The following is a 60,948-nucleotide window of genomic DNA, read 5'->3' on the forward strand; positions in this document are numbered from 1 at the left end:
CAGCGATTCGGACACCTGGCGTGGTCGTGCAAAGAAACACCACGGTGTGGGCAGTGCGCGGGTCAACACAAGAGACAGCGATGTCCCCCAGGAGTGAGACCCCGATACCTCGACTGCAGGGGCGAACACCCAACCGATAACCAACAGTGCCCTACCCCCGCAACTTCCAACCACCCCCAATATTAGAGACGAGCCTACGCATGCTACAGCTGAACATAATGAAATCAGGACCAAGGATAGAGGCCCTTATCAATAATCGCCAAAGTCAAAACCTAGATATACTCCTTATCCAGGAACCGTCCATCACTACCTACCGCACCCACGTCAACCACAGCTCTTAACGCCTCTACTATCCGACAACCAACACTGATGCAGTCCGATTCCACAACCTGATCTATATAAATCAGAGGATCTCTACTTCGTCACACCAACAAATCCTATACGACCATCCAGATATCACTACTATCAAGATCTGGACATCTAATTCCCAAATCCTTTTCTTCTCCGTTTATATCCCCTCTGTCCCTCTATGTACAGCCGACGAAGCTTTAGCAAAATCGACCCTCACAGCGATTCAAAACACAATCACAACCACCCTACGAAACAATCAGCGACCCACGAACATCGTTCTCAGCAGAGACTTCAACCGCCATCACCCAATATAAGGCGGCAACCACATTCAACCACAGTTCATCGAAGACGCTAGTGACCTAATCACTTTCTTCCAAGCGAACGGTCTTCACAGCTGCCTACCTCAAGGAACAGCAACCTACTAGTCGCTAGGCGACCCAGGAAGGAATTCCACCATTAACCAAACGGTGACGGACCGGCCAGAGCTACTAATCAAGTGTCATCTCTACCACGAAAACTACGGATCCGACCACCGCGCCACGTATTCCGAATGGAATCTCCACGCCCACAACAAGCAAGCCACACAGATAAGAAAATCCTACGAACGTGCGAACTGGAACAAAATTGGCGAGGAGGTGGTACAGCGAGTCGGCCTAAGGAAAGAAATTAAAACTCGACCAGCACTAGACGAGGCTATCCAAACCCTAACGAAAGTAACAACAGCAACAGTAAATAAGTTAACACCGGACAAACGCCCAACGCCATACTCCAAACAGTGGTTCACGCCAGACTTCAAAGTTCAACAAACCAATATTAACCAACTACGTCAAAGATAGCAAGAGAACTGCAGAATGCTCGGGCGAGACCATCCCAATTCCACCGCTACCTTCCAAAAAATACAACAAAGCCGACGAACGTAGACTCGGACTATTAAAAAAGCCAAAGCATCACATTGAAGACAATTTCTAAACAAAGCCGAAGACAGAAAACTCTGGAAAACAGCCACCTACATAAAACCACAAGAGACCTAGAGGTGCGTCCCAGCACTGCAGGTTAACGACCAGAAGCTTACCGAGAACAAAGACAAGGCGCAAACTTTCTTACATTCTTTCTTCCCTAAAATAGATACACCCAAGGCCAATCCAACAACATCGACACCATTAGAGCTCCCGTGACAGCCTCTCACCAAAGTAGAGATTAAACGATCACTCAAAACTACAAAAGGGACCACCACACCAAGAGCAAACAATCTACCAATACTCGTATAAAAGCAATTATAGGAACACCTAAAAGACCATATTACCAGGATATTTAACACATCACTAAGTCTAGGGTACCACCCAAAACAATAGCGGAACGCCAAAATCGTGGTACTAAGAAAACCCAGGAAGCCAGATTACTCGGTCCCTGAGACCTACCGTCCGATCTCACTCCTTAACACGCTAGGAAAGCTTCTCGAAGCCGTAATAGCCCGAAGACCCTCATACCTCGCAAAAAAACATAGGTTACTACCAGATACTCAATATAATAGACGTCCAGAAAGAACCACCAAACAGACCCTACTAATACTGTCAAACGCAGTCGACCAGGCATGGTACAAGCACAAAGTAGTAATTCTCGTCTCATTTAACCTAAAAAGAACCTTCAACGAAGTCCAACAAGCCAGCCTCAATACCTACTTGCAAGCCAAAAGAATCCCAGCCATAGCCAAAAAATAGATAACAAGCTTCATAAGCGATCGATACACTAGCATAGGATTTAATAACTACCACACCAAGATAGCACCCTTGAAAAACACGAGACTAGCACAAAAGTCTCCTCTATCCCCTATTATCTTTACATTCTTCAACACCAACTTAATAAACCAACCCATCACTCTACACAGTAACACCTCGACATTTATCAACGACTATTTCCACTAGAGAGTAAGCCACTCAACAGAAGAGAATTTAGCCAAAATACAATCTAAAGACATCCCCCACATCGAGACATAGACACGCAAAACTAGTCCTGCTTCACAGCTCAAAAGACCAAGCTTATACACCTAACCAAGAAGAAATCCAAACACTTACAACGTCAAATAGTCATGAACGAAACGACAGTCTCGCCCTCTCCCACAGCCAAGTTATTAGGCGTGAGTTTCAACCAAAAGATACAATAGAAGGAGCACGTACAACAAGCAATCAAACACGCAACCAAAGTCACAATTACTCTAGAAAGGTTACAACATTTACACCCAGAACAGATACAACAGCTCTACCAATCATACGTCACACCAATAGTTAATTATACATCAACGGTATAGCACGACCCATTAAAAGACAAAACTCACCTTCAGCACCTGAACACAATGCAAAGAACCTCGTTGGTCCGTATTTTGTCAGCATTCAGAACAATAGCCACAACAACCCTAGAAATAAAAACACACATCCTTCCCACCCACATCCACCTTCGTCACCAAGCCCAACATACCATTACAAATCTCTATACGCTACCACGAGAACATCCCATTTAGGAGACTCTCTTGCGAGCCCAAAAACGTAGAAACAATATCGGGTCATACACTCGCTTCCCACTGGCAGAAGCACTGAAGACCATAGACCTAGAAAGACTCAACAAGCTCAAGACAATCAACCCACAGCCACTACCACCATAACAAGTCGACCCATTCGTGGAGATCGAAGTCAGCTCAGACCAAGAAGTAGCAAGAGAGCAGGCCAAGACCATCCAGTCAACATCAGACATTATCATCTACTCAGACACCTCAAGACACAACAACCATTTGGGGGCCACAGTGATAGCATAGTTCCAGGTTAGGCCAATAGACCGCTAGTCAGTCCACATAGCAGAGCTAATAGACATCTTCCACACAGTCAGCACAATGTTCAAAATAGCCCACCAACAATCAAGAACAGAAGATCAACAAACAACTACAACTATACTCTACAACAACAAGTCAGCCTTACAAACAATCAAGAACGTGAGAAACAAGTCAGGACAACAGATCGTCCACACAATCCACCAAGCTGCCACCAAGATCCAGACTGCAGGGATCGCGCTACGCCTTCAGTGGATCCCAGGACATTATAACAATCCCAACAACGACACTACAGACCAAATAACAAAGCACGCCGCCACCCCAGACAAATCTCACCCCTTCCACCCACTACTCACAAAGAAAAAGACGTTCATCCATAGCAAAATCGCCACTCAATAGAAACAGGAATAGAGAACATCCAATAAAGGCGGTCATCTACAAAAGATTAACGACAATTTACCGACGGCACATACCAAAAAGCTATACAGAAGCCTGCCCAGAGGCCGGGCGTACCTACTAACGCAGCTACACACGGGCCACAATTAGCTGTCCACCTACCGCAAGAAGATTAGCTATAACGACGACGACCGCTGTGATTACAGCACGCAAGAAACAGTTACCCACATACTTGTGGACTATCCAAGGCTGGTGAAATTGCGAAGGAAGCTAAAAAGAGAAATGGAGAACGCGTTTAATAGCGTATCGAGTCTACTAGAAGGCTCAAAACAAGGTAAAAAAGGTAAACCAGACACCGTCTCGCGAGCCAAGACGGTCCAGGCCGTGCTAGACTTTGCTGAGACGTCACAGCGCTTTCGCAGTCGCGCGCCACGAGGGCAGCCTAACAACGGGAACGGCAACTAGGCCACGAGAGGCCTTGACGAGGCTCTAAGTTCGTTTTTAGGAAGTGGATCAATCTACATGTACCTAAAAGGGATATAACTATATAGTTGAGGTAGCCTACATATCGCTTTTCATTGCGAGGGGTCAGGGTAAATGAAAACACACACACACACACACACACACCTGTAGAAGGCTCTTTAAATTACTTGTAATGCTCCTGCCAAGATTACCCGTATCTCGCAGCCCCTTGGCTCGTGCGTCAAACAACTTTGTCGGATTGAGAGATACTGTTATGTGCTAGTATTGTGGTGTCCCATTGAGATGCATTGATTGTTGTATCTATATGGATCTTGCTGTTGAAGCGTTATCAGGTTTCAGGAGTCATTCCTAGCGTGTTACGACGCTGGTATGCCGAGCGTACCCCGTTTACCATACAGAGACAAAGAGAGAATCTGTCGATTCCAAGAGGTACGGTACGCGCTAGTTCTACAATAGACCAATGGTCGGTCTGATATCATAGAATGAGTGTAAATTTCTAGGACAAGCTGATGCTGCGCTATTTAACCAGTGCTCAAAAAGCGGTGTATGGCTTGGCGAAGTAGCCATCTATACTGTAGCAAATGAGTAAGCAAAATGGGTGCTGCTAAAACTCGAGTAAGCTAGTACTGTAAAGACCACTTTTCTTGACATGTTCTATAAATATCGCTGCTTCGAGAACCTTCGCTGCAAACAAGGCAAACTTTAGGAGATCTGTGCTTGGACAATCTGGTAAACCCTCTTGTTCCACCCTCCTCAAAATCCCTTTCCAATAGGCGTGGAAGCCGGGACTGCTCCTGATTACTGTAAACCGCCTATTTATTTATTTTGATATCCGGAGAAAAAGCTGAGCACTTGACTGATACGATATTGGGCTTGCTTAGCGCAGACCATTGGTTGCAGATGCCATCTCAAAGAGGGGTAGCCTGCATGCCCGGAGTACCACAATTTTGGCCGACAATTATCAATGCAAAGTGGTTTAAACTCCTTCGAAATTCTACCGGACGCTAATAACCGCCACCATGGCGCAGGGTTTCAAGGGAAAGAATTGCTCTCCGCCTGAAATGATCTCTTCGTTTGACCACTTAAACCACATTGTCCTCGACACCTCATTCAGTCTATTCTGATTTTCACTGGCCCACTTGAAATTTACACCGTACCTCTCAAAACGCAAAGCTGAGTCTATAAGCCGTTCGTATGTGCACGGTACTTGCCCGCACTAAGCCCTGCCCTGCTATCAACCGAGTAGACCCTCTTTTATCCCGAAACTATTAGACTCAAGTCAAAACCTACTGTTTCTCTCCAATCCTCCCTTTTCCGAGTTGGGTCTGAGTTTCGAGTCAGGCAAAATAGTGAGGTCTCAAACTTGAAAGGGCAAGATATCCTGATTCCTTGGCACAACGGCTGCTTTACCAGATAACCTTGGAACGGACCAGCAAACATTGCTGATTCAGAGTCCAGACCAGCAGTCATCACGTATATATCCAATTCTATGTATGAATACCAAGTGACAGAGTTTCGGCCGAGTCAAGTGGAATTTCCCGTTGCGTGCACGATGAGATCCACATAAAACTGACTGAAAATAAGGCCGGATGATCTGCGCGAACCACCTATGTATCACATTCTTCCTTCTGGCCGGGTCCCAACCAAGATCTGATTAATTGCTCACTCGAATTCAAGACCCATATTAATGCCCAACTTTTTCTTCGGCAATTATCAAGCAGGTCTTTGGAATGCACGGCTCTGGCTTATCATTCCTCCTGACAGCTCCTGCAGTATTTTGCTGTCAGCTTTCGGCGCATGACCTAAGCCAGTAAGCTGGTATTGGACAAAGCCTATATAATATACTCAATTTAGCTACGCTTTGCCGCTCCTTTTGCCCTCTAGAAGCCGTAGAGTCCGTACTCTGTAAAATAGTTTGTTATATATTTGCTCAATCCCCGAATCAATAATTGTTGCACCATTTTTGCTCCAAAGTCAAGCCATTGCGAATAGACTCTCCGCATTCAAATTAGCCTTCTGATAGAGATCTTTTTGCGATATGGTGAGCAAATCATCATAACCCAAATCGCTAATGCCGTCGCGTTCCATCTTGTGCTTTTAATTACACCGCCTTCTAGGCGGGCAGACAATATTTGACTTCTAGACGTGATCACCTGATAGTGAGGGGATGGGAATCTGAAGCTCGTCTTTCTCCCGAAGCACCGTAACCCTTATGCGTATGCTGAGTATGGACTCTATTAAGCTTGGCGAGGAACTCTCGTTTCCAGGTGAGGATCATGACGTGATACATCTGCAGAGATTTCCCTCGCGCACATACTTATTGGCTTTCACTTCCCGTGGGCTGTTCTAATACAGTAGAGCTCGGCCCTCGTTCACTGAATATATCTAAACCACAATAGAGTGGTCTGTCTTAAATTGGCTCCACTGTATGGCTTTTGAAATCTTATTAACTCCTCAGTGAATCTCAGCTGAATAGTCTGACCCACTAATCGTGACGTGGCTATCACCAAGATGCCGATCTTCCCTCATGAGCTCCATTTTATACGCGGATGTAATTTCAATCGTCAAACCGACGGGGTAATATCTGCATTACTTTTATGCTATACAACGCCTCTGACGTTATAGAACATAGCGTATACATGTATAGTGGCTACAGATTATTTTCGAGGTGTGTTAGCGTTAACCGATGGTTACCCACCTACTAATATATAAATCTCCACGCGTCCTGCCAATCTCCAAGGCTTTTGACAACAGAAACACCCAACATCTCAAATTAAATCTAACCAAAACCGAATGATCAAAGCCCCCCTCAATATGAGTTCCCAAAAAAACAGATTAGAACTGGTCAGTTCACCTTCCTTAATATGAATCTACCTTCTAACGACTTTTTAAGCTAACTATCCAGCAAGAAATTCGTTGCGTCCTATGAGAACCAACTGTACTTCGAGCACTGCTCGCAGTACTATAGAATGAGGCCCGCGTACTTTTAACTTCCCTTTGCATATAACCGGGTAAATACTAATGTGTTTCGATAGCCTGAATCGCCTCTACAGCAGATTTGGAGTGCCCGAGCTCAGAAGGCAAATGCCCAAAAAAGAAATGGAATGGAAGTTTCTGGGGTCAGGGCTTCCCTTCAGGGACATGATAGTGTGTGTATTCCCTGAGCCTCCACAATTATATCACTGTCCATAAGTCTCGGACAGGAATCGGTAACCCCAGCTAATACTCGCTTTTACTAGGTTATACCTGCCAGAGGATTCAGTCTTCGATATTGAGGCTATGAACAAAGTAAAGCCGATAGAGATGGACCGCAACTACCTATTCGAGATTGAAGTTTCTGCCGCAATTACCCCGGACCCGTACGCCTAGGTATTTTAAATACACGGTGTGAGATATATCACTAGGTTTGACTTCTGGGCTAGATGAATGTAAATGCATCTTTATCCGTCTGGAGTGAGTGATCGGCTTGACCCGGAAAAACCATTCAATGCACAACTATGTACAGTATGGATGGATGGATGATATCGTTTACCTCGACCTCTCGCTTTTGGCGATATACAGGATACAACAGCTATATATATCCTTGTATGTACATGTGTAATGTCCCATTTCCTGAAAACGAACTTGGAGCCTCGTCAAGGCCTGTCGTGGCCCAGGTGCCGTTTGTGACGTTAGGCTGCCTTCATGGCGCGGCTGTGATAGATATGCGAATGAGACGGACAGCAACTGTCCGATTTTGGCTGCGTCTCTGTTAGGAACCGCGAGAAAGCAGGCAAAGTTGAAGCTAAGAATTTGGAAAGTGACTGTGTGGCAGATGCACTTTTGTTCCGAGTTCGTTTTATTGAGCGTTGGCTTGTCTTATTCTCGACCTAGAACGGTGACGGTTTATTGTGAAAACGGCGGTGAAGACCTTCGATGGTGAGTATGGGATTGGCGGGGAGAGTAGGTTCTTGTACTTGGGGATTCGGTTGCGGTATAGACGTGGCAGGATGTTGGAGGACGAAAGCATAGGTTTTCTGTTGGATTTAGAGTGAGGGAGTGACGGAGGGTATCGTTAGATGAAGCTGGGGAGCGTGGGAGGTTAGAGGTAGTTGAGGTTCTGGATCGATGTTGGTGGTGGATGGAGGTTGAGTGTATGGGTTGTTCATTACAGTAGTGGGCACTGTTGGTGTTGATTGGGTCGGTGTCTGTGTGCTAGCGTTTGTGGTAATTTTCTTGAGAGTTGCACTATTCGGAGAAGAATGGTGGAGGGGAGTTAATCTAGGTGGTGGGCGTGCGTTCGTTGAGGGGGTAAGTGTATCAACAGTTTCGGAATGTTGTTTCAAGTCATTGTAGATGGCCTGCCATAAGCAGTCTCTCGAGTGTGGGAGCTGTGTCTTTTGGAAAGGTATATATTGAAAGCTGTCTAGGCGCTTGAACTTTCGAGAAACAAAGCAGCAGGCCAGACTACCGGAGCTTGTATGTGGTTGGTAGTGAAAGCCGTTTTGAGCCAGTTGAAGCGGGGTGACGCCATTGAGCACTTGTCCTTGGAATGACAGGGCTCTGGCCATGGTGGTGTAGTAGGTGGTCCGGATAAAGAATTTCTCCTGGACTGTACGTTGTGGGGCAGGTAGCTCGGGTGGAGTGGGGGGAGTCGCGGATTTAGAGATAGAGGACGGTCGGCGGAGAGGTGGGAAAGGCTTCCTGCCTGCCCTGGGATCTGGAGGCTGAGGATTCATCCTTTTCTTCTTTTCCCTTTTTTTCTCTGCGCCCGCCGGATACCAACTATGTACATGTACAATGTCAGCGTGACGATCGTTGAGATAGAGATAGTGTAAGAATCATTTGGAATTTCCATTAAGGCTTCTAGACCGTTGTACCATGGAGGATCAATACCAAGGCAGTCATACGAGATTATTTGTGTAGCCTCAGCTAGCAATAAGCCTGAGAATAGTCTGCTGGGCCACCCCATTTGATGTGTTAGGTGAGGGGCCAACGCGCTCTAGATCATCGGTCGAGTCTTTTGAAGCTTTGCGAGTTTTCTTCATGGCTGAACGTAAGAGGAAGGATCCAAAGGCTTATATACCAGGCTCACATATGATAAAAACAAATTCAGAATGCTGGAAAAGCTTCGGTCATATACCAAGATCATCTTCTCTGTACGACTTCCAAGAATGCATGGCTGCCCCGCTTCGTTCAAGCTTAATGTAGACGTGGCGTGCTTGGAAGTACAGACGATGATGATGATGATGATGATGATGATGATGATGATGATGATGATGATGATAATGATGATGATTTCATTTACCCCGACCCCTCGCGAGTTGAACCCTGGATTAAGCTACAAGTGTGATAATTGATCTAGTTATATTGCGAGATCAAGCTATTTGTAGTTGCAGCAGCTCATCTCCCTGCTGCCTAGCGGATTGTCTGCCTAACAGGCAGCCACTCCTATAAATCTATATACATCACGTGACCTGGGATCCGATATGCACTGGTGACGCGCGCTGCGCTCGCTGTGGCCCTGAAACGATGAAATGGAAGGGCAGGGACGAGAAAATACGGAAAATGGGGCGTTTTACGGTGACTGATAACTAATATTCGACAATGCAATGAGCGTTGACCAATGAGAAGACATGTAATATGACCAATAGCCGCATCACTCTAGAAAACAGAATGACCAGGAATATGCTAATCAGCCATTGTATTGTATTTCGATTGTGCAAGTATATCAGTTTATAATGTTGACGTCGTCTTCGAGAACGCCTCTTAGGAGGTGGTGTGTGAGCCTCTGGCGAGGGCTCGCTTTCGTCGGCGGTCTCTAGTCATGTAATTTTGTGTGGTTCTTCGTTCTCATTATCAAGGGCGTCCACTTCTGGGGGATGCAGCCCCGGATAGGTGATTCGGAGTGGCTTAGTCCGCGAACTAGTCGCCGATCTAGTCGGGATCTAAGGGCTAGCTCTTTGGGGCTAAACGTCAACACGCTTCCGTATATTTCGGTGGCGGTAGCGGTTATCAAGAGACCGCGATATTTCTAGCGACAGCTCTAGCGATAGGTTTAGCACCTTTTGTACCGCGGAGATTGCTATAGGCGATAGCTTTGAGAGCAGAGAGCATACGATAGCGGACAGAAAGGGTATACGGAATGAAATACATGGATGATCCTTGCAAAACATACAAAGCAGGATGATTAGGAAGCAAAGAGACAAAAAGAGACAACCGAACACGAGAAGGAACGTGACCTGGGATCCAACCGGCACCAATGAGACTAGTGACGCGTGCTGCGCACGCTGTGGCCCTGAAACATTGAAATGGAAGGGAAGGGCAGGAACGAGAAAATCAGGAAAGGGGAAGACTGTTTTGCGACAATGGAACTTGACGAAGCACGTAACCGTTGGCTAACCCACACGCCCGACCGTGACCTCGCTTTCTACAGTCTACACGGACAGACTCACATCTCCACACAACCAACAAAACATTGAAGCGAGGCTAGGAAAAAAGTTCCATGATTTCTAGGGTTGAAATTGTGGGCGCTTTTTGGTGAATCAACGTTTTGACTTGCTCACAGATGAGGTACCAGAACAAGAAATATGACCCTGTCATTGCATCTCCCACAAATCCTCAGTTTGGAGGTCGTGAAGGATTCAACAGTAAGCCAACGTTTCCTGACCGACTCGCCATCCATTCTCGACACCAAGATTGCTCGTCTCTCCCGCTGAGCATCTGAATGAGTCTCAAAAGGCCTCAATTACGAGGTGTCCCCAGCGCTTTCTACCAAGCATCGCACTTACGCAACAAGACGAGCCGCAAAGTATATAAATATGTCCTCTACCCGGCAATTTTGCTCTACAATTTATTCACCTGACTCTCCAAAGTCGAGCAGGCTTGTGTCTGAGTCACCTGATAAGTTCTTTCCTTTCGCCCAGAACCGAATTTCCACTGTACTGACATTTATAGGATACATCGAGGATTACAAGCCAGACAGTGCCTGTGAGAGATACAGGTATGATTCCCACCAGATGCACTGCCATTCACACCAGCCGAATAAAGATATGAGTTTTGATTAGAGGGTCAAGGTGTCCATGTGCAGATATCTCCGCCATAGCAGCCGACTAGCTGATCTACTGTACAGCCACTGTGTGCACTCCTAAGAGATAGGCTAATATCGGCGTCGCAGGTATGTGAATCTTAGCCTGACCTGTGTGAATTCTACTAATCTTGGGGAAGTTACGGTTGCGAGGCTCGCTGCATGGAAGCTTGCGAGACGTTCCTTGTTTCTGATAATGTGAGAGGACATCGCGCCTTCTAATTTATCAGTTATTCGTGCAAATCTTTGTGCTCCAAAAACGAATCCCATCACTGGTTTTGATACAAATTGCGGAAAAAAATAAAGAAGATGATAATAACAGTTGCCTACTCAACTGTCAGTGACCACAGTTTTCGAAATTATCTAATTTAAAACCTGGACGATGCCACGTGAAGAGTTGGACACGGACAGGGATACTGTGATGGGGCAGACCGTAGGAGGCGTTAGGCTGATCGCTATCCTCACCTACCAGAGTTACTTCCCGGCTGCCAATTCAATTTCCCTAGGCTGAACTATACCATTTAATGAAGTCAATCTTGTTATTGTATTTTTCGAGAGAAACTCGTATGGTGATGATGTAGGACTGACTAGACATGATTAATTATATGATGCGGAAGACCTTGATAAAATTAGGAAAATAAGCTGTGAGCATATGATAAAGCAAGCTTTATATAGTATTGATTGGATGTATAGAATATATTAGAAAGGGGGCAATCCTGACCTGAGAGATCCTTCATCCACCTATATAAGTACTTTTGCGATGTATACTAGGCTTGGGGGAAATGATGGCTAAACTTCCGGCTTCATCTAGGCTCTATTTCCTAAATTAACCGGTATTGGAATAGCCTGCCGGCGCATGTGCCAGAAACAGACGTGAAGGCAGTAAATTTGAAGAAAATATAGTATGTTGGGGATCACACCACGATAATCTTACAAATCCTAATTAACAAGGTATCACTTAGCTCTAAGTCAAAAATTCAAAAATTCTCGTTAATTCAATTATCCAATTTAAATGTTCACGCCCTATAGGCTAAGCTAAAGGCTCATCATTACTAATAGAAAAGCATATAAAGGAGCATAAGAAACGTTCACAGCTTTTCATGGGACAAAACAAACAGAATGAACAAATTGGAACATGAATACATACACCACAACTGTTTTGAAAATTTCCATAGACAACATTTTGACGAGCTCACTAATCTCTGGATATGTATCAGGCAGGAAGACACGAGCCTGATATAGTAGTAAATGTACTTTGGCATCCAGCAAACGTCACTGTTTCAGAAAAGTCACAATTAACGCTTCCAGCAACGACGCTTTTTCTCCAGTTCCCGTTTGGGCACTTTGCAGCAGGCTCGAGTTGACTAGCCGATGGCTCGTTAAGTTGCACTGAAGGGATTCTCACACAGCCATCTCTAGCATCTATTCTGACAACGTTGGAGGACGTAGTGACAGACTGCGTCTTAACATCGACTGTATTACCGCCTCTGTTAGTGCAGGTGAGTGTTGCAGTACAGCTGCTTTGTAGTTCGACAGAGGCATCGGTGTTACCAACGCCGCAAATATCGAAAGAACCGCATGAGACCTGGCTGCCCGAGCATTCGCATTTCTCAGTGCCTGATTGTAAATGTGCGCCGGAAGGCCCGAATTGGGCGGCGACTGAGCCCAAGTAGACAGCAATGAACAGAATTCTTTTAGATAGCATGGTGAAGTTGAAAAGATTCGAGTAAATGTGATTTGGGTTGTCGCTCTTCTCTCAATGATTAAGAAACAGGATATCTTCTTACTTTATAGTCACTGTCATTAAAAATTAGTTGCACAACCTAACTCACAGAAAACGGGTCTAGAACTATAAGCGCATAATCGTAGATGTTCAGAAATCAAAAATGGAAGCATTATTGGACAAAATGAGACGTATTTTATGGAAGCGAATCAGCCCAATTTATTACCAGTCGTATAAATGTCGAGACACTGAAATCGCCAAATATGGTGCGGACTTGTTTCATCATCAGTCTCATCGGCTTATTTGCTTTTTGCTGAACTTCCTTCTCATCAATTTCTCCGGCTTTTTTAATTCGTTGAAAATTTTTCCTATGTGGCGACCGTCCAGTCCTAATGATTCTTTTCCAATCGCTCTACGTCTAGCCAATCCAAGGAGCACTTCCCGGTAAATCCAATTCTTATCAATGAAATATAATCTCATTGCCATGAATGCTTGCTGAAATGGACTGGTCCAAGAATCCAACGCAAGTGATAACAACAGTTGCTCCTCAAGTTGCAGTGGGGTCAGCCCGTTCCCACTAGGTGATTTTCTCATGCAACCATTCTGGATCAAACCCGAGATCAAGGTTTTTTTGAGATCCCCTGCTCTTGTCGTTGTGGCAAGAATTTCGTGTCGATTCATCACGCTTGTCTGTTTATTTTTGTGTTTTGGGTGATCAAGCAGAGTAAGACAGGTTTGGCAAAAGTCTCCTGGGTGCCCAGAATCAATATCCGCCGGGGTTGACCACAGGACTCCCCAATCTACAATCTCGGAATATTCTACCATCATCCACTTCGAGCTGGATAATGTTGCTGAAAGATCACAAACCAAAGAGTTTATTCGGAAGGGCCTTTTCTAGTAAATGAAAGCGACATGTTGTACAACGTTGTCGCAAAAGGGATTGAGTCATAGAGGGGAGATGAACATAGAGACGCGCTCGAATTCAGTTTCACCAATTTGTTCTAAAGTTACTTCAAAACCCTAACCCTATTGAGCCACGGTAACCCCACCCCCATGGGATAGAATGTCCCTATCATTCTTACCGTTTTCTACTACGAGAGTTTTTGCAATATAGACTAGATAATTTTCGGTGCGCAGCTTGGCTGTGAATTACATTATTCACTAATCAGTTGCGGGGCCGCAACTAACTGATGGGTCACCGAGAACCAATCATTCCATCTGTCCTCCAAAAAACGTAACATCCGATAGTCCCAACCTGCTCTGCAGAATTGCGCCTTTATACGGGCACATCCTTCTGGTCCACAACCGACAAAGTCGAGAAACGTATCCAGGTCTCGTTCTTGACACTGTAGGGCATTGCACCGATGGAAGTGGAATGGGTGTTTATTGCCTTGGCGATCAAACCCTTCTGCTTTCCATCAGGCCCGTAAACCATCAAACTAGCGCTTTCCCCATTTCGGATCGGCCCCTCTCGATGCTGATCCCTGAACTCGAAGAGTGTCGCTTGGGACTTAGGACCGGCGCCAAGTAAGGTAACTTCCTCGTCTTTAATACGAATTGTGAAAGATTGAAGCCAAAGCTTTTGCTTCCGGTTGTAGATTTGGTACCGTTTCCCAAATTCGAGCTTGTCGGCTCCGTTAGATAGTGCTTTTTAGGATGTGGGGAAAACCTACTGCGGGGGTTTGCTCCAACAACGTCTCAACTTCAACATCAAAGACAGCGTCCTCGCTGCTTTCTTCGAAAGAAATTCCCTTCCATCCGTTGTTGTAGAGCGACATGATGCGATCTGGAGCTCGATCTGTCCATTTACCGTCCTTGTTCTTCCCCATTGCCTCTTCCACCTCTCGTTCTTTTGAGAAAAAGGTTACTTTTCTACCCTGACATTGGTGGGGTATAAAAAGTACTTACTGATGTTGTTGGCATGGCGCAGTGACATATACTCAGGAACCTTCTTGTCTTTTCTTTGATAGTCGGTCAATTTGATGCAGAAGCTAACCGTCTCCTTCTTCCTTGTAACCTCCGCAATGGTCTTGAACTTCGCTGGAACATCTTCATAGCCGGGGATCTGGCCAATGAACTCGCCGAGCGGAGTGACATCCTCTTGCTGTAATCTGGTATCAGAGCAGGTACATGTATAGTCACGAGATGTGAACTGGTGTTACCTTGATTACTCTCCAATTCTGAGGCGGAGCAACAGTGGGGCACCACGCAGGAGGGCTACACGAGAACGTCAATTTAGGTGGATTGGGGGAAGGCGCAAAACAGCAACTTACTTGTTGCAAAGCAAGGTGTCTCCGCCCTGGGCCTGCCATGAAATAGCGCTCTGCATGGATCGGTTTGATTTGGAATTTTTGGAATTTGTCTGATCCTCCTGGCCATAGCTGGCGCTTCCAGACACAAAACTAGACGAAAAGGATGCAGCGGCAGCAATCTTCATCGCCGAAGCGGCCTCATCTTCCTTTGCCGTGCCAAGGGCGGAAAACTTTTCAGATGAAAAGAGCCTGCCTCCCAGTTCAATGCGGGTGGCAAAGAAATGGCCTGTTACTAATCAGCCTTGCTTCGGAGAGGTTTTCATTAAGTTCTACCGTATTTGTGATGGAAAGCGATCAAGGACGACGCATCCTTCACATGCACTAGGTCGTCCGCGCATTCTTGTGACAGGGCGACACCAAACTGATCCAAATACAGAACGACTCGAGGGAACTAATTAAAAGGCTTCATGAGCTGTTTGACGGTAAAAGAACAAAGACGAAAAACTTACGTTGTAAGTGATGTTCATGGTACTAGTGTCAACGGTGTTTGTACTGCTCAGAGCACCGCTCTCACTTTGCGAGAAGCCAGCGCTTATGGCAGCACTGAAGCCGAATGCTCCACCTTCACTGTCTTGAAATTAGAGGACGGCTAAACAATCCGGGAGCGACGTACATGGAGGCTTCAGCTTCGATTGACGAGAATGAACTGCGTGCCATGGCTGATGCCACCGAGGATTTGGTTTCGAAGGCGTCTACATAGGAATCATCTCCGACAGTGAATCGGGGGATGTGGAACTCTTTCTGTGGACATTTTAGCGCTGCACAACTAGTCCATGGGTGCGGAGACAAACTTGGATCTTGACATCCGCACCAGGAATCTCATGCGAAGCGAACTTTCTCGGCTTCAAAACAAAAGCTGGCAAATAATTCAGTAAAACAACTACCACCAGATACCAGGAAAGGTTCAGGTCACTTGCCACTATAGGGAGCACGCTCGATTCTGCGAAACTTTACTGCCTTCATTCCATTGGTCAATTTCCCCAGGTTGGAAAAGACCATCCGATGGGCGCTCAAAAGGTTGTTATTGCGGAGGACAGCGTTCCAATCCTTCTCAGACATGTCAGCCGGATTTCTGGCGTGACCCGTCAGTGGTGGTTCTCTGGTGTTTGAATCCCACTTACATGGCTGTCTTATTCTCCGTGGCCATCCAGTCTGCGCGGTTGAAGGAGGTCGCTAGTTGATCGAGCGATGTTTGAAGGAGTTCAGGCTTGTCCTGCATAGATCGTCAACTCAGTTCGCTGGCATAACGTGGGCAATTTGAGATAGGCGTACACTTAGCTTTAGGTTCAGCTCTTTTTTGATGAGTTCCTTCGCCTCTGCCGTCCGGTCGCCGCCTTTTTTCTCTTTCCCCTTGATGTAAACATTATGGACCGTAGCTTTAGCAGATCTGACGGATTTGGCGGATTTTTCCTTTGCATCCTCCCCCTCATTCTTCATCTCCTCTTCCTTCTCCTCTTCTTCCACATCGTCGGATAGAATCTCCATGTAATCTACAAATGACGTGGAATCATTCACCAGAGCACCATTCGGTGTACAGAAGGCAATTCCTGCTCTGGACGGGCATTAGCTTCTGTTTATCACTTCCCCCATCCAAATACATACTTGCTGGCATCAAGACCTCCATTGTCTATCAAAACCGCTCGTATATCACTGAGATTCTTTTTGGAGATCTCAAAGTCTTTCAAGGGGACGCAATTGGTCTTCTTGGCTTTTCCCCCGTTGTAATCGAAGAGATTGACATCTAGTCGGATACCCATGGTTGGCTTTTTGTCAACTGCACTTCTGGGTACAAAGTTAAATAAGAGAAATGTAAAGATTTTCTTCGGTTTCATTTCCGGCAAACCAGCAGCCTTTTAATAGACACATCTGGGCGACACCTGATTCAACAACGCCCCACATTTCAGTTCAGCTCGGCTCCACTTGTTCCCAGCAAACTGGGGTACGATCGACCATCTCTTGGAGGATCCCGCGGCCGGCCCCCGGCCGTCAATGTAAAATAAAAATCATTAAGCCCGCGAGGTTCATGTCTGGACTGTTTGTCATAGCCTGTTTGCGAGAACAGTAAAAAGTGCCGAAACCTCGCTGGCTTTTCTTCGTTCAGAGGCGTCAGCTGCAAGATGAGACGCCACAAGATCCACCAACACCTTTGGGTGGAGAATTTCTCTGACGAAAGTTTTGGCGCGACATGAGCAATGATAATCATCTCCAGTTCTAGAAATGGGTGCAGCGCTCTTTCACCGCTAGATGATATATCCACTCTATGACAATTCATAGGCGTCAGGTGCCAAAACTCGATCTTGCCAGAAATTGATCTATGCATCAGCTTACCCCACCAGCTTGTGACCTTACCACAACTACCCGCTCTCGACGTCTACTGCACTTCGTAACTCAACTTGATATTGTCAATTGCATTTATTATCTCTCGTCCTTATTTCTGGCCATTTACTTCATCAAAATTTTTTCACCGCGCTCATCCAACAACCTTGTGCACCGGCCCTCCCTCCAATTCCCTTTTCATTCTTTTTCGGCTTCAAAGTGAAACATTTTACGCATTCTTCAACTGTTCCCAATTCTCGTCTTCAAAGATATTCCTTCTTCACACCTATGGTTGCCAAACTACTTATCTGAGCAATCTGCCCATGCCGCGTTTTCGCGGTGCCTTTAATACAATACCCGTCACTTGTTCACTGTAAAAGGAAACGTCGTTTTCAGCCGTCTACCCAACACACTGAGAAGGGGGAGAAAATATCTCTTTGACCAGATGACTGAAATCAAAAAAACCATTAAAAGGACTACCTGAGAGGACCAACAAGAAACCTAACCTAACACACCAGTCAAACATAGTTCCCATGTTCAACAGCTAAATGCTTATTGTACACTTCACAACTCTGTGTAAGCATTATTTCTTAGCACAAATTTATAGTATCCCCCTATATTGAAGCAACAATCCCCTGCGCTAAAAAATGCAGGCCAAAATAGCACATGGTCTGAACATCACCCTAAAATTGTGACTAAGCACTCACCGACAGTCGGTCCCCTCCTGTCAGTGAGCCAATGCCTAAACACAAAAAATTCAACCATTCAATTTCAAACCCGATTCTCTCCACCAAAACAATGCCGTTTTCTGTCGAAAAAGATGCTCTCAGATGCGCTTGAAGCCTATAATTCTGATCAATTTAAGAGTATCAAGTCCGCAGCCTCCCATTTAAGGTGTCAAAGTGGAAGCTACGAAATCGAAGTGAGGGCCGACCGAGTAAAAAAGGGCGCGCAGCTACCAATCAAGCATTAAATGAGTCACAAGAGAAGTCTTTGATTCATTGGATCGAGCTCCTCAATTCGGTCTATACACCACCTAATGCTTTTGATATTGAGGATGCTGCAAATCGCATTCTACAATACTGCGGTTCTGATCGACGGGTTAGTAAAATTTACGGATATCAATTTATCCAACGTTTACCACCCCATATTACCCTCCGAACCCAAAAACCTTTGGGAAAAGCGAGAATCGAGGCTGAATCCCACGGTGAACTGATTCATTGGTATGAGATTTTTGGAAATTTTCTCAAAAAGAATAAGATCCAAGCCAATGAATTGTATAATTAGGATGAAACTGGCTTTCAACTAGGCATCGGAACAAAGGAAAATGCCGTGTCTACCCGTCAAAATGAGACTATTGGAACAGGTGTAATTGGTCAGAATATTACTGGCATTGAATGTATTTCAGCTGATGGTTGGGTTATGCATCCTTGGTTCTTGATTCGCGGTTCTGAGCATATGGAAGACTGGTTCGAAGACGACGACAATATAGCCAATTACAGGGTTATTAAACCAACTTCCAAAGGCTGGACAGACGATACAACTGCAATTCAATGGTTATTAGACTTCCATTTCGTCACGAAAAAGCGAGTTACCAAAGGTAGACCAAGAGTTCTACTTATGGACAATCATGGTTCTCATGGAACCCCAGAATTCGAGCACATCTGTCAAAGTTTTAACATCATTTCTTATTGGTCTATTCCAAAAATGACACAACGATGTCAACCTCTTGACGGTAAACCATTCTCAGTTCTTAAACGGCGTTTTCGGCGGAAGAGCAATGAGATTGAACGCTGGGGTGGCGATGTTGACAGACACGATTTCTGTACTATATATGCTGAAGCCAATGACGTATGTGTAGCTTATAAGGATAATTGTAGCATGGTTGGTTTTCGTGGATTTCACATGTGATTGCTATGTTGTGTCTGAAAATTTCAAGTCAATGAGATATTCGGTCTATTGAGGGCAGAAGTGATAGTCAACTTCGTCCAATCAACGACATACTTGGACCTCTCAATTTCATCGCAGTATCAAGGCAAGTTCTGGTTTCTGCTACAACTATTGTTTGGTGGTAGAAATACGGATCCTTGTGCCTTAATAGTGTCTCTTGATGAATCTTCCAACTAGCAAGAAATGCGTCGATAGTTGCACCAGTATCGAGGGAAAAATGGTCAATGATACTTGCCAATCGAAACTTATGTGTATTCAAAAGTAACGCCTTGTTCAAAATCTATATATATGCGGACGTAAATCTTAAAGTTGTGAGAACGCCGCAGGTTCTCAGGTCAACCTACAGAGCGTCGTGGAAGCTGACGACAGTCACACAATAATATTTTTGATAGAAAATGCCGAATCCTAGAGCATTAGGGTGGTATCTCGGGCCGATTGAAATTTTACTATGAGATAGCGTTGTCTGTATTAACGTGTATCTTTGTGCGGCCCAGTTGAGCGCGTACTCTACGATTAAACGGCAGGTACTTTGTGCGTTGTGCTTGCGCCCAGCCCTTAACAATTGGGTTTATGACCTGTTGTTCGCATTGCTGTTGGGTATGAGGGAGTGCACCTTCATTTAGTTTTAAGTCTGCGCCTAGGCCTACACCTATTGCTATATAATATTATCTTCTTGACCCCTACTGCCGATAGTTCTTTCAACCATTCTATATCCCATTAATAGATCGAGCATGGCAAAGAATGACAAGCCCTCTATGGAGCATGTAGGCCGGTTTGACGAAGTATAGCTGCGTGCTGTACCCTCGTGTTATTCTGTTCGGTCTACTGCCTCTAGACCCAAAGATGAGCGGAACCCTATCAAACCGGTGACTAGCTCGTATAAGTATACGGTATTAATCTCTACTTTTTTTCAATATGCTCTGACTCCTTCGTGACGAATACTATACTGCGATGTAACTTGATGTACTCTACTGATTATGCTAGGCCTCCTGTATCACGAAAAGCCTGGATCGAAGCATGATAAAGCGATACATAGAAAATGTCTCTAGATGATGAGCAATATAGAGGAAGAGATTCAAAAAGCAAAAGAGGAGAGGGACGAGTAGAGGCACAAATACTTTCAGTTGCATGAACAACTTGAAACCGAGAAAACCGAAGAAAATTTGAAATTGTAGCTGCCTCTTATAACACGGGATGCAGTATTAGCCGAGAGTCAGCGGGTCCGGCGAGAGATCGGCAAGTTGCAGTAGCAGCTGGAGTCCACAAATGCCGCTTTGTAGGACTAGGTCCCGTGGAATGATATTTAGCTGGTGTTGGATCAGGCACACGGAGACCTGGTGTCGACGACCACTCGATTTTGGAATACGGTTGATGCCCTCTAGAACAAACGATTGGCATCTTATTTGCCGGGCTCTGGGGCCGTTTATGAAGACTGGCCCGAGTAGGGAGACGTGGCTACTCAGGGCGACGATTTCCCCTTTAGATTCTCCGAACCGAATGTCCCGCTTCCCGATCTGCAGGAACCCTCTGTAACCAATGAAAATGGATCTTTAGAGGGATGAATATGTTTCTTTGGGCCTAATTATTCATGTAGTAGAGCTGGCTATTTAGCATGTAGCCAGTATACAAGTAGGTTATGACAAATATCTGGCAGCATTCGCAAAGTCTGGAAAGGAGAGCTGGGAGCGCTTTAGTTCTAAACCTAACGTTGATGGGAGAAGGTTCTCGTCTTTAAAATATTCTCGACCGATTTCAAGTCATTTGCAAAAACGTGTGATATAATACTACTCTGAACTGTCGTTGCTCCGGGCAACGATGATCCTAACCTGAGTATGGAACTGATGGGCCAAGAGTACACCTGGTCAACAAAGACTTGAACTGGAAAAAAAAAACTTGAAAGGCTGGCTTGAATTATCTCATGGCTACAGCCGGTTGGCCTCGAGAAATCCTTTCGGTACGCTAAGTTACATTTCCGTTCATATCCCTAAGGTGTTGCGTAGCTTGGTGGAGGATTGGCGAAACAAGAGATCCCAATGCACAATGACAAGATGGTACAAGAGTGGATACGTCATTAGTTTGGAATCGAGCCTATCGAGGCATATTCCGCAGCCAATCAATCCAGGTGCATCTATAAGCTTGCTCGCATTCTATTCCATTTGATCTTGTTGAACCATCTACAGATATATACCTTAGGACTAACACAAGCTGATATCTTGCTTCGGTCTAAATGGCCGGAAATCAAACATTAATCACTGTTGCCCCGACGCAGAGATCGCCGGATGCTCTGGCCTTCGGTGGCTTTGTTGTTGTCCCGTTTTGCTACTTTCTTCATCTCAATCTCCACGATCGCTAATCGAGCAAAGATATCAGATAAGTTGTTGCGAACGGCTTCATTTCAGGTGCGTTGGACATACGATGAGCTCTCAATGGACCTGTATAGAAGAATAGCGCTTTATACTTTCACTCGAAGGTTGAATCATAGCTGACTTCATTCGGGTATTGAGTCTAGATGTTGTCAGTAGGCAAACCCGACTTATATTCTGTGAAGAGGTCGATACTTACTCCGCGATATATTCGAGAGCTACCGTATTGCCTTCTCCTTGGAGCTGAGTCTGTTTGGGTATTTCCAAGTCTTTATCACGTTTTCGCTTCATTCTTCGCTCTCGTGGATCCTTTTCACTCTTATCGGCTGAGTTGCTGTTTTTCTGATCGTCGGAGTAGTCGTTTCTGTCCTTCAAAACCTCGTCCTCTGTTGTGTCGCCTGCCTTACATGGCGATGGAATGCTGGTTTTATCAGACTTGGAGGACGGCAAGGATAATGTACGTTGCAATCTGCTCCGAAAGTCTTGTCGTTGGTGAGTGTGCGACACTTTTCGAATTCCACCTATACTTGCGTTTCAGTTACGAGACGGCGAGTGTTCCTGATTCTGGTTGAGTGTACAGTGAAAGGAGCAGGCGTATTGGCTTTAATAGATACTTGTATCGTGAAATTGGATTTGACCACTTGTTTGCTTGTAATGGGAGGCGTAAGTTCAACTATCTCCTAATCATACTTTCTACAACTGGGGTTTTATTTAGATTGAATCTTAGGCTATGACTTACTAAATGATCGTAGACTTCCATCGTTGAGACTCTTATATTTGCCTATGAATTCCTTAATATCTGTCAAACTAATGTGTAGAGATGACTTATGTGGACGATGGATAGGAAAGACAACGAACTTTGCGCTAATGAAAGAAAAGTCCGTTTAGAAAATTATGATCCAACGAAGTGATGAAATCATGTTGAGTGGTCAAGAAAGAGACAGTCCTAGAATTTTTCGCTTCAACGTCGCTGCTTAGCAGTCAACTTGTTTCCGAGGGTGTAATAATAATATGAGGGCATTTTTGGACTGGTGAACGATGAGAGCCTGAGGCCAGCTCATTAGACTGAGCCATGGCTTATAATCAAACAATGGTCTTTTTTAATGTAACGGTAGGGTCTTCTCTAGTTGACTGAGTAATGAAAATATTTTTAAACTCAACAAACCTATACCTCCGAGTTCACTTTGTGTTGTTTTCTTCACCCGTTCTTCCCTCTTCTACCACTTGTCTGAGCATCACCATGTCACCACGTAGCGCAACGAGCTGGCCGGAATGGGAGGAGAAGAATCTTCTCTCTTGGCTGGATGCTCATCGGGAGCTTTCATGGAAAGCCTGCTCCGATGTATATTACGAATAATACCGGGTCGTACGAAGCGCTGAGTCTCTACGGGGGAAAAAATACCACATTCTGCAGAAGTGCTGTGGCACTGGCGCTAGAGCGTCTGATTGCTTAGGCGATTAAAAACAATCAAAAGCTGTTCGTGAATCGGTCGGCCGTAGGGCTTCATTGGCGGCTCTCCCATGCAACATTTCTGCCAAAAGTAACATTGACAAATGGTTTGAAACAATTTTAACGGCTGAGGCGAGCCAAACCAATAGCAATGGATCAATTCAAACAGAAAGCTCCAGACTAGGTACGAAATACATTTTCTATTTTCACCGATTACATATCATTTACTCATAACAAGCTGATTGTCTCTCACAGGTCGTTCGACGCGAGTATCAATCCCATGTTGGCCTAAAGAAACTCGATCGTTATCTTGGATGTGGGACTATGTGCATCGTGCTTGTGCAGCCAGGAGGCTTGAATAGCAGCGAATAGAACGCTCACGCTAGTAGCAGTTTGTTGTCATGTGTTTTACGTCGTGATATCGAAGCAACAGAGACCAACTATCTCGATAAATAGCCCTGGTGCATGTTGCTATATTAATAAAAACCTGTGATAGCTCCGCAAGAGAGCCGCATCATGAGAAATTCCGTCGTGGCTGTACATATCCCCTCATGTAATTCGAAAAACAAGAGAAATCACTCTTCCTTGGAATCACAACAGCATCGAGTGTCCCAGATGTCAAATCTAGTGAGATGGAGCACTTTTCCGTGGGCCTTCGAAACAGACCCGTCTACAGTGCTGTTCTAAATCAGCTATATTTGCACATTCTTCATTCTTGTCTCTCTAGTCCAGGAGTATGTCGTCCCATGCGGCCTGGAAAATACTGCGAGAAGTATATGAAGACTCACAGAACTATAAGTGTCCTCGGAACAAGATCAGAGCATGGTAGCAAGGGGGCTCACTGTAAAATTTCGAAACCCACAAAAATCTTGTCAGCTGGAGGTAGAATCTTTGGTTGCATCTTCAAATGGATTCGGTTGGATGGGTGGTCGAAGGCAGAGTGATCGTAGAGTAGAAGCTGAGGCATACGACTTATTTTCGAACCATGCACTAGTCATGTTTGACGAGAAGCAAAGGGTTTCCGAGTCAGTCCAAAACTAGCAGACTCAAGTCACGAGGATATAAATTTCGCGCAGACCGTGGAATCATGAGCGGGCCCGTCGATCAGTAGCCAAATCTAAAGTCGATTCGGCAACTAACTTTTGATGAACCATGGAAACGCTCGCTCGGTGAGGGAATGCGGCTTTCATAAGGACTCAAGGTTAAACTAGATCGAAAGCTTATCGATAGGCTTCTGCTCCACTTGTTTGTTAGATTTGCGTGCTTAAATCTCTCAGAGTCTGAAAATTCGGAGGGAAAATCGAGGTACTCTCTCCAAGGCCTCACGCTGGCGAGTATATTGTAGCAGGAAACAACTTTATTCGTAAATTATCTCGGTCTTGAAATAAACTTTGTGGGTGGGCCGGGACCAATCGGTTTCTCGGACCCTAATGCACAAAGCGGAGACTTTGTTTAGATCTACGATCTTGTCCTTACACAATTGACATTGATTTCAAAAGCTAACTGCTAGAGTTGGCCGACTATCGAACGAATCTGGCAGATGGAGAGGATGGGTCGGGCTCAAGAGAGTGTGCTTTCTACGAGGAAGGTTTATGCAAGACTGGAGACATAGATTCTAGAACGTTCTATAAATAAGATAGAGAAAGCGGCAGCTTCCCCCTCGACGGAGGACCAATCACTCTCTTGCGAGGGCAAGAAAACCGCGGATCGGATCTCGCTGCAAAAATTCTGTGATATTCCAAATACCTCATCTGCCCCAACCGACTTCCCAAGCAACACAGGCCTGTTCCATCCGTACGCTGACAGCCCGTCAAGACTAGGTTGTGGATCGTGTCTGGACCCTTGCAAATCCTCTTAATTTTTTCTCCGGGCCACAAATAGAACCTCCATGATCTATTGTCCCGTGGGTCGTCCCTGGGATCTGTGTCGCGGAACCGTACCTGGGTCTGTCTAAATTCACGCGCGGTGTTTGATTGGTCCGTTGGGTGCTATTTGTGTCCAGGGCCTCCTCAATGTGACATGGACCACGCCACGCCAGCGTCCACTTATTTAGCGCCTAAAGAAAAAAGGCATCATGGTTCTGGGAATGTGTACCTGTCTACGCCAGTGACTAACGAAAAATGCAAGCCGCATAGCATGAATCTACTGTCAGAAGTCACGAGAGAGTAGCATTTTAGCGTCATATAAGCTGCACAGATACGGTATCAGAGATTTTCGTGGAAACACTGACAATCATCATTACAATTTAAGTCGCGCACGGTAGAGTCTTTAGGCAATGAGCGGCCAAAATAAAAGGCCATCTTGCAAAACATGCTGTTAAAAGATGCTCACTCTTGCAATCCTGAATCTATTTCATTCTATCAGAGATCCTTAGCTTGCCATTTTGTTTAGCTGACATCGTCTTGGAAAGAAACTCGTTTTTTCTTGCGTCGCTCAGACAGGGATGGCTGCTGAGTGATAACCATTTGTTTAAGATCCTCCACCTCGCTTTTCAGGACTTCGATATCCCTAGTCAATCCTCTTTTGATTAGTCGTTTGGTAACCTTGCTTTCCGACTTTCTATATCTTTCTATCTGCTCTTCTCTTTTGGATAAACTTTGGAAAGGACCTGGCCTTACTTGCCCTGTAGGTCTAGACATGGTTGATTAGAAGTGGATAAAAGAGATATATAGTGTTCAAGTTATTTACTGACCGGTTGTTTGCAAGATTTGTAGGCTGGTATAGTCTGTATGGTGACGAATCGACTAGTTCCGTTTCTCGATCGGGTTTGCGTAGAGGCTTGCTACCATGACGGCTTCTAAATTGATCATCCTTACCAGGCACTGCGCCTTTACACTCCATTTAAGTTGACCCTAAGGATTTAGATTGATTTTCAATCCTATCTTTATGGTGAGCGCTTTTTTCTGCTCTAGCTTTATTTTCAAGAGCTTTGGCGAGCATGGTAGAGTATTTACCTAGCCAAAAGGTAGGAGCCTTGGTCACGCGGTTTGGCAATCCAAATGTGATATCAATTGAAAGAGATATGAGAGAGTAATTATTGTATACTTTCAGAGAGTAAGTTAAGCTAGCAGTAATTTGTAAAAGGGAAGGACTACAATTTGGGTCGGGGGTCAAGGACAATATGCAACTTACTGGCGGAAAGGTTGAAGATCCATAGAACCATAATTTTCGTGTTTTGTATTCTTTCGCAAAAGGTTGGTCAAAAAAATACTCACCGCAGAAAACAAAGATTTTTACGAAGGAGTGGGTGCTTCTTGGCGAAGAGGGCAAACCACGGGTATATACAATCCAGGTGTGATTTAGTTGACTAATTTTTTTCAACACTAATTCAGCTTTGTTCAAATATCTCAACGCCCATCAACGAGCCGGTGATCGTTATCAATATGTACGTAAGTGGTCTTTATGAAGAGACGTAGCTCAAATGGCATAAAAGGCGCCAGATATCCAGCCTAAAAAAATCAGGACTTGTCCTCACACTGTGATGCATCTTAGTATCCCTTTCTTTCTGCAGATTTCATTCTGCAGCCTTGGGATTCTCCGTGGCCACGGCTGTCGCTGCGATGAGCCCAGCGATGTAAGATTTGCGCTCCCCGCAGGACAAGCTCTGCGTCATCAACTGTACTTCGCAGGATAGGCTCTGCGTTATCAACTGTGTCTCGCAGGATGGGCTCTGCGTTATCAACTGTGCCTCGCAGGACAAGCTCTGCGTCATCAACTGTGCTTCGCAGGATAGGCTCTGCGTTATCAACTGTGCTTCGCAGGATGGGCTCTGCGTTATCAACTGTGCCTCGCAGGACAAGCTCTGCGTCATCAACTGTGCTTCGCAGGATAGGCTCTGCGTTATCAACTGTGCTTCGCAGGATGGGCTCTGCGTTATCAACTGTATCTCGCAGGGGGAGTGCTGCGAAACCAAGGACTTCAGAGCTTCCGTCACCACGGCTGTCGCTGCCACGAGCCCAGCGATATAAGACTCGCGCTCCCTCACAGCCAATGAGCCCTGTGTATGTAAAAATGTGCTCAGTCATGCAAGACTTGGCTCGCCAAGGACATGTTATGGCCCCCCTGCGATGTGCAGGCACCTCTCCGTGGTGCTGGGGACCAGTATTCGAGTATTCCAAGAGTATTCGAAGAAGCAAAGACCTGCGCAAAATCTTCATCTTTTGAGTATTCCAAAGCATCATTGGAGATTTAGACTGAGCCCTAGATAGAATCGTAAATTCAAGACCCAATATTCGTCATCGAGCGCTGTATTCCTAACCCTCCTGTCTTCATGATTTGCGGTCGGCTAATCTTCCCGCCGCAATAGAATGCATCTCTGCCATCAGGGCGTAGAGCGAACCGAGGCGTGAGTGTTTTGGTGCGTCGCGGATGTGTTGATGAGCGTTGATGAGCGTTGATGAGCGTTGGTGAGCGTTGATGAGCGTTGATGGGTGTTGATGGGTGTTGATAAACATTGATGGCTGTCGATGAACGTTGACGATTGTATGGACGAGGGTGTTGATGTGTTTTCTGTGGTATATGGCCAGGCGGTGAAGTTGAGTGGTGGTTACTAGACTTTAGCAAAGCCAACCAAGTCCATATCTACGCACAACTACGGCCTCGGCATTATAAACCTGCTGATTAATGTCTGTTGTTTATGCATGATCTGGTCTGTAAGCTCAGATCTCGGCCCGACGTTTTCCCCGGCCCAATCCAGGGGTTCAATTACTCCAAGAAGCAAGGTATCAAGATTCAGCGGTAGCGACTTTGTAATAAAAGTCATGGAAAACAATGGCTACACTATAGATCTGATTGCATAGGAATTACCAAGAAAAAGTCTAATTTGACCAGGATATTGTACTATTCTGGCACTTAAGTGATTAGTGAGCGTCAGCACATAGATATATTTATTTTATACAGACGGAAGTGGGTGTATATTCCTGTCCAAGTATGGCACTTTCATCAATGGAACTCCTCATCTGTAGGCTTATAGGATTCAAATTCATGCCGAAAGCTAGCTAGTTTCTCACAATGGCTGTCTGTTTCCACAGATAATTGATACTGGGAAAATCTGCATTTTTTATGCTCTTGGCATGTTTGTATTGTGTTCGGCCCATTGCCCATCTGCAGGTTAAAGTCGGGTTTGGCATTGGGCTTTTAGGCCGGTGCGGAAGTCTACATACATGTATGACAGAGATATCAGTTTCACTGTTTAATTCGACGCCATTTGGCATCACTTGCTACGATGGTCCCCTGGTGTTTACTCAGTAAAGTTTGCACACAGCCTCCAATTCGGTTGAGCTGGTCCAATGCAACACCAACATCCCTCGGTGAAGCTATAATTAGGCAAACACCCACGATCAGACCTACCAGGTGCAGATGAAGCATTGAATGAGGAGCGCTCGAAACACATTTTGTTGCCCAGATAATTATGGTGATGCCATGGACTGTTCCTCGCGTAGTCGAATTTGCCGCTTCAGGCGGCTTGCAAGTCACTCACTCCTACTCTGCTGTAGAATGCCTACGTCCACAACGGTCGCGAGTTAAAATGGATTCCCATAAAGACAACGAAGAAATTGAGGGGCTTGGCTCGAAAACTTCCGATTGGTTGCTTCTACATGGGAGCCGTCGCACCTTTGTCAGTAATCCCCGCCAGCAATTACGATTTATATTGCGAGCCCATCTCCCATGTAGCAACCACACCGCACTCAAATTGGCTATCACTGCTTTTTGGGCGTAGTACCCGAGTTCATGCGATCAAGCATACTCTACTGTGCAGAGAACATCTATCAGCCCGATCGGGTCTAGCAAGCGCCATCCTGACTAGATCTGGTAAAGACGATTCCGCCAGCACTTACGACGAACTTTGGTGATGCGATCTACTTGGATTGGAGCCGCAGCAGACATGCGAGTAACCAGTCCCACCGAAAGCAATCATATAATGCTGATAAGCGGTAGAAATTTTAGCATAGGCTGGCATAGATAGTCAGAGGTCGCACAGAGGATGGCTTTGAGTAAAGTTGTGCAGACATCCAACTCACCTTTACAAAGGATCTGCTTGAACAGTGATATACCAGTCCAAAGCGCAGTGTGTCTGATAAATAATTGATGCTCAAGGACAGTCAAGGTAGGGGACGTAGAGAACTCGGCCATTCCCTGAGAAAACGGCCTGCACGCGATATGTCAAAAGACGATTTCAGTGAGAGATACACGCGCTCGGGTTGACCACCCTGTAGATGCAATGACATCCAGGGGAAATGGTCTTTGCACAAGTTACTCGGCTTGGACAGAAGAAAGCGTGCTTAGACATCAGATCCAGCCAGCTTATATCCGAAGACACCACAGAAGGTCTGATAGTGCCTTCGATGCAGTGTCGTGTATATCCGTTAGGTCTCTCCCGCTCGCTCGTTTCCATTTGTTGGTTCCACCCGCTGGAATACGTCGTCCGGTCAGCAACGCGGAGTAGGACCAGGTGAAACTATTGGACTGCATCTCTTTGATCGTGCTCTCTAGTTGACTCGGCTATGACTCGACACCATACCGCCTCCTTTTATCGATTCGTGCCTGATATGGCCAATGTTCATCTGTAGGCTCGAAATAATGGGGTCCCGCCTCACCTTCACCTTGCACCCAGATTTAGACTCGCAGCCTGCTCGTCGGCGCAAGTAGGACTCGTCCGCCATGAGCCAGACTGAAACATGAGCTCATCCCGGTGCCTGTCGAGCTGCCAGGCATCAAAAGACGTGAGATGCGAATCGAGGATAATGATGATCATCCATTGGACGTCAGGTATTGATCCACAAGGAGGCTATTCTTTCGCGGTGTTCGAATGCGGAGACACGGTGCTATAACCCATTGTGGCTTGAGCTTTGTATCGGGTAGACACATCACCACATGACTGATGTACAGAGTCGAATGAGAGAAGGGCCGAGACTATCTGAACATTAGATTGACTCATCATCGATGCCACCAGTATTTATGTGGAAATGATAGACAGCATGCGATCGCATCGGTATAGGGGAGCTCGAGCAGAGAAAACGAGGGCGTCCTGTTGTACGATACGAGTCAGCAAGGCTTACCACTTGGACGAGTTGTTATGACTTACCTTTCATAGAGTTCGCAGAGGGCACGCTTTGTACGCTTGAGACGAGATGATCAGTGAGCTTCGTGGTCATATGAACTTGCCAAACAGATCACTTACAATCCTCTTCGGCAAGACAATGCAGCACCATTCAAGCCATGTTGTATTCTGGTCCGTCGCACTCTCCGGCCATGCTCCAAAAAAGCCGGGCTGTGGCGCAACGCGCATTCTCTCGGGCGGCATAGGCCGTGAAAACCTCACCAGGCACAAGCAATCATATAGTCGTAATGGATGAATGTTTCGCAACGCGGACGGCCGGAGACTCTGCCATTCAAGGAGTGAAGGCGGTGAGGGCGAAGACGCGATGGAGTACGCGTCGTACTGCCGCCCCCTGGTCTTATCTCCGATTCGTCGATAAGGACTACCCACAAGGATGTTTCACGGGTGGCGATGGGCTGCTCCTATATACAATAGCATGGAAATCAGTAATGGTGCTCATATTTTGAAGCACAAGAGACCGCACAAACATAAACTGATCTAGCGTAGCTGAAGGCGCGATAGTCATTCACATAACCAGAAACAACTGACGTCTCAAGCTTCCATGCATGTTGTGATATGAGGCTGGTGCAGATCAGGAACCAAGCCGCACCGTTGGAATTACCTCCGAACTGTCTATACAGACGACCAAGTTGATTTCCAATCAACTTGGCTAATTGTTGTATATATAGGCTCATGTATTCCTCAGAAATAACAAGACAATTCATACCTCTGAACAACAACAATGCAGCGAGCCTCGCAATCTGATATGCGCACCTGCTATTGGCCAGTTCCTTCTTCCGCTAGTGCATTCTGCGTAGTTTAGAGCGATGAGGCCAGGAATTTTGTGTAAGCCATGGCTTTGTGCAGAGCACTAACGGAGGTGCCGTCTCGTCGTGGCCACTCTGGTGCGATGTCGATGGTTTACTGTCTGTCATTCATTAGCTTGCAATTCGGCGAGATAATCCACGACTCACATTTTCTAGTGAACACTATGAACGAAAGCACGGCAAAGAGATGTGGTCCTTACCCTCGTGAATAGGGTCGAATGTCCTTGGTTCGATTGAATTGCATCGTCTTCAGGATCCGTGGAATACAGACAGGTCAGGCTAAGATTCACATACCTGCGACGTGGATATTCGCGCCTTTGCTTTGGGAGCGCACACAGTGGCTGTACAGTCGATTAGCTTGTTCGCTGCTGTGGCGGAGGCATTTGCGCATAGACACCTCTCAGCTAATCAAAACTCATATCTTTAATCGGCTGGTGTGGATGATAGTGTATCTGGTGGGAATCATACCTGTATCTCTCATAGGCACTGTCTGGCTTGTAATCCTCAATGTATTCTATAATGTCAGTACAGTGGAAATTCGGTTGTGGATCAAAGGGGAGAACTTATCAGGTGACTCAGACACAAGCCTGCTCGACTTTGTAGAGTCAGGTGAATGAAACGTAAAGCGAGTTGCCGGGGGCAGACGACGTATTTATAGACTTCTCGGCTCGTCCTTTCGCGTAAGAGTGCTGTTTGGTAGAAGGGTTGGGGGATCCCTCTTAATTTAGGACTGTTGAAACCCTTTTAGATGCTCAGCGAGAGAGAGAAGCAAGAGCCATGTTGCAGAACAGGATACTGAGTCAGCAAGGAACGTTGGCTCGCTGTTGAAACATTCACGACCGTCTTAAATTGAGGCTTTGCGGAGATATTTCATCCATGAATGATTTAACGTTGAATCACCAAAAGGCGCCTACAATCCCATTCCTAAAAACTGCGGACGATTTTTCTAGCCTTGCTTTAGTGCTGTGTTGGTTTTGTTGAGCTGTGGGAGAAAACGAGGTCGCGGTTGGTCAACCCGTTGAAGCTTGGCCATAGTTGTCAACACTAAACTTTGCAACTTGTGATCATGAACCTAGATACATTAAATAATAGTGTTTTTTTTTTTTTTTTTTTTGTTTTTGACAGTAGGTCCTAAAATTATTTACAATTCTCCCATTGTCGATTTCTGAGACTTCCAACAAAAGGTGCCAAGGTGTCAGATTAAAATATAACTTACATCTCAAAGAGCGTTTCTATCTGGCCTTCAACCTTTTGAGACTTTCACCCGATCGACTTCTTGATCACCATTCTTTGATCAAGTTGAATGTCAACAGCCCACCGAAAACCAACCAATTTCTAGTCAAAGCTTGGCTGCATCAATTAACAATGTAGAATTCCATACAGGGTTATCTGTGCTTGCATAGTCTATAAGGGACACATAGGCCTGATGAAAACGGTACTGCTCAGATCTTGACTTTTCCTTGCGGACAAAATTGATGCCCCGAATAGCTCGTCAAAGCAGGAAAAAGAAGGAGATTAACAGCCCAGTGGATTGTTAATCTTTAGCGAGAAAGACACATTGCAGGAAAACATTCCTAGTTTACTTGTTGCTTCTGTTTGCTAACAAAAGTTCCTCGGGCAGAATGAATGTCTTCAGGACGCACCGAGAACTTTGATAAAAGAGACTTACACTTGAGAGAGCTCGGATTTCACCAGATCTTGTTGTAATTGGTATAGCTGAGGGAATTCAAGAGACCGTAAATACATATGGAGTCCCAGCAAATTTTCGGTCAGCTTGGTTCTCCGTGTAGACAGTGCAGGACCTATTATGCCATGTTGCGGGTCTATATCTGGATCGGCACAGGTCTCATGTCCCAACAAATATCAGTCTCCGCGTAGGCTGAAAACAGCCCTTATGCCACCTTGGACTCTATAGACTCCTCGGGTGGGATCACACCAAAATTCTGATTTCCCCCCGCCTCAAAAAAGTGGCCATTTGCGATTTTCTGCGTGCCATTGCCGAGCAGGCTATAAAGGCGATTATTATCACCGTACTGGTTGGCAGTGCCGGGCTGGTCGGTCAGATTAGAGCCGCCCAGTGATGGAGACACCTCCGCCAGTTCCTCCCGAGCCTTTGCCAATGGCTTGACCTGCCTCTCCATCTCCGCCAAAAATATATTATGCTGAGAGATGGAATGGTCATGATATGGCGTGTATCAGCTCCACTATACGATGGCAACCCTGGGGTCTATGTCCTTCCCCAAGTACCGGGGTTCCTTGGGCCTTGATAACGAATGAGAATCGCAACGGATAGCAGAAGCCAACTGTATAGAGAAATAAGTTGCGTACCAGGATGAGTTCTCTATGGCGTAACTACAGCCTTCGTTTGGATGTAAAAGAGTGTGCGCGAAGGCTGCGCGTGACAAATAACTAGCCCAAGCAAGACATGAGAGAATCAAAGATCTTGCCAGATTGTTAGGATCCTCTTTTGTTTGATCTGTTTGCACGTTGAATTCCATTACTTTCTACAAGAAATTACGGTACTATAACAATGGCTCATCAAGGTTACCAGAGAATTCAATACAACCCTAAATGGATTAACAGGGGTAGTGCTAAATTTAGAGTAACGTGTCTCCAATTAGGGTCCGGGAATCAGATTAGAAGAGTTTAGAGGTAAAACTGATTTCGAAATCCACTTCATGAAAGACGGATAGACATCTGATTCAATGTACTGTGAATGGAAAGCTAATCAAGGAAAATCTTCAAGCTTAGGCTTCATTCCTCAATTGTGATCTTCTTGGTTTCATCGTGCTTCTCAGTCTTCGGAACAGTAATTGTCAGGATTCCATCTTTCAAATGAGCATGTGTCGCATCTCTGTCGACAGGCGATGGAAACCTGAACAACCGTCGGAAGTCACCCATGTAGCGCTCAGAAACCCACCAGGATCCGTCCTTCTCTTCGGAAGTATGTTCAGTGTGGCCCTTGATCTGCATAGTATTTGAGTCAGGATAGTCAATCTCGATATCCTTTTGTTTCACACCAGGCAGCTCGCCTTCGAGCTCGTACCCGTCCTTGGTTTCTCGCACATCAAAGGTTGGCGTGAATGTAGAGCGAAGGCTGCTGAAGCTCTTCTGCGACATGAAGTTGTCGTACTCTCCGAGTATACGGGCAAGACTCGACGGGCCCCGGTGGAGGAAGGGTGCCAAAGACATGGCTCAGTAATTCGATGCTCTTCGAAATCGGCTGGGAAATAATATTTATCTTTGGCTTCTGAGCGCGGAAGGTGTATTTGCCTTTAGTGAAGGCACAAACAGATTATGACAAGGTAGCATTGCTTAATATATGTTAGAGCTTACGCACTCGGTGAAACGTTCAGAATATCTTGGATGAGCAAACTATTTAATCAAACGGGCTAAGCAAACAATATATGTCATTGTTACATCATGTGTTGTGCGTATATTGGAGTAGTTTTATTGCTCATGTCTTCCCATAGACAGCTTCTAGAGCACGGTAGCTTGCGACCGTAGCCATTGATGTTAATGAATTTGTATATCAGAAGATATTTGACCGTCCTGTCAAAGACAGAAGACCTGCTACGTACCGTAGGGCACTACGGAATAATCTACTAATAGCAATCTGAAATTTAGGTATTGTGTCAAGCTTCCATCATGAGGTACATCAGCGGAAGACTTTTTGAGCAACCTGGTGATTCTGTGATACCTGACGGCGCTCTGTCGAACAGGACACCTGTATTCCTTGACTAAAGGATAGAGACGCTGAATCATGACGTAGGTATATGTTTAAGTCTCGATAGTTGTTTTAACACATTTCAGATTCGGGTTAGTGCGACATAGAACCCAAAAACAAGTCCTAATCCATGGACTTGTTGAAGATCCACAGGAATATAATCGGCTTATATCGCCACCTTTGTTCCTTGAAACCCTCGGAATTTTCCTGTCCTTGTACCTTGACTCTCCTTGTCAGATTACACAACGCGTTGTGTAATCCGAATCTTCTTTTTCGGTTATAATAAATGAATGAAGCTGGAGGTGGTGAAACTGGTGACGGTGACCATGCTGCGACTGTCTAGAAGTCGGTTCTTATCCTGGCCACATGAGTATGCAGCGATATCCAGACAAACTTTATCCCACCTCAAGCCTACTAGTTTGTATTAGGATCCCCTTCCGCTACCTAGCGCTCTGTGTTACGAACCTAGCACAGACTTGAAAGAAGGACAGAGGTGTATTATCAGTATATCAGCATGGGAAGAGAAAAATGAATCGTGCGTTATAGCCAACATGCTACTCAAAAGAGAACACCTTAGACGACATAAAACAATAGTACGTTCATAAATATCGATAATACCAGAAAAAGTCAGACTCACGCAGATCCAGTAGAAGTATTTCGATTTCGTACGAAAGCTTCCGGCGGTTTACCCGGTTCAAAATGACGCTGTTCGATATCAAAATGAGAGGAATCAGATTTTAAGTAGCTGAGGTTAGAGTATCCGTGGGCGGAGGGGTTGAAGTCTGGGTGAAGTGTTATTATATGCGGACAAACATTAGATGGCCTAAATAGATGGCCTAGCCCACCCGCTGTTATCGAGAGCCGTGTCCACCTTATCTTGTACCTGACGAGCTACGTTAAGATATTCATCGCGTCTATGATGATAGCAGAGTTGATCGCATTTTGTTCCGTAGCTGTACGCAACCTGATGGACGGACTAGACAGACTGCTTGAGTAGCTCATCATTCCAGTCTTTCAGCCCAGGACCGGTCCGGTCCCCATAGGCCCACAGTACTGTACATAATTTTATCACCACACTGTAATATCAGGCTCTCACACTTACTAAATACATGACATTGATAATTTTTTTACGGTCGGACATTCTGACAAAGGGTAAATATGCACTTTTATGCGAGGTACATTGTACATATGCGTAGAAACAATATATAGTTCTTGTAGGCCGCTTCGAAATTTGGTTTCACCATAAGACCAAAATACGACTTCATACATGGTCCAGTGGGTAGTGCTTTATGACCTACTTCGGCGAGAAAAAATTCAATGCCGACACAGTAGACATGCATCTATGATCAAACGGTGCCAAGATCTCCTCGCAGTAGAATTACTCTCAAAATTGTGCGCAATATAGATGGGGCTTTGTGGAGAGAATTTTTCCGCATGCCTTTGCTCCTTGTTTCGGCTGATGTTGACGCCAAAAGTCGGTACAGAACGAGCTTTCATACGACAATTGATCTTTGTCGGAGTACCAAGAGGTGAAATTGTTGGACACAGATATATCCAGCTGCTCCTGATCGACCCAGGTACGGTTGAGTTTAGAACTGCGGGAAATCAGTGCATTGGAAAGGTTGCGTGCCAGAACCGAGTTGGTGAATTGCATGACACCGTACAGTAAAATTCCCAGTGCCCCATTTATATTGCGCTAAACTGTATTTGGCCTCAGAAGGTTTCCCTAACTTATGGTAAATGTACCTTTTGCCGATGTAAAAAATACCGCAAGTCCGAATTCCTGGTACCAGACACCCTCACGTTCCCAGTTTTCTCTCAATGGGGTGGCTTTTTGATTACTCTGGGAATATAATATTACACTTTTAAGGCTTATTTTCCAGTTATGTGATTCACGATTCACTACCCTGCGACGCTAATTCTGTAATGTATCCCAAGCAGATAGCTACCTCACAGATCTACTGTGATTGAGCCATTCGTGAGCCTTGGTCAAGCTTACTTACGTTCAGCTTGGATATCTTTTCATTTTATCATCCCAACCAACATTTGGTCTTGATGATGACCTATCTGTAAAGTATAGAGGTCTAGTGTTTACAATTAGAGCCTGTCAACTAGGTAAGATGAATATGTCTTCCGAATAGTAGTATTATGGGGTGTACAGAGACTGACTCTTCGAGAACTGTCAGGTTCTCCAAGGAAGGACTATTTAACATGAGGGGTCTGCAGATCGCTGACGTGTCGATATCGAATCGACACCGCTATTCTGCTGATTCTCCAGGAGGCCATCTGGTCAGGCATATTTCATTTGGACTCCGTGACACTACCATTGTCATTATGAGAGTAATATTGTGTATTGAAAAATTCTGTGACAAAAATTGCCGCCCAATTCAAAACTGTGTATCTCTCGTCCATAGATACAACACCCGTAGGGGGTTGGGCCGGACTGGGTACTTATGACCTTGCTGCTGGTCGGCAGCTTGCTATCAGGATCGGCGTTCTCCGTACTTCCCATAGTCGAGTCAGAGAGCGGAGCAGACCTATCATAAATTTTTATTTTCGTAGTAAAGTTTTGCCGCGTGGCAAAAATTTAGGTGTCTCTTTCAAACCCCAGAGACGTTTGTCAGAATATACATCTTGTCCTTCATCTTTGCGACTAGAGCTCACTTGAACATATATATCTGGAATATGTCGTCAAAACTTCCGTCAACGTGTATGTGCTATGTGAACTGATCACCATCCCCTTGGAACTTCCGGCCCAGCGAATTAACAAAACCAGCAAACGTAGCAAGCCAGACGCCACAGGATTACGCCCCTGTTCAGCATTTCCCCCTCACCTATATGGATCAATATGGGACAATTCCCCATGATGTGCCCCCTTCAATCATCCATTGTCGCGACACTATCCTTTCCCCTCAAGTTACCGCGAAATTCCTGACGGCGGTAGCGAACTCCACTGAAGTCGGTCTTCGACCGTCCTCCCTGGAATTCACTTCCACCCAGCTATTTCCTGATCACCTCAGGAGTTATGACTTTCATTATTTGCAGTTTCCAAAAAAATTCAGGTCGAGGGACACGCTGTACCTACAACATATGGATATTATTCACAGTCTACACTATGGCCAGGCCATGATATAACTAGCCCGGCCATCTTGGAAGATGAAGTGCTTCATAAAAAGAGACTTTGTATGCAAAAGCACAGCCTGGAGGTCCAAAAAGCAATATTATCCATCGATGATACGAAATTTCTCCGCCGATACTACGAAAGGGTCTTCCACAATATACAGCAAACCAATTGCCGAATCCTGGCAAAAGCCTATGTGAAATTTGTTGAGTCCCACAAGCAAGTTAAATACCCTTATAATGGGCGGAAGACCGTGGCGGGGGAAACCCAGCAATTAAGTTCCGAGCAGAGTAAGCCACCATGGTGGCCTCCTCAAGTGCGCCATCGGGAACCCGATCATCTGCTCAAAGCAGGTAAAAAGACACTTTGCTGCGCATGATACCCACTAAGCTCACCATCTCACTAGAACGCATCGCGCTCCTTGTCCATATTCTTTGTGACTTGCGTTGCAGTCACGGCATAACATCACAAAAACTGAAAGATGCAGAGCAATCTGTTCGGTCGCAGATTATCCCGGTTGGACGTTTAGAATCCCTAGAAGAGTTATATCGTGTTAGAGGAGAAGAGGAAAAGTTTTTGGAGGGGCTTCTCGGTAGGGGCTTGCAACCACCTATTCTTCACGATTTAACTAAGTTCGTTTAGAAAAAGACGCAGCTGTTCTTATCTCGCGGAACAACTTACCCGCTCCCGATAAAATATCCAGCAAACAAACCAAGCCGAACAGTTGGGTCTCTCGGAAGTACAAACAGGGTGCAGCAGCATACGAATCATTTTCTCACAAACAAGAATTGTGCAATGTGCCTATACACTCGCAGCATTACTTTGCAGGATACACCACCCGTCAAGAAGACATCATTGATTCTTTCCCGGTTCCAGCAATGTCATCCACTCTACTTGGAACAAAGCGTCCGAGGATCGACGAGATATGACCTTCTACAGCAATTTTCAATTTCACACATTTGATATCCTCGCCGTGTGTCACCAGCCATTCTGTGCATACTGGTTAATGAAAGCGAGTAGAACGAATGAGATTTCTTACACCACATCTCTTTATGTAACGTGATTCCTTGCCGAGCGGCCATCCCTGCCGAGCGGCCACCCCACTCCAAATTTCCTATCTCCTGAGCAACCTATGTTTTCAATCATCCACTATGCCCCTAAAACGCACTGAAAAAGCCCAAAAATTCATCGAACAGGAGGGCAGGATCTTATTAGCTATCAAAGCTATTCAAAATGGCCAAATTCCTTCAGTCGCAGCTGCTGCACCTCTTTCAACGTCCCTCGTTCTACCCTGCGGGCACGTCTGACCGGCCGAACAAATCGGTCTGATGTTCGACCAAACGGCCATAAATTTACTCAAAATGAGGAGGACTCGATTCAGGATTGGTCAATCTCTATGGATTCGAGAGGTGCAGCTCTTACAATCGAAATGTTACGAGATATGGCCAATTTATTACTTCAGCGCCGGGGTGATGATACCCCCCAGACTGTTAGTAAAAACTGGCCAACCCAATATCTTAAACGACATCCCGGGCTTACGAGCCGATTCTCTCGCAAATATGACTATCGGAGGGCCTTAATGGAAGATCCAAAGGTTATCATGGAGTGGTTCGATCTCTTTCAAAAAACTGTTATCAAGTATGGGGTATTATCGGATAATATTTACAACTTTCATGAATCAGGCTTTGCAATGGGGATTAGTGCGACGACTAAAGTGATTACCCAATCATTTTATACCGGTCGGAGAGGGGTTTTACAAGCTGGGAATCGTGAATGGGTGACTGTAATCGAGGCTATTGGTGCATCTGGATATGCGTTACCACCATACATTATTTTCAAGGGGAAAAACTTCATGGAAAGATGGTTCGACGACCTCCCTCACCAATGGGCTATAAACCATAGCCCTAATGGATGGACGAGTGATGAGATTGGTGTTGATTGGCTACAAAAACACTTTATACCGCATACTACAAGCCGTACGAAGGGAAAACATCGTCTTCTGGTTCTCGATGGTCACAACAGTCACTTGACGGCTCAATTTGATAAGATTTGCGAGGAAAACTACATCATACCAATCTGTATGCCTGCTTATGCATCTCATCTTTTACAGTCCCTTGATGTAGGCTGTTTTGCGGTTTTGAAGAGGTCTTATGGAGGCCGGGTTGCAGGATATACCCGATTAGGCATCAATTCTATCGAAAAAGATGACTTTATTGATATATTCCCTATGGCGCGTACGGATGCTTTCAAAGGCACTATTATTTATAGCGCTTTTGCGGCTACCGGTTAGTCCCATTTGAACCTGATCGAGTGCTATCTAAGCTCAATATTCGTCTTTAATCCCCGCCCCTACTGGATCGGCCTGGTTCGCAAGGCTCGACATAGATAGCAATATCTCGACTGGTATATCTCAGAACACTAAGCAACTAGCAAAACGTAAAGCTAGGATCGATGCTGTACTGAGTAACGAGTCAAATAAGCTATCTATTCCTACTAAGCGTGATCTTGAGCAGTATCATAATATGACCCTCAAGATCATACATAAGCTTGTTTTTTCAGGATGAGGAAATTAAGCGATTACGGGCTGCAAATGCAAAACAGGTGAAAAAAGAGGGCTAAATCGACAAAGCAGATATCCTACCAGGGTAGTTTAACAAATCGTACGATCGCTGAGATGGGTGGTAATGGTGGTGTTGAGAGATGTATATCTAATGCACCATCTATCCCAACCCTCCCGGCAGAGCCCGAACTGCCTATTTTACCTACTGTACGTCGTCAAATCACATGCTCTGGGTGCGGTCAGAAAGGGCATCAGATTACTAGATGCCCTAGAGCTTATTTTAGTGAATTTAATGGCGTTTTGGTAGATTAATTAATGTATGAAAATTCGGAATACTGCTGGGGTGGCCGCTCGGCAAGGAATCACGTTATAGCTATAATCATGTAATCAGGATAAATTGGCTGAACGATGAGTAAGCCGAAGTATATCCGGAAGGATCCTAGTGGTATTTGGCCACACCTCATTTCGTCAAAATTCACTCGTCACTAGCGGTTGCGTAACAACTGGTGAAGTAATCGAAGGAAATAAATACTGCATGCAAGCTCGAAATGTAATCAGCTCGGTGGGTGGGCCTGCATCCGTAGTCGCCAGAAGGTTCGACGGATGGGGCCATAGTAGTGCAATGTACAATACATGCAAATCAAAAACTGCCGGCAATCCACGGATTTTAGTGATACTAAATCGATGCCTTGTGTGCCTCCTAGTGCATTTTCTGCTATAACTGCTATTTATGTTGGCTGCGTGGTCCATGAATGATCTTGGGGGCAATGGCTGAATAAGTCATGTGTATGTCCGCTCATATGGCCGACAAAAGTTGCCAACTTCTGGCTAGAGTTAGTTAAAGCTGTCCTGTGTAGCACTGGTACGATGAAATTCGGGGCTTGAAAACAGAAAGGTCTAGCTGGGCTCCCCCTATTTCATCCTTGGGATATTCACTTGTGTAGACACTATGATCCAACTCAATTGCGCGATGAGGTGGCGTGGTGGCGTAAAAAGCCTGTATAGTATCGGTGTGCGATAATGAACCGACCATTAGTCATTTGCTTTGGCAGTACAGTTGGGCAACAGTGAGCTATTTAGACCTAAGTCGTCTTTTTTTACCACCTTTATCGAGACAAATGCACCAACACTAAATAAACGCTGAACAATTTTTGTGAACAATTTTTCCTCGCGGATAGCAACCTTTCGATTTGTGCTGAGCGATCCTAGAAGCCTAGAAGCGGCTACTGTTTACAGCCCAAATTCTGGGATTGATTCAAAATAGCCCTCCATGACGAGCCTTATTAATGGTAATATACCGACACGAATATTGAACAAATTCTTGAGACTATATCAAAGCAGACGTGTATTATCATGGGCTTGTGCGAGATCGATCTGCTTCGGATCTGTCGTGCAAAGCTGGCAGAAGAGGCATCCCGTCGTGATCCTCATCTCTACATCATCGTCCAGCATTCCAACTTATTGGAGACTCTTATAACTAATTTGTCGGACAGTTGCCATAGCGGCCGTATAAAGAGGGTTCAGACAACTCTTGTAAAGAGGAACGAAAAAAGCGAACCAAGCGAAGAAACCAAGGAGCATTCTCTTCCATTAATGCCGGTTTCCGCGTCGAAGGGTGCACCTGCTTAAAAATGAAAATATACGGCAAGAGCTAGCCAAAAGTATGGCCATTCGAGGCCTCGTACCTCGGTCAAAATACTACGGCCATAGGCTAACGGAACCAGGGCAATGCTTACGCAGTCAAAGATAGTTTATTTGAGGACGAAGGCAAACTAAACAAGAGGAAATTGTTTCAAAACGCCGAAGCTTCAAAGGTATTGCATAGCTACAGTAGATCAGACAATTAATGATTGTATTTCGTCAAATGAATCTCTCCTGGAACCGCACTAAATTTAGAGATCACGTGATCCGTACCTATAGCCATTCTTCTTGTACTTTCGCCGTAGCGTTCATTGTCGAAACGAGAAGAAGAAGTTTTTAATCATTCTCGAAAAATCAGTTTGCGGTAAATTTGGCATCGTTCGACGGAAGAAGAGCTTGATTTGCTTGAGTACCGCGGGGCCCAGCACTAACTATACCCGCTCAGTCACTCCCTGTCACTTTTCTTGAAGAATCAAGGCAATGTATTAACGTCCATCCCTTGGTGAACGCACTATTTTGACATGGACCGGCGCCAGATTGGCCAGAAAGGCTGTAGCTCGTAGCACAGCCCCTATAGACACAGGTATATGATTAATTATGAATATTCATCAAAAACTGGGAATATAAATTACACATATTGCATGTATAATACGTGTCACGATGAAGGCAATTGATGTACTGGCTAGTACCGAAAATTTCAAATTGAGCGATCTCAGAGGTACAAATAAACTTCGGTGTGTTGCAACAGCGTACTTCCAAGTCCGCCCGGAATACCGTACAAACACTGAGAGAAATTAGCTGAAGAATGAATGAGCCTGTGCCGAAATAGTTGGATTTCATCATTCCTCAGCACCTCATTGATTCGTGGCCCCTGCGTGGCGAAAGAAATGGCGAAGACACTGAATGAGATATCGAAGAGATCACTTGAAAGGTGGCCAATTTAATGGTGGGCCCGCAGCTGTAGTTACCCGATCTAATGTTGGGTTAAGAGATGTACTGTAAAATCCATGGAACCCAATACTGTGACACCTAACAAAGGTCCTGTGTTCGCCTCGTGCTACAGTATCCGTCCTGTTGGCTGTGTGACCATGAAGCGGTATATTATTTATAACCTCTCATCAAGACGACACCTGGAAATAGCCAATTTCAGGTCAAATTGCTTCAAGATTATCGTGTGAAAACAGATAAATTGAATTACAGATAAGCAAACAGACTGGTCAAGTCCGGCTTCACATGTTTTCATCATGGGTATAGTCGGTTGATCAGAGACTTGACCCAACTAAACTGCAGTGGGGTGGAGTGGTTGCTTAAACTGGTTTGCAATAGCTTCGAGTGTGCGATAATGAACCGGCCACTAGTATTTTGGCTTTGGCGGAGAAATTGGGTAAGGATGGGCTATTAGATCAACGTAATCGTTTCTTCCACCAACGCGTAAGGAACATTGGACATATTGTGATATTTCTCCCGCAAAGAGAACATATTTTCGCTTTGCTTTTTGCGATTCCGGGAGACTACTATTTCCTGAGTGCCGCATAATATTTAAAAATTGATCAGATATAGCCGTCTATAAGAAAGCAATATTGTCAGTATTCTACCGACGCAAATACAGGTATCGAACATGTTACTTGGACAAAGTGTATCACAGCAGATATCTATGTCCATCAGCTCGTGCAGAGTCGGTTCTGTCGCGCAAAGCCGACAGATGAGACTTCCCGTCACGATCAGTATTTCTGCATTATCGCCCGCGTTCGATATTATTGGAGACACTTGTAATTTATTTATCAGACAGATTCAACAGGAACTGATCAAAATTATTCAAAGAAATTGGATTTGCGAAGAAACGAAAAACAAACAAACTAGCTATATTTTTCATAACTAAGTAGCAAGAAATTTGAACCGGAGCAACCTATCTCATGCTCATAATATTATACTCATTCTTATTACCGAGAGTTATGACAGCATTTCCAGTACCTTCCTAGCGCGCAGGACGATTCGTAGTTCCATCACTGATGCCACGGATGGAAAGAGGGCGGCTTAATTTAGGTGAAGATGTCGCCATTCCCGCCGCTTTGGATCTGGTCACCAGTTATATCTGCGTACGTAAGCATGCAGAGACTGTTACTAGGACCACGTGAATGTGCCCGGACTATGGAGTCAATTTTGTCGCTTGCGCCGAGGATCTCGCTACGCATGCGTTCATCTTCCTCTGCAGGTTCAAAGGGCCATGTTGAACCTAACTTGTCGATCATTTGGGCAAGCTCGGCTTCTTGCTGGTACTTGACGTACAGGGTCCCCATCAGGTCGCTTATCCAGCTAACGGTACCGGAGAGGATTTGGCCATTGTTAGGTCTTCTCTGTTTCTCTTTGATGAGAAGGTCTTCGGTGATGTTACGCGGTGTGGCGCAGCGGTCAGTACCGTGAGCCGGCAGAGAAATGATAGCTTTATCGCCTGTGCCTGCCCTAGGTAAGCATAATGAACCGTGTTTGATACACTGTTGGCGCACAACTTCCTCTTCGAGACGACGCCGTGGGATTAGATTGTAGAGGTCCTGAACGCGTTCTTTGATATTATCGCAGCGTCGGCGCTCAACTAGGTTGTGTGTAGGGCGACGTCGTTGGCGCTTGGCTTCTATGGACTCGAGGCCCTTGGTGTCTTTGCTTGAATGGGTCTGGAGCTCGGCTGAGGCAGAGGTGTTCTTGTCGAAGTTGGCGCTTACCGAATTGCTAGCAGGATGCGGCTGGTGGTATAATGATAATTTTGGCAAGTCCCCATATGGTCGCTTGCTGCCGAATATATCTTTCGAAAGGGAATTATGATGGCTGTACCGCAATCCTTCACCCTGCATGATATGTCCCGAAACGCTACCAGATCTTGAGTAGCTCAAGTTGGAGGGCCTCAAAGTGGAAATATTTGCGGTCAGGGGATCCTTCGTATCCGAAGATGTCTGGTCTGTGGCCTCCAAGCTGGACTGCGGCTTGTCGCCCACGTAGTTGTGGTTAAAGAAGCTTCCATTCAGATGTGGGATATTCTTTTTTCTCTGAGCCTGGTAGGAACCGAAGGTATTATGATCTAAAGAATCGGCCAGTGGAACATCATCCAAGAAAGCCATGTAACGGAGCGGCTCTGTAATTTGGTTGCTCACGATGGTGTTACCTGGCTGTTTGTGCATGGATTGCATGTTGTTTTCGTTTCGGGCCCCGTTCTGTTCGTGTATCTTCATCCCTTGGGGCTCATAATCATCGATTAAGAAATTGTTAAAATTGGTGGGGAACATTTCCTGCCAAGAGCCGAAAGAATAATCCCTCAATCCATTCGGGGGAATGATCAGAAGCGATGGGTCCAGCTTATCGTTGGGACTCTTGAACTGGTGATCCACTTCGTAATCGGAGTGGATCATGATGGAGCGATCGCTGTGATCTTCATATTTGTAATCCATCAAATAGTCTGCTTCTGCCATATTTCAGAGCTCAGGTAGTCCGACCAAATCTATGAGGGCGAAATTTTGAGCCGCCGCAGTAGCAGAGAAGCCGTTTTGTTGGTTCTAGCCCGATATGGATACTCGGTTGGCAATGTTAGGTTTCTTTGTATGATATGCACTGAATAAGGTACAGAATTGAGATCCAGCAGAATGCATACGCAAGAAACGTCCTGGGAATGAGTTTAATTTGGCTCTGAAGTGTAATTAAAGCAAGACAACATGCCTGCTGTGACTTTGCCTCCCAAAAAGTCAAACAATATTTGGAGAGCTTATTTGGAATCTTATTATATAGAGTTAGATTAGTCTCTCCAGCAAGGGAAATTGAAAAGTGCTTGATCGCCGTATTTGAGTACAAGATACATAAGTCTGCGCGTAGCAGCTTCATCTTTTTGAATGTCAGTCATCGTCTGTCCCACCATAGACCGTGTAACCTTTCATGCATGACATATAATGAATTCATTACGTGGAATCACATAGGGAGAATCTTATAAACTTGTTCGTGGCAGGGGTCATATGCGAATTGCAGCTGCTCTTGATGTAACTTTGATGTTGATATTCAGAAGAAATGAACGGAATGCAGACTACCGAGCTGTTTCCATGTCCTGGTCATACCTCGACGAGCTATCTCTGCTACAAGCGGGTCTCACTCTATGTTTTTCATGCTCTACATCCTTGCTATTTATGTTATACCATAGCATTCGCGTTAGTTTGCCATAAGACGATTCTAAAAATGCCTTAGTAGATCATCATTCATTTTAAAGAAATATTTATGTAGATTGTCATCAATCCACGTAATTTTGCTTGATCATAGCGGGACAATATCTGCTGATTTTGGGTGTAGTATGACGACAGAGTAGGTTACTCAGACATCTTCAACCAGAATTTTGTTCAATATAAACTTTTTAAACCTCACAAACCATTCGTAATGCACTTTGTAGCCGTCTTACCAAACCTACGCACTAGCGTACGTAGGTCTGTCCCACTCAATAAAACATTCCCAGACAAAGAATGAATAATTAAATTAATCCCATATAATGCATTCGTTCAATTTATTTACTCCAAAAAAAAAAAGCCTGGGGCCTGTTCCTGATGCTAATATTTTATACAGAATAGCGTTTTCATCCTGATTTCCTTTTCTTTTTGGCCTCATGTGCAGCGATTAGTTCTTTTTCATGCCGAGCATAACGCCGAAGACCCAGCCATGGACCTTTCATGTAATACTGTAGGCATTAGAGCTTTTTCTCCCTTTTGAAGTCCCAATTCTTGTTCGAGATAGTGTGACATCGCGATAAGTATCACATTAACACATGAGGTGGTGTCGTAAGGGAAAACCGACTTATATACCTAGTATGAAAGAAGCTAATGATCTATTATTCTTTCTAACCTGGGCATGGAAATAATACTGTAGGGATTGGGATATTGAGAGGCAGTGTAGCGTGGAAGTGAAACTCTGTGATATTAATATAATGGCAATTATACTATGTAAAAATTTCCGACCGCGAGTTGTAGATATACCAAAAGCACAATTGAATTTGTTATGAAGGCAAGCAATAGTATAAGCAATAATTGATAATCTCAGTCTACCCTGCCGGCAACGCAAATCCTGACCGACTCTTAATCAGGGGGGTGATTCATTATACATTGGCGTCGAGATATGCGGTAGGCACGGGCATCACCTGTTCAGTTGGAAAAAAATAAACATAAAGACCTCCACAATAAAACTACTCCTTTGGAAACGAAAATTTCATCAACTCCTCCGTTCATGTTTCAGATGGAGAAACAACGTTCATCTAGCAACAAGGAACTGGTGTGTCGACTTCAATGATCAATTGCTGTATTGAACGAGATCGTGTGTCAATCCAGGAGGCATTTTTGAGGATGTGACACCTTCCGGTCATTTACCACTTTCCGCCAGAATTCTTTTGTAAGTTTGTTTATTAACCACGCAAGTAAAGAGAAGTTGTAAATCATTGGCCGAAGGCTACAGAGACTGAGGACATTTGACTGACCAGCATTATAACCAAAGTTTTCCCTTGAGGGCAGCATTAAACATAAGAGCAATTTGATTTCTACCTAAATGAACAGAGAATGCTGAAGCAAGCCGGACGCAACCGGTATGAAATAAATCTATTTTCAAGCCTCGAATCTGTTGGGTTTAATTTCAGTTTCCTGCGTACGCTGAATCCGGGATAAACATCACTCAACCTATACCAGATACCCAATGAATATAGCTCCGACAGGTTACGGTACGAATGATCATTGCCGACTATCCAAGGCAATATTGTGCTGCTGGCCTCTGACCACCGTCTGCTTGAAAGATGTTGCAATGTGACTCAGAGTAGGTACTAGCCTTCCATGCAAGTGTCATAGCTAAACTTTTTATAGTGTCTTTGAATCGCCGTCGTCACTTTATCGGTCGGTCCAACCGAAAGGAAATTCCACTTGCACTCACGAATTGTGGAAGGCGGCCTTACACATATACTAAGGCCGGCCAAAGGTAGCCTGGGGGAGATAAAATTCAAGAAAACATCGCGGATATCTATACACTGACGAATACTCAATCGATTCAAATCTTTCGGCGACACGGGAGAAAATGGAACGGCTCATGATCACTGCATCGGTCAATTTGAAGCTGACGGCGACCCCAATTCTTCGCCCAAGGCGGAGATCTTAAACGTTAGCACGATTATCGCCAAGTCAAACATGTTGAAAATGAGTCTCTCATCAGTGCCTACGTGTTCATCTTGCGGGAAACGTGACTTTGTATGCAAAAACCCGAGATCTTGGTTTTGAATCTGAGTCTATGCAGAGAGGCATGGAATCACTTCGCTGAGCCTCATAAGCTTAGACAAGCTCCTACATACCCATGCCGAATTTCCGATGGATATAGGTCGAATAGATGACATCGTCCAGCTATTTTGGTTGGCTAGTGAGTCAGGTATAGAAAGCGGCATATTCATAATGATGCTTCAATATGTGTCGTCGAGTGCAATTTTTGATGTGCCGACAAAGTCTTGCGCATCTCTTGCATGAACGGCCGGACCTGAATCATGAGCTGCTGAAATATCTGGCCCTAAGTACACAGTCCTATTCCTGCATTACACTAATGTGCAAGTGCGTCTCTGTTATTTCCCCAGAATTTTATTTAGAGAGCTGAGAGATAAACACTAAATATTGGGTATTGAAGCTTATCTTGACCGGTCCGCTGGACGTAGGTAGAGAAGAACTGATTTCCCTTCCTGTCAGGGGTGTATTATGCATTCTATACTGGGAAACATGCAATCAAGAGCTACTGTAAGGAGGCCAATAGCCCGCGTCGGGCTCCCTAGGGTTGCCCATGAGCGAGGAAATAGCATAAAATCCTTCTAATCTCACAATTTAAGGTAAGCTACTCGAAAAGCCTCTAGAAAAAGTGACAATAGCGAGATTTACAGGTTCCGCAGCCTGGTCTGTTCACTTGCCGGCGATACACCGTAGAATTGGAATATAAATAACCCCTTAAGCACGCACACTCCCTAATTTTGCGGTCCGTCCTCAATTTTATCCATGTTTACTCTACCAGCTTGGAAATAGAATCTACTCCAAGCAAACAAAGACTGAGTTTTTTTCTTTTTTTCTTTCTTTCTTAAGTTACACAACGGGTTGATATTGGATTCTGATGTAATAATGATTCCGATTGTACGATAGAGCTCTCTGTTGTACAACAGGAACAATTCATCAGCCATATAAGACGTGACAGGCAAACTCTCAGATGGATTATAACGTGGTCTAATACATCGCTGATTGGCCCGCCCAGACTTTCTTCACGTTTGAGGCAAATTGGCTCCGGGAAGATCCATGGGTTGAATTGTTCTGACATTTGACCAGTCATACTGCTTTGGACATTTAATTCCTTTGTAATGAAGACCTAAGACCAGGAATATGACATACTAGATTTCAACAGTGCACAGCCTAATAGATAACATTGTATTGTCTTTTACTAAAAAACTATAACGTTCGTGCAACAAGAAGACTTGCACAAGGTCATACCTACCACCATTCGTAGAGTAGATTGTATAAGAGAATATTGGTGCCTCCGAGTGATCCAATCAATACAGCCATCCTAGCACAAAGGTCCTACTCCACCCTGCTACGTAGTCCGACTTAGCCACACTGTTTCTCCTGATCCTGGTCCCAGCCTGTGATCCGTGAGTCTAGGCAATGATATAAGAATTCTTAAACTCTCCATCTATAAATTGATACTCTCAACTCTCTCTGATTTCATTATTATTTTCTTATTCATATAGGATACCTACCCAGTTCCTGAATTTGACTAATCTGGGAACTGCTGTACATTACCATTACCATTCCAACGTCTTAGGAACTATACACAACACCTAACGAACATAATTGGAGTTCTATGATCGAACTGTGAGATTGAACTTGAAATCTACCTATCATCATTGAACGAACAAGATATCAAAGCATTAAACATCCCCCAACACAAAAACCCCCAACAAAAAGATGTCCTCTTCGGCCGTGAAGGCCCCTCCCAAGCTGGACTCCAAGGCTGGTACACCTACCAAGGCCCGCAAAAGCTCCGACTCCAGCGTAGCCTCCAAGCCCAGCACTACTGCCCAGTCAAGCGCCAAGACTCTCAAGAAACCAACACCCCGCAAGCTCTCCCATAAAGCCCCTAAACCCATTGAGAATGATGTAGAAGAGCAATCGATCCCCGAAACGCCCTCTCCCAAGCAGAAAAAGAGATCCGAGCAGCGTCGCCCTGTTTCTTCTGCCGATGATGCCTCCGTCCCCCCTCCACTTCTGGCTCTGCAGAGCCCCTCGGCCGCGCCGCCTCCGGTCTTGCTGGTAAGGCTAAAGGTGCTACTGAGAAGACAAAGCACACAACCTCGGACACAGCAAATCAAGGTTCAGAGACCGTTCAAAATGGCACGAAGGATGCCACTCATAATCTTCCCATGCCCTTGGACCTTTCTGCGCTGAAGGGCCTCGAGGTAGCCGAGGGTGGAGAGATCCTTGGACAGGATGGAAACCCCATTGGAAAGGTTGTCGAGGGAGCTCCTGAGGATCTTATTGGGCAGACTGTTGGCGATGACGGAGAGATTATCGACCAAGAAGGTGATCTGATTGGCCGTGTTGATATCCTATACGATGTCGCGGATCAGGCTAAGGATGCTGTTCCCGAAGAGGCGCAGTCCAAGCTTAGAGATATCGATTTGGAGAATGTTGTCACAGATCTTGCTCAGCTTGATGGGCTGCCTGTGTCTGATGGTGGTGTTATCAAGAACGCTGCTGGTCAGATCGTTGGCCGCATTGTTGAGGGTGATCCAGAAGATCTCATTGGATACACGCTCAACGACGACGGTGAAGTTGTCGACGAGGATGGCGATGCCATTGGCCGTGTTGACCTCATCCCCGTCGAGGAGCAGAAGAAGGCCACCAAGGAGGCTACTGGCGATGTCACCGACAAAGTTTATGACGCCAAGGACGATCTTGGGGATCAGTACGAAGATGCCCAGGATGGTCTGCCTACTGATCAAGCCAAGAGCGCCACCCCCGTTGTTGACGAAGAAGTCGACGCGGCCAAGTCTACTGCCGATGATGCCGTTTCCGAGGCCGAAGACGCTGGTTCTGACGTCGGAGACGTTAATGCCGTTGATGTCCCAGTCGCCGACGATGCCAAGAAGGCCGTTGATGGCACTGTGGACGACGCCAAGAACACCGCCGAAGAGACAGCCCAAGACGCAGCTGAGAATTGGCAGCAGCGCCTGCCCGATCTCTCAACTCTCGAAGGTCTTAGATGCAACAAGCGCGGCTACATCATCAACCAAGAGACCGGCCAGCCAGTCGGCGAACTCACCGAAGGCGACCCCAAGAAGATAGCCAAGCTCGGTGCCACCCTCGACGACAAGGGACAATTTTGGGACAACCGCGGCAACTTAATCGGAAAGGCCAAGACACTCCCCATTGAAGACGACGAAGATGACAAAGGACCTTTCTCCGGCCTTGAGGGCCTTGTCGTCGGCAAAGACGGCTTCATTGAAGATGAGAACTTTAACTGCGTCGGACGCCTGGTCGAAAGCGACGCGAAGAAACTTAGTGGCCGCGGCGTCGATGAGGATGGTGATATCCTTGATCGCAAGGGTAACGTCATTGGCCGAGCTGAGCTTCTCGAGCCCGAAGAAGAGCTTGAGGAGGCTGGATCTGATGTCTTTGCTGTTAATGGTCTTTCTTGTAATAAGGCTGGATTTGTTATTGGACTTGATGGATACCCCATTGCCTGTGTGGTTGAGGATAATCCCAAGAAACTTGCTAGCAAGAAGATTGAGGATGGTGACATCTACAACGGCAAGAAGGTCGTTAGTCGCATTGAGCTCATTCCTGATGATGAGCTTGATAGTCGACCTGAAGGTGTCTTCGCTGGCATAGAAAGTCTCTATGTTACCAAGGATAGATTTATTGAAAATAATGAAGGGTTTATTGTTGGTGAGCTTATTGAGGGAGATGCAAAGAAGCTTTGTGGACGTGCCGTTGATGAGGATGGCGAGATCACTGATAAGTATGGTAACGTTAAGGGTCGTGTTGAGTCTTATGAAGTACCCGAGGAAGAAAAGGAGGTCCCAGAGATGGATCTTTCTATCCTTGAAGGCAAGATTGTTAATAAAACTGGTAATGTCGTTAATATAGCTACTGATGCTGTCGTCGGTCGTATTGTTGAAGGCGACAAGCGCCTTGTTGGTCGCAAGGTTGACGGTAAGGGCTAGATCTGGGATGATTATGGCTAAATTATTGGCTGTGCCGAGCTGATTCCTGGCGCCGAGGGGAACATGGCCAAAGGACCTTTTTATGGCTTCGGTAATGTAACCATTGGAAAGGATGGCGTCGTTCAGGATAGTGAGAAGATTATTGATTGTCTGATCGAAGGCGACGCTAAGAGTCTTTTCGGTCGCAAGGTTGACGAGGACGGCGATGTTGTCGACAAGAACGAAAACACTATCGGCAAGGCTGAGCGCTGGGAGCCCAAAGAGAAGAAGCGCTATATTAGCTCTATGTCTGGTTGTAAAGTTAATAAGGAGGGTGAAGTTCGCGATGTGGACAGTAATCTTATTGGCAAGCTGACTGATGGCAATCTGGCGACTCTTGTTGGCAAGGTTATCGACGACAACGGTTATATTGTCGACAATGAAGGCAACAAGATTGGCGAGTGTATCTTGTTTGAAAATATCTCTGAACCTGAGCCGGAGCTAGAAGTCGAAGAAGAAGGGCCTACCTTGAAGAGTAAGAGGCTGTCGCGAAGGCCAAGTCCGATTGCTAGCTCGCCTAGAAGATGATCAACATCCTCAGTCAGACTCTTGATTATATCAGGCCAGTTTGCAAGCAAATCATAGATGTAAGTTACCGTTTCCCAATTCCCAACAAACAAAATTAACAATAAACCAGGCTTTCGAAAAAACCGACTAAACACCCAAGGATGAGCTTGACGAAGAAAAGCTCGTGCAAAAAGTCAAGCCACTCCTTGAGGAAGGCGGCCGCATCCTGCAAGAGTGCAATGGGTCAATACGTGCCCTCGATCCTGATGGACGTATCGCTGCGACCGTCAAGGCACGCGCTGCTTCTCGTGATGCCACACCCGAGGAATACCAGCTTGCGGACAAGCTCAAGGAGCTTACTGAGACGGTAGTCAAGACTATTGATAACGGCAAGAAGCGCATTGCTGTTATGCCTCACGCTAAGAAGAAGTTGAACCCCCTTTGGGCATTGCTCTCTGAGCCTTTGTTCCAGATCATCGCTGCTGTAGGACTACTGTTGACTGGTGTGCTTGGACTTGTTGGCCGTCTTCTTGGCGGCCTTGGTCTCGGTGGATTGTTGAATGGTCTGCTTGGTAGCCTTGCATTGGACAAATTGATCAATGGACTTGGTCTGGGCAGTTTGACTGATGCCCTTGGACTTGGAAAGAAATAAAAATTACTGCAATGTTTTTGGTTTGATGTCAGTCGTACTTTACATGTCACTTACTTCTTGGCTGCATTTGTATGCGCCTGGGGACATCTCTTGAGAGAGTCTTTCTCAGTCAGAACATGTCTCTTCTCGACGGGTTCGGGTGCTTCATTGTTCGCTTCATCGTTCACTGGGTGGCCAGGAGACTCAGAATCTTCCGAGGACTCTTCTGCCAAAGCCTTTAACAATCGGTCTCGGGCATGAAAACTCTCCATTCTGCGCTCAGTTCGCCGCTGCGAATAGTCGTACATTGTAGAGAGTTGCTGTTGAGTCGGGAGAAGGGGATGTTACGAAGGATGCCGTGTGAACCATGATCCCAGAAACAAGCTAACTCATCGTGAATGACACGATATGAACTTTGCGTAGTGTTTGTGGGTGGCAAAAATCAACGGTTGCTGAACATTGGCTTGTTGAATAAACCAAGCAAACCCAGCCGTTGAATGTTAAATGGTAGGACACAGTCCAGACTCTCAACACATGCTAGAGCGAGAAGAATTCAAAAATGCGCTTCAGCGGTGAGTTTCTTTCATGCGGGCCAGTACGTTGAAGGTAATTCATCTCAATCAACGTATGGACTTGAGACGAAAAATTTACATGATCCAAGCGGTATTACTGTACCCCTCGGCGAACCAAAACAACCACGGGCAAAGTGGAGGCGTGAATCTACCAGCCCGAAACTTTGGAAAACACAGAATGATCCCAACCACCGTTGAATTATTTCAACTCTCATCAACGAGACGGTGATTCTTGCTAGGATGTGCACAACTGGTTCCTCTGAAGAGACGGTGACCGAAAAGTTATAAAAGGAGCCAAATTCCCAGCCCAAAAAAAGTCAGGACTTCGGTCCTCACACTCCGATTTGTCATGGTGTCCCTCTTGCTTACGGGCTTGAGCGTCTCCGTGGCCACGGCTGTCGCTGCCCCGAGCCCCGCGGGTTTATAAATGTGCTCCCTCGTTGCCCTGAGCCCCGCGAGTGTAAAAAGGTGCTTCGCAGGATAGGTCTGCGCCAACAACAATCTTCGCAGGGAGGTGTTGTGTCAACAAACTACCTCGCAGGAGACCGCTTCATCACCATGTTATCCGCAGCCTAGATCCTTCGACACCAAGAGTCTCCGCAGGGACATCTGCGACACCAAGGCCCTCTAGCCCGTGCAGGCACCTCTTCGTGATGCTAGGGACCAGTATTCGAGTATTCAAGAGTACTCGAAGAAGCCAAGATCTGCGCACCATCTTGATGATGTATTTTGTAATTCAAAATCATCATTGGAGAAATAAAATAGCCCTATATAGAAGCAAACCAATATCAGGATCGTAGATTCAAAATTCAACCTTCGTTATCGAGTGCCATATTCCCAAACCTCCTATCTTCATGGTTTGCGGTCGGCTAGTCTTCCCGCCGCAATAGAATTTATCCGCCATTAGGGCGTGGAGCGAACAAAATGGTGAGTATTTTGGTGCATCGTGGATGTGTTGATGGTGTTGATAAACGTTGATGAACTTTGACTGGTGATGATGAGCGTTGACGATAGTATGGGCGAGGGTGTTGATGTGTGTATTGTGGTATATGGCCAGGCGGTGAAGTTGAGCGATGGTCACTTAAGCCCAATGTCAAACTGAGGGGTGGTATTTCACCACTAAGGACATGGTTATTCATCAAGTACCCATTCTCTCTTTGTCTTTGTATGGTAAACGGGGAATACTCGGGATACCAGCATTGTAACATGCTAGGAACGACTCCTAAGATCATATAACGCTTCAACAGCAAGATCCAGAATAGAACACACATCAATGCATCTCAATGGAATACCCCAATACTAGTACATACCAGCATCCGTCAATCCAACGCCAACCAAGCCCATGTCTATGCACACAACTACGGTATTGATATTCATAACCCTGCTGATTAATGTTGATTTTTTGTGCATGGTAGTTATAAGCCCATATCTCGGCCCGACGTTTTCCCCGGCCCAATCCGGGGTTCAACTACTCCAAGAAGCAAGATATCAAGATTCAACGGCAACGACCTGGTAATAAAGTCACGGAAAAGAGTGGCTACACTATGAGCTCGATTGCATAGGATTTACCAAGAAAAGTCGGGTTTAACCAGTATTTTGTACTATGCTGGCACTTAGAGAATTCGTGAGTGTCAGCGCATAGATATTTATACTTCATAAAGATAGAAGTAGGTGCATCTTCCTATTCAAGTAGGACATTTTCATCAGTGGAACTCCTCATTTTTAGGTTTACAGAATTCAGTTTTATACCAAAAGCTAGCTAATCTCTCAGAATTAGTGTCCGTTTCCACAGATAATTGATGCTGGGAAAATCTACACTACTTATGCAAATGCCAAGAATTGGCATGTCTGTATTGTTTTCCGCCCATTGGCCCCAAGAAAGCCCCCGGGGCTTCTACCTTCAGCCCATAGCCCATCTGCGGGTGAGGCCGGGTTGGGCCTTGGGCTTTTGGGCGGTCCGGAAGTCTACATATGACAGATAACAGTTTCATCGTCTCATTCTGCACCATTTGGCATCACTTGCTACGATGTTCACCTGGTGTCTACTCAGTAAAGTTCACACACAGCCTCCAAGTCGATTGAGCTGGCCCAATGCAAACACCAATATCCCTCGGTGAAGCTATAATTAGGCAAAACACTCACGATCAGACCTACCAGGTGTAGATGAAGCATTGAATGAGCGCTCAAAATACATTTTGTTGCTCAGATAATCATGGTGATGCGATAAACTGTTCCGTGCGTAGTCGAATTGGCCGCTTCAGACGGCTTGCAATTCACTCACTCTGCTGTAGAATGCCTACATCCACAACGGTCGCGAGTCAAAGGGGATTTCCAATGAAAGAAAACGCAGAAAGGGGCTTGGCTCGAAAATTTCCGATTGGCTTCTTCTACATGGGAGCCGTCGCACCTTGGTCAGTTTACAGCAATTACGATTATATTGCGAGCCCATCTCCTATGTAGCAACCACACCACACTCAAATTGGCGACCACTGCTTTCTGGGCGTGGTGTCGGAGCTCGTGCGATCAAGTGTATGTTCGTTTCCGCTTGTTAGCTCCACCCGCTGGAATGCATCGACCGGCTCAGCAACGCGGAGTAGGATCGGGTAGGACAGTATGGGTCGGTGATTCGTAGCTCGTGCCTTCTAGTTGACTCGGCTATGGCTCGACACCCTACCATCTCCTTTTATCAGTCCGTACCTGATATGGCCAGGGTTCATCTGTAGGCTCGAAATAATGGGGTCCCGCCTCACCTTCTCCTTGCACGCAGACTTAGACTCACAGCCTGCTCGTCGGCGAAAGTAGGACTCATCCGCCATGAGCCAGACAGAAGCATGAGCTCATCTCGGTGCCTTTCGAGCTGTCAGGCATCAAAAGACGTGATATGCGAATCGAGGATAATCAGGATCACCCATTGGACGTCAGGTATTTGATCCGCAAGGAGGCTATTCTTTTGCGGTGTACGAATACCGAGACACGGTGGTATAAGCCCATTGTGCCTTGGACTTTGTATCGGTAGACACATCGCACATGACTGATGCATAGTGTCGACTGAGAGAAGAGCCGAGGCGATGTGAACATTCCAGTCATTTCTCGTCCATGCCACCAGTAGTCATGAGGAAGAGACAGATAGCTTGCGATCGCATCGGTATAGAGGAGCTCGACTAGAGAAGATTGCTCGCTTCGCATACGACTCGAGTGACGGGTATGAGGGGTACTGTTGTACGATTCGAGTCAGCAAGGCTTACCACTCGGACGAGATTTTATAACTTACCTATTCATAAAGTTGGCAGAACTTTCGCTTGAGAAGAAACATTCAATTAGCTTCGTGGTCATATCTTACCGACGAGATCACTTACAATTGCCTACATCAATGCAGTCACCAATCATGCCATGTTGACATGTTGTATCCAATTCATTGCACCCTCCGGTTGTCGCGTCGAAGGAGGCGCGCTGGGTGCACCGGGCAACTTCTCAGAGCCAAAGGCGTGAGAAGAATCACCTGTGACAGGAGAATGTACAATCGTAATGGGATAAAACCTCGCGATGGGGACGGCAGAGGTCCATACACTCCGCCGTTCACGGTGTGAGGGCGGTGAGGTTGAGGCGGAAGACGCGATAGATCACCCGTCGTAGTGACGTGGTCTTATCTCCGATCTGGCGATAGGAATCTCAACGGGTATCATTCACAGTGGCGATGGCTGCTTCTGACATAAGATTTAGTAATGTTATTCGAGATTTGAAGCACAAAACATCGCAAACAACTGATATAGCGCCGCAGAGTGCGCGATAAATCACTCACATTACCAGGAAGAATGGATGTTTCAGCCTTTTATGCAGCGAAGCTCGCAATCAGATTCTCACATCCGTAACTGGCCCGCTCCTCTGGTTTATATCGTTCACCTGGGGTAGGTTGCGTGGTTTGAAGCGACGGGGCCGGGAATCTTGTGTAAGCCATGGCTTTGTGTAGAGTACCAACGTGGATGCTGTATCCTCGGCGCCCTTTGGTGCGATGTTAATGGTTCACTGTCATTCATTAGCTTGTAGATTCGCGACATAATCCATGATTCACATGCTCTGGTGGCCAAGACTAGGGGCAAAGAGACGGCAAAGAGCTTTGATCCTTGCCCTCGTGCATTGTGGTCGAATGTCCTCGGTTCTATTGAAATTGCATCGTCTTCAAGATCAGTGGAATTCAGACAGGTCAGGCTAATATTCACCTACCTGCGACGTGGATATTCGAGCTTTCTCTTGGGAATGCACACACGGGCTGTACAGTAGACGAGCTCAGTCGGCTGCTGTGGCGGAGACCTCGTCGCACGGACAATTGGACCAGCTAGCCCAAAACTCGTATCTTTGATCGGCTGGGGTGAATGGCAGTGCATCTGGTGGGAATCATATCTCTCACGGGGACTGTCTGACTAGCTGGTTTACGATGTATTCTATAAATGTCAGTTCAGTGGAAATTCGGTTCTGGGTCAAAGGAGAGTACTTATCAGGTGATTCAGACACAAACCTGCTCGACTTTGCGTAGTCCAGTGAATAAATTGTAGAGCGAATTGCCGGGGGTAGAGGACGTATTTATAGGCTTCTCGGCTCGTCCTTTCGCCTACGTGCTACGTGCGCTGCTTGGTAGAACGCGTTGGAGGACACTTCTTAATTGAGGCCCGTTGAAACCCATGTCTTCTTTTAACCGCAACTCTTCTTTTAACCGCAACTACATGCAGCGACATTTTTAATGCTTTAAATGCTTAGCGAGAGAGACGAGCAAGAGTCGTGACGAGCAACAGCATGCTGAGTTGGTCAAGAAACGTTGGCTGACTGTTGAATCCTTCATGGCCCTCTTAAATTAGGCACTGCCAATCCGCAATGACAGGCTCATATTTCTTGCTCTGATACCTCACCTGTGAGTGACTCAACGTTGAATCACCAAAAACCGCCTACGATTTCATACTCAAAATCATGGACTATTCCTAGCCTCGCTTTAGTGTGTTGTTGGTTGTGTTGAGCTGTGGGTCTGTCCGACCAGGCTTCGGAAAGCGAGGTCACAGTAAGATGTGTTATAGTTTTTCCAGATCAAGGTGATTCAACGTGAGCTTTTAATAATCAAGTATTTAAAAAAATAACTGGTGTTTTTACAGCAAAAGCTATAAATATACCATAAAATAAAAATAATTGTGTTCGACTCGTCAACCCGTTGAAGCTTAGCCCAACGTTATCAACACTCAATTTTTGAACTTGTGACCATGAAAATACATTGAATAATAAAAAGATTGTTTTTTTCTTCTATATTTCTTCGTTTAATGACGATAAGTTCTACAATATTCCATTTTTCGGATTTTTGAGGCGTTCAACGAAGGGGAAAGATGTGTCTGATTGAAGTATATATCCTCAATAAGCGTTGATCTCTGGTCCTCAACATCGTGAGGCTTGATCAGTTCCCCGACTGATATCCCTATTGCTGAATACACTGCCAGGAGCCGCTGAAAAGTAGACCGACTCCAGTGAGAATTTGACTGCTTAGATTGACCGTTGTGGTGATCGTAAAACCCAGCCCATATTTTATACACGTACATCTGCGCGGTCTATAAGAGGCACTGAAGATCGATGGAATTTGTATTAACCAGACCATTGACCTTCTCCTGCGGACAAAATGGATGCCCTGAACAGCGCGCCACGCCAGGAAAAAGGAGATCAGCAGCTCAGTGAATTGCCTATCGTTGATGAGAAAGACAAATCACAGGATAATTCTGACCATGTCCCGTTGGTAAGTGAAATGATTCGGCTTCAAACGCTTTTGCTGACCATTGCAGCCCTCCCCTTCGCAGCAGGAAGCAGGAACAAGACACACCCTGGCGACCGAGGCATTTCAACCGATCTTGAAGGTTCTAGCAGACCTCGAGCGCGGCGATCCCAAGTTCGCCTTTCCAGCAGCTCGACTTGTCGGACTCTATCGACGCCTATGGGAGTCGTGCGTGTCCAAGAACATCGATGGTCAGAAGCTGGACCAGGTCAACCTTGTTTTGAAGGAAGCTGGTGCGCACCTGAGAAAAGAGAGAGATGGTCTTCAGGTTCGCCACGACAAGCAGGTATATCAACTCTGCTTTTTTGAGCAGGCTTTGGAATCATCTCGGGAACGACTGGTCAGTGTACTTGATGACTGGAACCACCCTTCAAGACTCAATCTGGCAGAATTTTCGGATAACGCAAGAGGAGAGTGAGGGACCGGCTATTCGGTGTTATCCTTCACATGGTTTAGAAGCAGAAATACTACGATGACGTTGTAACTGAAGAAGAAATACAGCATAAATAGCACATTGAAATCATTGTGTCTGCGAACAACGCATGTTATGGACCAACCTCACTTGTAGTTACCCAGTATGTTGTGCACAAAAACTCTCGGATCAAGGGATGCCGTCGTGGGTAGCGCAGCTAGCAAACGAAGTGTCAAGTGACTGGAATGCGGTACAGGTTCCATGGGAGGCGAAAAGAACAGACGGAATCTAGTGCCTATTGTATCAATACCATACCAGGAGATCGTATCTAGCAACTGTCCGCGTACCCAACGGAGATTCCACGTGGTCGTCTCGACCCGGGGTAGGAAGAACAGATGCTCTCCTGTACTCTCACCAGATTTCCGGTCAAAGCGGACTAGTCGGAACTCTACCCAGTGCACTTCGTTAGGGAAAGCGAAAGCTGACATGCGGAGGAACAAGTCGCTAGCCTGAGTAGACATGGACAGAGGGTCTGGACCAG

General features: G+C 45.6%; 9 protein-coding genes across 9 annotated transcripts; 2 read left to right on the top strand and 7 right to left on the bottom strand.

Moving 5' to 3' along the window:
- Window positions 1-8,073: 8,073 nt before the first annotated feature.
- N7506_008219 (uncharacterized protein) lies at window positions 8,074-8,766 on the bottom strand (the record flags this gene model as incomplete). Its single annotated transcript, XM_056957512.1, has 1 exon — window positions 8,074-8,766. The coding sequence occupies one exon, from the start codon at window positions 8,764-8,766 to the stop codon at window positions 8,074-8,076; it is 693 nt and encodes a 230-aa protein (XP_056806902.1).
- A 5,347-nt stretch (window positions 8,767-14,113) lies between these two features.
- Window positions 14,114-15,806, bottom strand: N7506_008220 (uncharacterized protein; the record flags this gene model as incomplete). Its single annotated transcript, XM_056957513.1, has 8 exons — window positions 14,114-14,461; window positions 14,511-14,686; window positions 14,746-14,941; window positions 15,000-15,054; window positions 15,111-15,375; window positions 15,423-15,540; window positions 15,599-15,716; window positions 15,763-15,806. 8 exons carry the CDS (start codon window positions 15,804-15,806, stop codon window positions 14,114-14,116), a joined length of 1,320 nt encoding a protein of 439 aa, XP_056806903.1.
- A 460-nt stretch (window positions 15,807-16,266) lies between these two features.
- Window positions 16,267-16,906, bottom strand: N7506_008221 (uncharacterized protein; the record flags this gene model as incomplete). The annotated part of the gene is made up of 3 exons (XM_056957514.1): window positions 16,267-16,362; window positions 16,422-16,701; window positions 16,752-16,906. 3 exons carry the CDS (start codon window positions 16,904-16,906, stop codon window positions 16,267-16,269), a joined length of 531 nt encoding a protein of 176 aa, XP_056806904.1.
- A 16,140-nt stretch (window positions 16,907-33,046) lies between these two features.
- Window positions 33,047-33,295, bottom strand: N7506_008222 (uncharacterized protein; the record flags this gene model as incomplete). The annotated part of the gene is made up of 1 exon (XM_056957515.1): window positions 33,047-33,295. One exon carries the CDS (start codon window positions 33,293-33,295, stop codon window positions 33,047-33,049), a length of 249 nt encoding a protein of 82 aa, XP_056806905.1.
- Window positions 33,296-33,908: 613 nt separating this feature from the next.
- N7506_008223 (Hsp20/alpha crystallin family protein) lies at window positions 33,909-34,346 on the bottom strand (the record flags this gene model as incomplete). The annotated part of the gene is made up of 1 exon (XM_056957516.1): window positions 33,909-34,346. The coding sequence occupies one exon, from the start codon at window positions 34,344-34,346 to the stop codon at window positions 33,909-33,911; it is 438 nt and encodes a 145-aa protein (XP_056806906.1).
- Window positions 34,347-38,021: 3,675 nt separating this feature from the next.
- N7506_008224 (DUF2841 domain-containing protein) lies at window positions 38,022-38,644 on the top strand (the record flags this gene model as incomplete). The annotated part of the gene is made up of 2 exons (XM_056957517.1): window positions 38,022-38,355; window positions 38,409-38,644. Coding segments are annotated over 2 exons (570 nt in total), but the record flags the coding sequence as incomplete, so codon positions are not given.
- A 5,598-nt stretch (window positions 38,645-44,242) lies between these two features.
- On the bottom strand, window positions 44,243-45,661 carry N7506_008225 (uncharacterized protein; the record flags this gene model as incomplete). Its single annotated transcript, XM_056957518.1, has 1 exon — window positions 44,243-45,661. One exon carries the CDS (start codon window positions 45,659-45,661, stop codon window positions 44,243-44,245), a length of 1,419 nt encoding a protein of 472 aa, XP_056806908.1.
- A 4,524-nt stretch (window positions 45,662-50,185) lies between these two features.
- Window positions 50,186-53,644, top strand: N7506_008226 (DUF3659 domain-containing protein; the record flags this gene model as incomplete). The annotated part of the gene is made up of 5 exons (XM_056957519.1): window positions 50,186-50,521; window positions 50,563-52,435; window positions 52,520-52,960; window positions 53,053-53,072; window positions 53,153-53,644. 5 exons carry the CDS (start codon window positions 50,186-50,188, stop codon window positions 53,642-53,644), a joined length of 3,162 nt encoding a protein of 1,053 aa, XP_056806909.1.
- Window positions 53,645-53,694: 50 nt separating this feature from the next.
- On the bottom strand, window positions 53,695-53,931 carry N7506_008227 (uncharacterized protein; the record flags this gene model as incomplete). The annotated part of the gene is made up of 1 exon (XM_056957520.1): window positions 53,695-53,931. One exon carries the CDS (start codon window positions 53,929-53,931, stop codon window positions 53,695-53,697), a length of 237 nt encoding a protein of 78 aa, XP_056806910.1.
- Between the last annotated feature and the right edge of the window lie 7,017 nt (window positions 53,932-60,948).

The sequence above is a fragment of the Penicillium brevicompactum genome, assembly GCF_028827555.1.
Source record: "Penicillium brevicompactum strain IBT 35665 chromosome Unknown utg000006l_segment0_segment0, whole genome shotgun sequence".
NCBI lineage: Eukaryota > Fungi > Ascomycota > Eurotiomycetes > Eurotiales > Aspergillaceae > Penicillium > Penicillium brevicompactum.